The 72089-nt window shown below is 36.4% G+C and overlaps 2 protein-coding genes and 4 long non-coding RNA genes across 7 annotated transcripts; 3 read left to right on the top strand and 3 right to left on the bottom strand.

Annotated features, from left to right (window-relative positions):
- Window positions 1–4411: 4411 nt before the first annotated feature.
- Window positions 4412–10610, bottom strand: LOC131802504 (male determiner protein Mdmd(V)-like). The gene is made up of 2 exons (XM_059122852.1): window positions 5646–10610; window positions 4412–5588 (listed from the first exon to the last, which is right to left on the bottom strand). Exons 1-2 carry the CDS (start codon window positions 7231–7233, stop codon window positions 4519–4521), a joined length of 2658 nt encoding a protein of 885 aa, XP_058978835.1. The 5' UTR covers window positions 7234–10610; the 3' UTR covers window positions 4412–4518.
- A 7-nt stretch (window positions 10611–10617) lies between these two features.
- LOC131802505 (male determiner protein Mdmd(V)-like) lies at window positions 10618–14569 on the bottom strand. The gene is given in 3 exon segments (XM_059122853.1): window positions 10618–12593; window positions 12651–13043; window positions 13046–14569. Coding segments are annotated over 3 exon segments (2562 nt in total). The 5' UTR covers window positions 14238–14569; the 3' UTR covers window positions 10618–11616.
- Window positions 14570–15994: 1425 nt separating this feature from the next.
- On the top strand, window positions 15995–24958 carry LOC131802506 (uncharacterized). Of its 2 annotated transcripts, none has more exons than XR_009342253.1 (6): window positions 15995–16582; window positions 16656–17727; window positions 19950–20872; window positions 20951–20999; window positions 24385–24458; window positions 24532–24958. It is a non-coding gene; the product is annotated as an uncharacterized LOC131802506 (long non-coding RNA). The 2 variants fall into 2 exon arrangements; XR_009342254.1 differs by having other exon boundaries at window positions 16000–16582; window positions 20650–20872.
- A 12646-nt stretch (window positions 24959–37604) lies between these two features.
- LOC131802502 (uncharacterized) lies at window positions 37605–42906 on the top strand. Its single transcript, XR_009342251.1, has 5 exons — window positions 37605–37745; window positions 37820–38749; window positions 38828–38877; window positions 39219–42477; window positions 42552–42906. It is a non-coding gene; the product is annotated as an uncharacterized LOC131802502 (long non-coding RNA).
- A 276-nt stretch (window positions 42907–43182) lies between these two features.
- LOC131802501 (uncharacterized) lies at window positions 43183–44818 on the top strand. The gene is made up of 3 exons (XR_009342250.1): window positions 43183–43481; window positions 43560–43851; window positions 43916–44818. It is a non-coding gene; the product is annotated as an uncharacterized LOC131802501 (long non-coding RNA).
- Window positions 44819–44965: 147 nt separating this feature from the next.
- LOC131802503 (uncharacterized) lies at window positions 44966–51280 on the bottom strand. Its single transcript, XR_009342252.1, has 3 exons — window positions 49652–51280; window positions 46111–46134; window positions 44966–46049 (listed from the first exon to the last, which is right to left on the bottom strand). It is a non-coding gene; the product is annotated as an uncharacterized LOC131802503 (long non-coding RNA).
- Between the last annotated feature and the right edge of the window lie 20809 nt (window positions 51281–72089).

Below are 72089 nucleotides of genomic sequence, written 5' to 3'. Positions count from 1 at the left end.
CTATAAATTGGATGAAATTGTCCCTTTTTCTTTAGTTGCGAAGATTCGTATGTTAGTTCTACTTTAAACATAGGTTGCGGAATTTTATCTTTATTGAAAATGTTGATGATAGACTTTGTTTCGAATCCTTCTGCTGCGAGAGCATCTTTTATGTCCTCTATGGGTGTAGAACTATGAAGGCCTTTAATGACGACGACTAGTCCTTTTGAGCTCTTAATCTGATAGGTGTAATAATTCTTCTTCTCAGAATCCAGAGCACGAACTAGGTCCTTATAATGCGACTCAGTATAGGTTTGTATTTTCGTCTCTTGGAGATTTCCTCTCTTAAGAGATACCACGTGAAAATTAGGTTTACCCAATATTTGGGAGAGTTTGTTCACAAGATTGTTTGTGGTTTCTTCGCGAAGATATAGTGGGGGAGGTTTTTGGGATCTAACCGGTTGTATCATTTCATCAGTCTCGTTATTCGAGCCGAGAATTGAGAATCTGTTGTTGCGGTCATTGTTTATAGACTTTAGGGTTTTAGCTTTTGGTTCCTTGGTTGGAGTTCTAGAACTAGCCTTACGCTTTGTTACTAAGACATATCGGTCCATGCCTGGAGGAACTATGTTTTGCTTCTTGTTTTTTTCAAGAGACGCATGCTTACTTGAAGCGATAGTTTCTTGATGTACAATCGCATCGTGTGATAGCACCTTTATAGAATTTATTTTGGGCGTGTTTACATTGTTTTGTTTATATGACATTTCTGTTGTTTCGTTGGGAGTAGTCTCACCTGGCAAGTTTTTGTCATGAAAAACTCTCGGCGATGCCGATTTAGAACGGCTTTGGGGTTTAGCTGTAAGATACCAGCTTTCGTGGCGTTTTGGCGCGGTCGATCTGAAATCTGTCGACGTCAACTTAAGGTATACGTTTTGCCCGTTCTCACTTACATTTCTCTCTTCCGTATGAGAGAGTGACATACACTTGTTGTTGTTAACACTATAACAAACCGATTTATGTGCTTGGGGAAAAAGAGGATAAAGTAGAAAAAAAAACTATTTTGCAAAAATTCTTAATAAAAAGGATTTTTTAGCAGGTTTTTTTTTAGATTATATTTCCTGAGATTATTTAATAGCGTACTGTTTGCTTTTATATTATTTATTTTGCTTTGCTTGTGAAAAAAAAACACCTTTCATTAGCAACGAAAAATAAAACGCGTCCGTACTTACAGTGAATTTGAATATACCATTGTTTTTTGTCTGGGATATTCTCCCCAGAAGTTATATTAAAAATAACTTCTAAGACAAAAAACATTTTTTTACCCAAGTGACGAGATCGTATGCTCAATAGAAGAGGAACCAAGGAATTAAATAAAACTAAAATTCTTTTGGAAAATCTTCTAAATCTAACAACGGCACTTATAAACATTTACATCTTTATCCACTTGTTATACTTTTGTTCTACCTGAACGAAGTAGCATAACCATTGTAACACTCAGTCTACGCGGCGTTATGGTGGGGTTCCGCACTAGCTCAGGAGGGAGCGGTTATCCAGGTGGTTCTCAACCATGCCACAATCAACCCTAGGTAATGAACACTTAAAGAATTGAATCGAATAAACTCAAACTTAAAACTGAAAAACAAACATACACCAATGACACAGGAGCTTGATATTATTGCTCCCCCACTTTGCCCACCCATCCTTGAGCCTTTAGTCCATAAACACACAAAAATTTAAAAGGGCCCCAAAAAGCCACACACACTCTTCTTCTTCTAAATCTTACAACGGCACTTATAAACATTTGCATCTTTATCCACTTGTTATACTTTCGTTCTACCTGAACGAAGTAGCATAACCATTGTAACACTCAGTCTACGCGGCGTTATGGTGGGGTTCCGCACTAGCTCAGGAGGGAGCGGTTATCCAGGTGGTTCTCAACCATGCCACAATCAACCCTAGGTAATGAACACTTAAAGAATTGAATCGAATAAACACAAACAAAAAACTGAAAAAACAAACATACACAACATACACCAATGACATAGGAGCTTGATATTATTGCTCCCCCACTATGCCCATCCATTCTTGAGCCTTTAGTCCATATACACACAAAAAATTTAAAAGGGCCCCAAAAAGCCACACACACTCTTCTTCTTCTAAATCTTACAACGGCACTTATAAACATTTACATCTTTATCCACTTGTTATACTTTCGTTCTACCTGAACGAAGTAGCATTACCATTGTAACACTCAGTCTACGCGGCGTTATGGTGGGGTTCCGCACTAGCTCAGGAGGGAGCGGTTATCCAGGTGGTTCTCAACCATGCCACAATCAACCCTAGGTAATGAACACTTAAAGAATTGAATCGAATAAACACAAACTTAAAACTGAAAAAACAAACATACACAACATACAACAATGACACAGGAGCTTGATATTATTGCTCCCCCACTATGCCCACCCATCCTTGAGCCTTTAGTCCATATACACACAAAAAAATTAAAAGGGCCCCAAAAAGCCACACACACTCTCTTACTTACAACGCCTCTCTCTCTCTCACACACACAACAAAATTTAGCACAACATATTATTCTTGAAACAATTAGACATTAAACTTATTTATTTTAAACATCATTGTTTTCTTAAAACTAATTTCGACATGAACACATAAGAATAAAACTGGACTTTTTATACCGGAACGAAAAAATTGTGAGTCAATACTCAGATTACTTTTTTTATTACACCGCTAGGAGCGCCAAATTTTGGTCAAAAAAACTACTCTAAATTCTGCCTAAAGGAGCTCGCTTAGACGAAAGTTTTGGGCATTCTAAATTCTTGTTCCAAAAAATATAGAAATGGTCTAGCTGTAAATTTTGAAAAAACCCTACACTCACTAAGGAAAAATTACCTGGGCATTAAATATCCTCACAATTATTTCTTAAGTACTATTTATCTAACTACAAACAATACATTTATCTTATATACTAAACTATACAATAACAAAAAATATTTTATATAGTTTTTTTTTTTTCTTTCTTTTGGTTAAATGCCGATAATCATTAATCGACGAATTTCATATTTTCTATTTTAATAGTTCATCTTTGACAAGGAAAAGGAACTTAATATGACTCTTTTAGCGGGATTTGGCTTTCATTCTTTTCTCCAGAGGAGAAAATCTCAAGCCCCGGCCGAAGGCCGGCTTTTTACAAAAAGTGTCAAATTTAGAAAACTTTGGTTCGCGTTAGCCGGTGTAGGACATACCCAGAGGAGAAAATCTCAAGCCCCGGTCAAAGGCCGGCTACTTACAAAAGGTATCCAATTTAGAAAACTTTGGTTCCGGTGTGGGACATACCCAGAGGAGAAAATCTCAAGCCCCGGCCGAAGGCTGACGACTGCTACGCGACATAAACCATTTTTTTTATTGAAAACAACATTTTAATGAACTGGTTAGAATCGGGTTATGCGGATGGAAAGACCCCATCTCTGGACCCGGAAACGGTATTAGTACAAATTGTAACATTTTGGAAAGGTAAGAGTGTCAGCTATAATTTGGAAACAATTTTGTTGACCCTCATAATGGGCCCTTTTTTTGACTTTTTGGGGGTTTCATAAAAAATCCGGGTCCAAAAAATCGATATTTTGACTATAACTTACGAACCATGACAAATTCATGTGACCACTTGATGGATAGGTATTTCCATAATCTTTCAATCGATACCCATATTGTCTATATCGGGTAAGTGGATCCGGGTCCATGCGGGATCTTGACTAGAGTTGTTCCAAAATTAGGAGTAGTATGTAAAATGACAATTTTGACATAAACATTGAAATGTACATGGATAATAAAACTGACAGCACATATATAAAAAATATTCCCTCTGGCAGAGCCCTAATTTAGAACGTGTATATTCACGTGAGTGATTTTTTTCATGGTGGCGTTTTTTTCGCTCTTCCCGGCGTCTTTTAATTTCACTATCATGACGTTGTGATATTTCATGATTCTGCTTATTACCATATTTATCTTTCCTGCAATCTGGTCCGCCCTTCTTTAAATATTCCTCATTTCTTTTTCTATCTACAAGAGGTTCATATCCATATTCTGCCCTTTTCTTACGTTTAATATCTCGTTGATTGTCCGCGTCTACCCATTGAGATTGTTTAACCATCTTAATCCGTTTTGTTCTTGACTTCGATGTAACCCTTTTCTTCCGTTTTTCATTCTCATTTTGGTCCGAGGCCGAACTGTTTAAAGATTTTGATTCACTGATTCTACTTTCAGAGGAAGAAATGTCCTTTTCTGTCATTCGCTTCTTAGTATTTTTGTTTGGGGCTTTTTTATTTTTACTTAATTTTTTTTTTGTTTTTTCCCTTTTATTCGAAGGATTTTTCTTTTTGGTCATCTTCTTATTTTTGCCTTTATGTTTTTCCTTACTTTCTGAATCATTTGAAGATTCCGACGACGAAAAAGGCGATGGTGCAAACAATTCCGAAGATAAACTATCTGAAGATATTGATTCGTTGCTGCTACTTTCGCTTTTCAAAAATTATCTTTTGAAGAAGAGTTGTCTTTGTCAGTCCTTCGCTTTATAGTTTTATTCTTAGCGGCTATTTTATTTTTACCTACAATTTTTTTAGTTTTTTCCTTTTTTTTCGAAGAATTTTTCTTCTTGGTCATTTTCTTATTTTTGCCTTTATGTTTTTTCTTATTTTCTGAATCACTTGAAGAATCGTCGTCGGATGGTGCAGACAATTCCGATGATAAAGAACTTGATGATGAGGACGAGGGTGCAGATTTCGGAGCAATCTTTAGGAGTTGACACAATTCATTAGTTATTCCGCCCAAACCAATGGATGTGAAAAAGTTAATGGAGAAGCGTATATTTCGGGGATTATCTTTGGGGAATAGTCCCGCCAAAGTTCCAGCTAAAACTTCAGTCTTAAGTTTTTTATTAAAGTGATCCAGACCCATGTATTCGACCAATTCTTGAAAGAAAATTTTTATAAAAATACAACGTGATGTTATTGCGTCACCTTCAGTTAGCTTTATGCAGTCTAAAACATCCCAACTAATTGCATCGGTAAACAACAAATGAGCAAAGAATTTGCTTATATTCCGCAAACGATTTGTATCTAAACAATGCGTAGTCTGACAGATATCCTTGAAGATTTCTTTGAATGGTTCTATATAAGACTTGTTAATTTTACAAAATCGGTGGGCTAAAAGGCCATAGAACTTCGCATAGGTTCTTTGTTCAGCGCAGCAATCTAACAATATTTGGCAAAACTCATTTTCTTGACAAGTTTCCAATTGCATTTTCATTAATTTTTGGGCACATTCCTCATAATCGAATCTGGAATTTAAGGTAAGATATATTGTTCTTCTTAACGCAATCAGATTCGGTTTCGTTTCATCAATAATGCCACCACTCGTGTATTTATCATTAACCTCATTTTTGCCCTTATCACAGTCAGATAATGCAGTTTCGGAATTACTACCCGAACCGAAGGAGCCATCCGAATCTGAAGCATGGCTACCCAAAATATTCTTACTAAGTGCTTTATATTTCTCTTCATTGGTCTCGTACTGATCGTCGAATTTAAATTCGTCTAAAAATTAATAAATTTAATGACAAAAAAATAATTTATTAATTTCTATTAACTTACTCAATATATCTTTCGGGTATGTGACATCTTCCAACAATAGCAAATGAGTGAATTGAGCATATTCTTCTACCAATTCTAAGGACTCAATAATCGATTGATGGTCTTTAAAGCCATCTCTGCGTACTTGAAATAAAACTTCAATCATATATTGTACACGTTTATCCAACTTGCCTTGATGCAAGATATTTTTAAGCAATTCAAAAATGCCTCCAACCCTATCCGATGATACCTCTGTCAATTTCATACCACATTCCTTAAGAAATGTTATGGCCACTTCAACATTATCATCAGTCGGCGATTCAATTAAGAGTGTTAGAATTTCTAGGGCCAAAATTTCATGTGCCACCCTTTGATTAACCAAGTGAGCAATAAAATGTGAAGAAGACAAACAAATGGTCTTATCGTTACACCCAAATGCTCGTTTGAACTGTATGACCAAACGTTTCAACAGCAATTCCCCAATATTGGGAAATTTTGAATTAATAATGGCCACCGTGGCGGCATAAACATGGGTAAATGTTGGCGATGCAGCCTGAGCTTGTATTATGGAATGGCAAAGCACGTCTCTACCACGTACTATATTTTCCTTAAGCAATTTTCGGGCGATAACTGCAACACAATCCACATTGACTTTATTGATGTAACCATGTATGTATTTCTCAAGAGCTTCCCGAGCTATACTTTGATATGCAGCCGATGATTTGTCCGTAATTTCTGCCTGCATCATACGCAATTTTTCGGGTGGTAAATTCAATTCGTCTCTTCTTTCATCTTCATCTCTTCTTTTGATTGGCTCAGATCGGCGTAACGGTAGCCTTTCATAATCTGACGACATCGAACGATATCCTTCATGTCGTCTATCTTGTGAACGAATTCGTCGTGGATATCTTGATGGAAGCTTCTTTTCCGGCCTTCGAAATCGACTGTGAGATCTAGTTCGGCTTCTGCTAGATCCCATTCTTTGTCTTAGTCGATTGTCCTTGTCCCTGGAGACAGACCTTTTGGTCGTAGAAGAATCTCGGCCGTGTCCAAAGGAAGTTCTTCGATTTCTTAATACACTTTTTTTATATCTTGATAGACTTTTTTCTACTGAATGAGTTCGGCTAATGTGTCCAGAATAACTTAAACGTGTGTTTCCAGAACGGCTTCTATAGGCGGATAGTTGTTTTTCTTTGGAGAGAGCTCGCACAAAAGATTTTTTTTTAGTCTTCTCTGTATTTTTACATTCTTCTGTCTTTGTCATTAGTTCTACTGGGTGTTCATTCGAATCCGTTGTGTAATTATGGTTAGTATTTATGCTATCTTCCTTGGGAAGCATTTCATTCGATCCATCCTCTCTAGGAAATCTTTCAACTAATTTTTCTTCTGCTTCCTTGCATATAGTATATGATAGATCACGTACTACTTCCAATACGACTTCCCTTCGCTCTGATAGAACTTTTGATTTGTTATTTTTGAAATATGTTTTGGAAGACACTTCTCCATCACTTGATCCACTTGTGGACCCCGACATGTAATCAGAAGACGACGAAGACTCAGAACTAGGTTTATTTTTCGGTTTTCGAGATTCGTCGTCGGTGGCGTTCATATTTTTGTTGTTGTCAGGCTCTGTTTATTGTTTATTCGAGAGTCGTTATTGAAATCCTATGAGATTTATATTTATCTTATGATAAACTGAGGGTGTTACGTCCAGATTAACCGCCAGGTTATTTTCTTAATATATCGATAAAAGGTTTCGATTCTAAGAAATATATTGCCATTAAGAGAACAAGGGTAGGTAACCCGTCTTTTAATACCCAAAGTTCTGAAACGAGGGAAGTTAGAAACGTTGCTACCTATCGATAGCATCGATTTTCCCTAATTATAGGGTGGCTCAGAACATCGTAATTTTCCATTTAATCTCTTTTTCAAATGTTCGACAGAAACAGTAATGCAACATACTTTTAAACAATATTTATTTATAAAAAAAATTATGAATGAAAATGTTAAAAAAAAAAAAAAAATTTGCTTGCTAATGAATTGTCATACTTCATACATAATATAGCAAACGGAAATTGTTGGACTAACAATAAAATTTTGACTTCTCAAAGAAACATTAAACGGCACCGGGACACCTCTAACAGAAGCTATATGCTAAATGATATTTTAAGACCTAACGATTATTTTAGCACATAACATTCTCCAAATCAGTTTTTGGTAGAATAAATTTAGGGCTGTTTGCCTTGGGCTTGGTTTGTGTGTATTTTTTCTGCGCAAGAAAATTTGGATATACCTAAAAAAATTATTTAAAGCTAATCGTATATACCTAAAACATGTTTTTGTATAAAACATGTCGATTAAGAGCAGTTACAATTTTTTAAACACAATTGATCGAAATCCGTTCTTAAAATTATTAAAAATCGTGTTTTTCTGAGGGCAAATTTTTGAGTTGATAAACTTGTTGTTGCAAAATGGTAAGCCTGACCCTGTATTGTTGTTTTTATAAAAACAACGTTTTTTTATAAGTGGAGAACGATGATAATATTTACCAGGGGTAAGGTAGGGAATACCTAGGTTTCGAAAAGAGCCACCAATCCTCATCAGTTCCATTGTTTTTTGTCTGGGATATTCTCCCCAGAAGTTATATTAAAAATAACTTCTAAGACAAAAAACATTTTTTTACCCAAGTGACGAGATCGTATGCTCAATAGAAGAGGAACCAAGGAATTAAATAAAACTAAAATTCTTTTGGAAAATCTTCTAAATCTAACAACGGCACTTATAAACATTTACATCTTTATCCACTTGTTATACTTTTGTTCTACCTGAACGAAGTAGCATAACCATTGTAACACTCAGTCTACGCGGCGTTATGGTGGGGTTCCGCACTAGCTCAGGAGGGAGCGGTTATCCAGGTGGTTCTCAACCATGCCACAATCAACCCTAGGTAATGAACACTTAAAGAATTGAATCGAATAAACTCAAACTTAAAACTGAAAAACAAACATACACCAATGACACAGGAGCTTGATATTATTGCTCCCCCACTTTGCCCACCCATCCTTGAGCCTTTAGTCCATAAACACACAAAAATTTAAAAGGGCCCCAAAAAGCCACACACACTCTTCTTCTTCTAAATCTTACAACGGCACTTATAAACATTTGCATCTTTATCCACTTGTTATACTTTCGTTCTACCTGAACGAAGTAGCATAACCATTGTAACACTCAGTCTACGCGGCGTTATGGTGGGGTTCCGCACTAGCTCAGGAGGGAGCGGTTATCCAGGTGGTTCTCAACCATGCCACAATCAACCCTAGGTAATGAACACTTAAAGAATTGAATCGAATAAACACAAACAAAAAACTGAAAAAACAAACATACACAACATACACCAATGACATAGGAGCTTGATATTATTGCTCCCCCACTATGCCCATCCATTCTTGAGCCTTTAGTCCATATACACACAAAAAATTTAAAAGGGCCCCAAAAAGCCACACACACTCTTCTTCTTCTAAATCTTACAACGGCACTTATAAACATTTACATCTTTATCCACTTGTTATACTTTCGTTCTACCTGAACGAAGTAGCATTACCATTGTAACACTCAGTCTACGCGGCGTTATGGTGGGGTTCCGCACTAGCTCAGGAGGGAGCGGTTATCCAGGTGGTTCTCAACCATGCCACAATCAACCCTAGGTAATGAACACTTAAAGAATTGAATCGAATAAACACAAACTTAAAACTGAAAAAACAAACATACACAACATACAACAATGACACAGGAGCTTGATATTATTGCTCCCCCACTATGCCCACCCATCCTTGAGCCTTTAGTCCATATACACACAAAAAATTTAAAAGGGCCCCAAAAAGCCACACACACTCTCTTACTTACAACGCCTCTCTCTCTCTCACACACACAACAAAATTTAGCACAACATATTATTCTTGAAACAATTAGACATTAAACTTATTTATTTTAAACATCATTGTTTTCTTAAAACTAATTTCGACATGAACACATAAGAATAAAACTGGACTTTTTATACCGGAACGAAAAAATTGTGAGTCAATACTCAGATTACTTTTTTTATTACACCGCTAGGAGCGCCAAATTTTGGTCAAAAAAACTACTCTAAATTCTGCCTAAAGGAGCTCGCTTAGACGAAAGTTTTGGGCATTCTAAATTCTTGTTCCAAAAAATATAGAAATGGTCTAGCTGTAAATTTTGAAAAAACCCTACACTCACTAAGGAAAAATTACCTGGGCATTAAATATCCTCACAATTATTTCTTAAGTACTATTTATCTAACTACAAACAATACATTTATCTTATATACTAAACTATACAATAACAAAAAATATTTTATATAGTTTTTTTTTTTTCTTTCTTTTGGTTAAATGCCGATAATCATTAATCGACGAATTTCATATTTTCTATTTTAATAGTTCATCTTTGACAAGGAAAAGGAACTTAATATGACTCTTTTAGCGGGATTTGGCTTTCATTCTTTTCTCCAGAGGAGAAAATCTCAAGCCCCGGCCGAAGGCCGGCTTTTTACAAAAAGTGTCAAATTTAGAAAACTTTGGTTCGCGTTAGCCGGTTTAGGACATACCCAGAGGAGAAAATCTCAAGCCCCGGTCAAAGGCCGGCTACTTACAAAAGGTATCCAATTTAGAAAACTTGGTTCCGGTGTGGGACATACCCAGATGAGAAAATCTCAAGCCCCGGCCGAAGGCTGACGACTGCTACGCGACATAAACCATTTTTTTTATTGAAAACAACATTTTAATGAACTGTTTAGAATCGGGTTATGCGGATGGAAAGACCCCATCTCTGGACCCGGAAACGGTATTAGTACAAATTGTAACATTTTGGAAAGGTAAGAGTGTCAGCTATAATTTGGAAACAATTTTGTTGACCCTCATAATGGGCCCTTTTTTTGACTTTTTGGGGGTTTCATAAAAAATCCGGGTCCAAAAATCGATATTTTGACTATAACTTACGAACCATGACAAATTCATGTGACCACTTGATGGATAGGTATTTCCATAATCTTTCAATCGATACCCATATTGTCTATATCGGGTAAGTGGATCCGGGTCCATGCGGGATCTTGACTAGAGTTGTTCCAAAATTAGGAGTAGTATGTAAATGACAATTTTGACATAAACATTGAAATGTACATGGATAATAAAACTGACAGCACATATATAAAAAATATTCCCTCTGGCAGAGCCCTAATTTAGAACGTGTATATTCACGTGAGTGATTTTTTTCATGGTGGCGTTTTTTTTCGCTCTTCCCGGCGTCTTTTAATTTCACTATCATGACGTTGTGATATTTCATGATTCTGCTTATTACCATATTTATCTTTCCTGCAATCTGGTCCGCCCTTCTTTAAATATTCCTCATTTCTTTTTCTATCTACAAGAGGTTCATATCCATATTCTGCCCTTTTCTTACGTTTAATATCTCGTTGATTGTCCGCGTCTACCCATTGAGATTGTTTAACCATCTTAATCCGTTTTGTTCTTGACTTCGATGTAACCCTTTTCTTCCGTTTTTCATTCTCATTTTGGTCCGAGGCCGAACTGTTTAAAGATTTTGATTCACTGATTCTACTTTCAGAGGAAGAAATGTCCTTTTCTGTCATTCGCTTCTTAGTATTTTTGTTTGGGGCTTTTTTATTTTTACTTAATTTTTTTTTGTTTTTTCCCTTTTATTCGAAGGATTTTTCTTTTTGGTCATCTTCTTATTTTTGCCTTTATGTTTTTCCTTACTTTCTGAATCATTTGAAGATTCCGACGACGAAAAAGGCGATGGTGCAAACAATTCCGAAGATAAACTATCTGAAGATATTGATTCGTTGCTGCTACTTTCGCTTTTCAAAAAATTATCTTTTGAAGAAGAGTTGTCTTTGTCAGTCCTTCGCTTTATAGTTTTATTCTTAGCGGCTATTTTATTTTTACCTACAAATTTTTTAGTTTTTTCCTTTTTTTTTCGAAGAATTTTTCTTCTTGGTCATTTTCTTATTTTTGCCTTTATGTTTTTTCTTATTTTCTGAATCACTTGAAGAATCGTCGTCGGATGGTGCAGACAATTCCGATGATAAAGAACTTGATGATGAGGACGAGGGTGCAGATTTCGGAGCAATCTTTAGGAGTTGACACAATTCATTAGTTATTCCGCCCAAACCAATGGATGTGAAAAAGTTAATGGAGAAGCGTATATTTCGGGGATTATCTTTGGGGAATAGTCCCGCCAAAGTTCCAGCTAAAACTTCAGTCTTAAGTTTTTTATTAAAGTGATCCAGACCCATGTATTCGACCAATTCTTGAAAGAAAATTTTTATAAAAATACAACGTGATGTTATTGCGTCACCTTCAGTTAGCTTTATGCAGTCTAAAACATCCCAACTAATTGCATCGGTAAACAACAAATGAGCAAAGAATTTGCTTATATTCCGCAAACGATTTGTATCTAAACAATGCGTAGTCTGACAGATATCCTTGAAGATTTCTTTGAATGGTTCTATATAAGACTTGTTAATTTTACAAAATCGGTGGGCTAAAAGGCCATAGAACTTCGCATAGGTTCTTTGTTCAGCGCAGCAATCTAACAATATTTGGCAAAACTCATTTTCTTGACAAGTTTCCAATTGCATTTTCATTAATTTTTGGGCACATTCCTCATAATCGAAACTGGAATTTAAGGTAAGATATATTGTTCTTCTTAACGCAATCAGATTCGGTTTCGTTTCATCAATAATGCCACCACTCGTGTATTTATCATTAACCTCATTTTTGCCCTTATCACAGTCAGATAATGCAGTTTCGGAATTACTACCCGAACCGAAGGAGCCATCCGAATCTGAAGCATGGCTACCCAAAATATTCTTACTAAGTGCTTTATATTTCTCTTCATTGGTCTCGTACTGATCGTCGAATTTAAATTCGTCTAAAAATTAATAAATTTAATGACAAAAAAATAATTTATTAATTTCTATTAACTTACTCAATATATCTTTCGGGTATGTGACATCTTCCAACAATAGCAAATGAGTGAATTGAGCATATTCTTCTACCAATTCTAAGGACTCAATAATCGATTGATGGTCTTTAAAGCCATCTCTGCGTACTTGAAATAAAACTTCAATCATATATTGTACACGTTTATCCAACTTGCCTTGATGCAAGATATTTTTAAGCAATTCAAAAATGCCTCCAACCCTATCCGATGATACCTCTGTCAATTTCATACCACATTCCTTAAGAAATGTTATGGCCACTTCAACATTATCATCAGTCGGCGATTCAATTAAGAGTGTTAGAATTTCTAGGGCCAAAATTTCATGTGCCACCCTTTGATTAACCAAGTGAGCAATAAAATGTGAAGAAGACAAACAATGGTCTTATCGTTACACCCAAATGCTCGTTTGAACTGTATGACCAAACGTTTCAACAGCAATTTCCCAATATTGGGAAATTTTGAATTAATAATGGCCACCATGGCGGCATAAACATGGGTAAATGTTGGCGATGCAGCTTGAGCTTGTATTATGGAATGGCAAAGCACGTCTCTACCACGTACTATATTTTCCTTAAGCAATTTTCGGGCGATAACTGCAACACAATCCACATTGACTTTATTGATGTAACCATGTATGTATTTCTCAAGAGCTTCCCGAGCTATACTTTGATATGCAGCCGATGATTTGTCCGTAATTTCTGCCTGCATCATACGCAATTTTTCGGGTGGTAAATTCAATTCGTCTCTTCTTTCATCTTCATCTCTTCTTTTGATTGGCTCAGATCGGCGTAACGGTAGCCTTTCATAATCTGACGACATCGAACGATATCCTTCATGTCGTCTATCTTGTGAACGAATTCGTCGTGGATATCTTGATGGAAGCTTCTTTTCCGGCCTTCGAAATCGACTGTGAGATCTAGTTCGGCTTCTGCTAGATCCCATTCTTTGTCTTAGTCGATTGTCCTTGTCCCTGGAGACAGACCTTTTGGTCGTAGAAGAATCTCGGCCGTGTCCAAAGGAAGTTCTTCGATTTCTTAATACACTTTTTTTATATCTTGATAGACTTTTTTCTACTGAATGAGTTCGGCTAATGTGTCCAGAATAACTTAAACGTGTGTTTCCAGAAAGGCTTCTATAGGCGGATAGTTGTTTTTCTTTGGAGAGAGCTCGCACAAAAGATTTTTTTTTAGTCTTCTCTGTATTTTTACATTCTTCTGTCTTTGTCATTAGTTCTACTGGGTGTTCATTCGAATCCGTTGTGTAATTATGGTTAGTATTTATGCTATCTTCCTTGGGAAGAATTTCATTCGATCCATCCTCTCTAGGAAATCTTTCAACTAATTTTTCTTCTGCTTCCTTGCATATAGTATATGATAGATCACGTACTACTTCCAATACGACTTCCCTTTGCTCTGATAGAACTTTTGATTTGTTATTTTTGAAATATGTTTTGGAAGACACTTCTCCATCACTTGATCCACTTGTGGACCCCGACATGTAATCAGAAGACGACGAAGACTCAGAACTAGGTTTATTTTTCGGTTTTCGAGATTCGGCGTCGGTGGCGTTCATATTTTTGTTGTTGTCAGGCTCTGTTTATTGTTTATTCGAGAGTCGTTATTGAAATCCTATGAGATTTATATTTATCTTATGATAAACTGAGGGTGTTACGTCCAGATTAACCGCCAGGTTATTTTCTTAATATATCGACAAAAGGTTTCGATTCTAAGAAATATATTGCCATTAAGAGAACAAGGGTAGGTAATCCGTCTTTTAATACCCAAAGTTCTGAAACGAGGGAAGTTAGAAACGTTGCTACCTATCGATAGCATCGATTTTCCCTAATTATAGGGTGGCTCAGAACATCGTAATTTTCCATTTAATCTCTTTTTCAAACGTTCGACAGAAACAGTAATGCAACATACTTTTAAACAATATTTATTTATAAAAAAAAATATGAATGAAAATGTTCAAAAAAAAAAAAAAAAAAAAAAAAAAAATGTTGCTTGCTAATGAATTGTCATACTTTATACATAATATAGCAAACGGAAATTGTTGGACTAACAATAAAATTTTGACTTCTCAAAGAAACATTAAACGGCACCGGGACACCTCTAACAGAAGCTATATGATAAATGGTATTTTAAGACCTAACGATTATTTTAGCACATAACATTCTCCAAATCAGTTTTTGGTAGAATAAATTTAGGGCTGTTTGCCTTGGGCTTGGTTTGTGTGTATTTTTTCTGCGCAAGAAAATTTTGATATACCTAAAAAAATTATTTAAAGCTAATCGTATATACCTAAAACAATTTTTTGTATAAAGCATGTCGATTAAGCGCAGTTACAATTTTTTAAACACAATTGATCGAAATCCGTTCTTAAAATTATTAAAAATCGTGTTTTTCTGAGGGCAAATTTTGAGTTGATAAACTTGTTGTTGCAAAATGGTAAGCCTGACCCTGTATTGTTGTTTTTATAAAAACAACGTTTTTTATTAGTGGAGAACGATGATAATATTTACCAGGGGTAAGGTAGGGAATACCTAGGTTTCGAAAGGAGCCACCAATCCTCATCAGTTCCCTTGTTTTTTGTCTGGGATATTCTCCCCAGAAGTTATATTAAAAATAACTTCTAAGACAAAAAACATTTTTTTACCCAAGTGACGAGATCGTATGCTCAATAGAAGAGGAACCAAGGAATTAAATAAAACTAAAATTCTTTTGGAAAATCTTCTAAATCTAACAACGGCACTTATAAACATTTACATCTTTATCCACTTGTTATACTTTCGTTCTACCTGAACGAAGTAGCATAACCATTGTAACACTCAGTCTACGCGGCGTTATGGTGGGGTTCCGCACTAGCTCAGGAGGGAGCGGTTATCCAGGTGGTTCTCAACCATGCCACAATCAACCCTAGGTAATGAACACTTAAAGAATTGAATCGAATAAACTCAAACTTAAAACTGAAAAACAAACATACACCAATGACACAGGAGCTTGATATTATTGCTCCCCCACTTTGCCCACCCATCCTTGAGCCTTTAGTCCATATACACACAAAAATTTAAAAGGGCCCCAAAAAGCCACACACTTTTCTTCTTCTTCTAAATCTTACAACGGCACTTATAAACATTTACATCTTTATCCACTTGTTATACTTTCGTTCTACCTGAACGAAGTAGCATTACCATTGTAACACTCAGTCTACGCGGCGTTATGGTGGGGTTCCGCACTAGCTCAGGAGGGAGCGGTTATCCAGGTGGTTCTCAACCATGCCACAATCAACCCTAGGTAATGAACACTTAAAGAATTGAATCGAATAAACACAAACTTAAAACTGAAAAAACAAACATACACAACATACAACAATGACACAGGAGCTTGATATTATTGCTCCCCCACTATGCCCACCCATCCTTGAGCCTTTAGTCCATATACACACAAAAAATTTAAAAGGGCCCCAAAAAGCCACACACACTCTCTTACTTACAACGCCTCTCTCTCTCTCTCACAACAAAATTTAGCACAACATATTATTCTTGAAACAATTAGACATTAAACTTATTTATTTTAAACATCATTGTTCTCTTAAAACTAATTTCGACATGAACACATAAAAATAAAACTGGGCTTTTAATACCGGAACGAAAAAATTTGTGAGTCAATACTCAGATTACTTTTTTCATTACACCGCTAAGAGCGCCAAATTTTGGTCAATAAAACTACTCTAAAGTACTATTTATCTAACTACAAACAATACATTCATCTTATATACTAAACTATACAATAACAAAAAAAAAATTTAAATAGTTTTCTTTCTTTCTTTTGGTTAAATGCCGATAATCTTCGACAAGGAAAAGGAACTTAATATGACTCTTTTAGCGGGATTTAGCTTTCATTCTTTGGGCTTTGGTAAGTAAATTAATTTTTAAATTACATTAGCTGGACAACGGCATACTTATTCAACTTTTTTCTTCTTTTGCAGATTTTGATATATGTGGGATCTACTGTTATCTTCCCGGATCGGTACTGTCGCCTGTGCTAAATTTTTCCACTGGCCGTTTCCCAGCTGATTCCAGGTCTTCTAGCAGTTTCCAGGACCTTTTCTGTGCATGGAACTTCAGTGCCTCACTTGGCGATCTAACCAGTTCTTTAAAACTATGTTTTCAATAAAAAAGGTATATTTCGCGTAAGCATGAAATTCAGAAATCTTTGGTTCGCGTTAGCCGGTGTAGGATATAGCCAGAGGAGAAATCTCAAGCCCCGGCCGAAGACCGGCTTTTTACAAAAAGTGTCAAATTTAGAAAACTTTGGTTCGCGTTAGCCGGTGTAGGACATACACAGAGGAGAAAATCTCAAGCCCCGGTCAAAGGCCGGCTACTTACAAAAAGTGTCAAGTTTAGAAAACTTTAGTTCGCGTTAGCCGGTGTGGGACATACCCAGAGGAGAAAATCTCAAGCCCCGGTCAAAGGCCGGCTACTTACAAAAGGTATCCAATTTAGAAAACTTTGGTTCGCGTTAGCCGGTGTGGGACATACCCAGAGGAGAAAATCTCAAGCCCCGGCCGAAGGTCGGCTTTTTACAAAAAGTGTCAAATTTAGAAAACTTTGGTTCGCGTTAGCCGGTGTGGGCCATACCCAGAGGAGAAAATCTCAAGCCCCGGTCAAAGGCTGGCTACTTACAAAAGGTATCCAATTTAGAAAACTTTGGTTCGCGTTAGCCGGTGTGGGACATACCCAGAGGAGAAAATCTCAAGCCCCGGTCAAAGGCCGGCTACTTACAAAAGGTATCCAATTTAGAAACCTTTTGTTCGCGTTAGCCGGTGTCGGACATACCCAGAGGAGAAAATCTCAAGCCCCGGCCGAAGGCCGGCTATTTACAAAAAGTGCCAAATTTAGAAAACTTTTGTTATTCCGACGACTGCTACGCGACATAAACCACTTTTTTATTGAAAACATCATTTTAATGAACTGGTTAGAATCGGGTTATGCGGATGGAAAGACCCATATCTCTGGACCCGGAAACGGTATAAGCACAAATTGTAACATTTTGGAAAGGTAAGAGTGTCAGCTATAATTTGGAAACAATTTTGTTGACCCCCATAATGGGCCCTTTTTTTGACTTTTTGGGGGTTTCATAAAAAATCCGGGTCCAAAAAATCGATATTTTGACTATAACTTCCGAACCATGACAACTTCACGTAACCACTTGTTGCATAGGTATTTCCATAAGCTTTCAATCCATACCCATATTGTCTATATCGGGTAAGTGGATCCGGGTCCATGCGGGGTCTTGATCCCGGACTTTCGGGTCAAAAATCTGCGGTACTGGGTCCGTCCCCCAAGAAAAAAATAGTTTCCCGGGATTAGGGTAAAAATACCTATCTCTGGAAAAAAATTTCGAAAAAATCGAAGAGTTTTTACTAAACTAGAGTTGTTCCAAAATTAGGAGTAGAATGTAAAATGACAATTTTGACATAAACATTGAAATGTACATGGATAATAAAACTGACAGCACATATATAAAAAATATTCCCTCTGGCAGAGCCCTAATTTAGAACATGTATATTCACGTGAGTGATTTTTTTCATGGTGGCGTTTTTTTCGCTCTTCCCGGCGTCTATTAATTTCACCATCATGACGTTGTGATATTTCATGATTCTGTTTATTACCATATTTATCTTTCCTGCAATCTGGTCCGCCCTTCTTTAAATATTCCTCATTTCTTTTTCTATCTACAAGAGGTTCATATCCATATTCTGCCCTTTTCTTACGTTTAATATCTCGTTGATTGTCCGCGTCTACCCATTGAGATTGCTTAAACATCTTAATCCGTTTTGTTCTTGATTTCGATGTAACCCTTTTCTTCCGTTTTTCATTCTCATTTTGGTTCGAGGCCGAACTATTTAATGATTTTGATTCACTGATGCTACTTTCAGAAGAAGAAATGTCCTTTTCAGTCATTTTCTTCCTAGTATTTTTGTTTGGAGCCTTTTCATTTTTCTTAAATTTTTTTTGTTTTTCCCTTTTATTCGAAGGATTTTTCTTTTTGGTCATCTTCTTATTTATATTTATTTATTATATTTCCTTACTTTGTGAATCATTTGAAGATTCCGACGACGAATAAGACAATGGTGCGAACAATTCCGAAGATAAACTATCTGAAGATATTGATTTGTTGCTGCTACTTTCGCTTTTCAAAAAATTATCTTTTGAATAAGAGTTGTCTTTGTCAGTCCTTCGGTTTATAGTTTTATTCTTAGCGGCTATTTTATTTTTAGCTACAAATTTTTAGTTTTTTCCTTTTTTTTCGAAGAATTTTTCTTCTTGGTCATTTTCTTATTTTTGCCTTCATGTTTTTTCTTATTTTCTGAATCACTTGAAGAATCGTCGTCGGATGGCGCAGACAATTCCGATGATAAAGAACTTTATGATGAGGACGAGGGTTCAGATTTCGGAGCAATCTTTAGGAGTTGACATAATTCATTAGTTATTCCGCCCAAACCAATGGATGTGAAAAAGTTAATGGAGAAGCGTATATTTCGGGGATTATCTTTGGGGAATAGTCCCGCCAAAGTTCCAGCTAAAACTTTAGTCTTAAGTTTTTTATTAAAGTGATCCAGACCCATGTATTCGACCAATTCTTGAAAGAAAATTTTTATAAAAATACAACGTGATGTTATTGCGTCATCTTCAGTTAGCTTTATGCAGTCTAAAACATCCCAACTAATTGCATCGGTAAACAACAAATGTGCAAAGAATTTGCTTATATTCCGCAAACGATTTGTATCTAAACAATGCGTAGTCTGACAGATATCCTTGAAGATTTCTTTGAATGGTTCTATATAAGACTTGTTAATTTTACAAAATCGGTGGGATAAAAGGCCATAGAACTTCTCATAGGTTCTTTGTTCAGTGCAGCAATCAAACAATATTTGGCAAAACTCATTTTCTTGACAAGTTTTCAATTGCATTTTCATTAATTTTTGGGCACATTCCTCATTATCCAAACTGGAATTTAAGGTAAGATATATTGTTCTTCTTAACGCAATCAGATTTGGTTTCGTTTCATCAATAATATCACCACTCGTGTATTTATCATTAAACTCATTTTCGCCCTTATCACAGTCAGATAATGCAGTTTCGGAATTACTTAAATTCGTCTAAAAATTAATAAATTTAATGACAAAAAAAAAATAATTTATTAATTTCTATTAACTTTCTCAATATATCTTTCTGGTATGTACTTATTCAACTTTCTTTTGCATATTTTGATATAGGTGGGATCTACTGTAAGCTTCCTGGATCGGTACTGTCGCCTGTGTTACAATTTTTCACTGTCCGTTTCCCAGCTGTTTCCAGGTCTTCTGTCAGTTTCCAGGACCTTTTCTGTGCCTGGTACCTCGGTGCCTCACTTGGCGATTCAAAAAACGATTGTTGGGGATGCCCGTTCTTTTCTCGTTAAGTCGGATGGCATTGTCAAATTGTGGATTTATGCGCGGCGTTATTTCCCTAAATAAAACACACAAACTTAACACAACATATCCGACATAACGCCACTTACAAATCAACACTTACAGATTGTTTAGATTCACCACAAAAATAAAACAATAAAACACACGAATTGTAAATGCCAACTTTGTATTTCCTTATTTTATTTTTCTTCAAAAAAAAAAAAAAAAACATTTTAAAATTGGCTGAACTGTTTTTTCTGTTCCACACTACTTTTAAATAATGGCGCTTTTAGCCCTCCCTGTTCTTTAAACTTTCCCTTTTTTCGAGATTTTCCCACAATTTCCCTGACATTTATTATATACCTTTATCAGGTGTTCTACCTACCCACTTTTATCCCCAATTTTGTATTTTTGCCACACGTCTCTCGTGTTGTACAAAAAACAACATGAAACTTGGCATCACTTTTTCAAATTTCTCTTTTTTTCTCTTCTCTTTTTTCGGTTCTCTTTTTTGGCTGGCGTTCAGCACGTTCGGTGCATTAAATTGCACATTCTAAAAATGCAGACTAGGAATGAATGCAACAAAACTTCACCACTTTAGTAAAAAGAAAGTTGTGATGTGCGTGAATCCTTACATCCAGTCGTAGAGGGAATATAATATTGTGGAGCCAAGTAAGTTTTTTTCTTCTTTTACCACCACGTGACCAAAAAAAAAATTCTGATGTCTCATTTTTTCTTTCCGGATAAAGGTAAGAATTCCCCTTTGTAATAAATTTCCCACAGAAATATAATCAATTTCTATTCTTATTCCCATTCTTTTATCGCAGACGAATCAAAAAATTACCTGATTTATTTTCATTCTTGGGAGTGTCATGCGTAAGTATATGTGTGTGTGTGCAGGCAAGTTGCATCCATTGAAAAATTCTATTCACATGCATGAAGTAGTTGCAGACGTGTAAACGTACATGAGGTGGATATCGAATATTTTTATGCATTCACCGAGGAAAAAGGAGAATATTGGACGATGAAAATTAATCATTATTAATCGCAAAAAAAAAAAAATATTTGAAAATGATAAAATGAAAAAGAGGAGCAATACAAAGGGGATATGATTTTTATTATTCCCTTATTCATATTACCACATATATTGTTGCTGTAAATTCCTATCTCTTTTAAGATTATATGCAAACGTCTGTTACGCTTCTTAAATACTTTAACAACAATCAACTAAATCTTCGACAATTGTAATGTGAGAAATATCGGTTACAAGGAAATAATTTAATACTTTAAACCAATGTTGCAAATGGTTGTTAGGAAGAAATCTACAGCATTTTTCCATGAATATAAACTGACTTTTTGTGTTTAAGACAATCGGAGATGGTGGCTATTGTATTTTGACAGAAATTAAATGGAATAAATTTTTATTCTACCTTTGTTGTTCACAATGTGGGGAACTCCCACACCCTGAAGTCTCATTCAGCCGGGCTCTTTAGCTGTTATCCTTCCTTTAGACATACAATTTTAACTCATATATATTGTTTCCGATAGGTTTCACGATTTTGCACTTCACAAACTTCTTGCAAAATTTCGCATTTATATTATTCTTGAAATCTGAAAGAACGTGATTCCTTCTAAAAACTTCCTGGCTTGGACGAAAAGTTACATTTCGTGATCTACTATTGTACCTTTGGCACTGGACTCATAGGCTTGATGCATGTTTTTCTTAATGTTTTCTCTCATTATCTCTAATCTATCCGTTCTATTTAATTGTATAATTTGGTGGTCAGTAAATGATTTGAGTTTCTTGGCTAATCTATAATTGTTCCGTTGACACCTGTGGCGGAATGTACCGAAGTTCGGAGGGTATATTAACTTTGTCATTCCGTTTGTAACTCCTCGAAATACTCATGTCAGACCCAACAAAGTATATATATTCTTGATCAGCGTAAAATTCAAAGTCGATTTAGCGGTGTCCGTCTGTCTGCTGTAATCGCGCTATCTTTCGAATGAATTGAGATAGATGGCTAAAATTTTGCAAACATGTTCATTTTTCCAGTAGGCAGGATAAGTTCGTAAATGGGCCATGTAGGTCCACGTTTACATATAGCCCCCATATAACGGTACCTCCCGATATTCGGTATTTTGATGATTTTAGCGACATTATTCACTGGAATTGTTTCAAATTTGTTATTTGAAGTTCGAAATGGATGCTACACCCTAACACAGAAAATTGTCTGTGCAAGTCCACGTCTGCGTATAGCCTCTATATAACAGTACCTCCCGATATTCGGTATTTTGATGATTTTAGCGACATTATTCACCGGAATTTGGTATTTAAAGTACGAAATAGATGCTACACTCTAAAACAGAAAATTGTCTATGCAGGTATAGGTCTTCGTATAGGCCATATATATCAGTACCTTCCTATATACGATATTTTGATGATTTTAGCTACATTATTCACCGTTTATTTCAAGTATCGAATTTGAATTTCGTCATATAGACCCAAATATAACGGCTATATTTAGTATTTTTAAAATTTTAACAGAATTGTTTAAGGATTTTATATTTTGAAAATTTCCAAATTCGTTCCAAATGGTGGAGGGTATTCAAAGTTCGGCCCGGCCGAACTTACTGCATTTTAACATCTTGGATCTGGGATACTACATAAAATTTTTGATTACCATCGTTCTCCACTAATAAAAAACATTGTTTTTATAAAACCAACAATAAAAAGGGATAAAGCCTGACCATTTTGCAACAACAAATACTATGACAAGCCGGCACTGTTCTGTTTTTGGATTGGCCTTTCCGTTATAACCTCGTTTCCTATGGTAGGTGGCATAATAGTATTTGCCGAGTTGGTTTCTTTACAGACTTGGCAATTAGACACGTAATGTTTTATTTGACATGCCATTTTTGTCCAATAATAATACGTTTTTTCAGAACAGATTGAAAGACTAATTTCTTCCGGTGTCCACAATTTCCATTCAAATTCCATCGTCGTTTCATCAAAATTGTTCACTCTTATGTAAACTTTGTCGTTGTCGACTTTTAAATCGGGAAGTCTTTCTTGGTTCTCTATTATTGTTTTTCGCAACTCCAGGTACTCTTCGCTGTCAAACGCGGTGGTTTCAAAATCCAAGATATCATCGTTAGTTATTCGACTGCTATTTCCGAGTCAATTGGTAGACGGGATAAGGTATCAGTCACAACATTCTCAGATTCTTTTCGGTATTCGATTGTAAAATCAACAGCTTGAAGTTGCAGAGACCATCTGGGAAGTCTTCCACATAAATCTTTTAGTGATATATGCCACTTGAGACCTGCGTGATATGTGATCATGGTGAATTTCATACATTCCACGTATTGTCGAAATCTGGCAAAAAACATTTTTTTACCCAAGTGACGAGATCGTAAGCTCAATAGAAAAATAAAAATAAAATTCTTTTGGAAAATATTCTAAATCTTACAACCGCACTTATAAATATTTACATCTTTCTCCACTTGTTATGCTTTCGTTCTACCTGAACGAAGTAACACTTTAAGAATTGAACACTTTAAGAATTGGATCGAATAAACACAAACAAAAAACTGAAAAAAACAAACATACACAACATACACCTATGATACAGGAGGTTGATATTATTGCTCCCCCACAATGCCCCAAAAAGCCACTCTCTTATTACTCTTACTTACAACGCCTAACCTCCTCTCTCACAACAAAATTTAGCACAACATATTATTCTTGAAACAATTAGACATTGATCTCATTTATTTTAAACATCATTGTGCTCAACAATTAGATATTAATCTTATTTATTTTAAACATCATTGTGCTCTTACCCGAACAAAAAAATTTGTGAGTTAATACTCAGATTACCTGTTTTATTACCCCGCTAGGAGCGCCAAATTTTGGTCAATAAAACTACTCTAAATACTGCTTAAAAGAGTTCGCTTAGACGAAATTTTTGGGCATTCTAAATTCTTGTTCAAAAAAAAAAAAAAATATATATAGAAATGGTCTAGCTGTAAATTTTGAGAAAACCCTACACTCGCTAAGGAAAAATTACCTGGGCATTAAATATCCTCACAATTATCTCTTAAGCACTATTTGTCTAACTACAAACAATAAATTTATCTTATATACTATACTACACAATAACAAAAAAAAAACTTTTTAAATAGTTTTTTTCTTTCTTTTGGTTAAATGCCGATAATCATTAATCGAGGAATTTCATATTTTTTTCTATTTCTGTAGTGCATCTTCGACAAGGAAAAAGGAACTTAATATGATTCTTTTAGCGGGATTTGGCTTTCCTTCCTTGGGTTTTGGTAAGTAAATTAACTTTTAAATTACATTACCTGCACAACGGCATACTTATTCAACTTTTGTTTTCTTTTACAGCTTTTGATATAGGTGGGATCTACTGTTAGCTTCCCGGATCGGTACGGTCGCCCGTTTTACAATTTTTCACTGGCCGTTTCCCAGCTGTTTCCAGGTCTTCTGGCAGTTTCCAGGACCTTTTCTGTGCATGGAAACTCGGTGCCGCACCTGGCGATTCAAAAAACGATTGTAGGGGATGCCCGCTCTTTTCTCGTTTAAGTCGGATGGCGTTGTCAAATTGTAGATTTATGCGCGGCGTTATTTCGCTAAATAAAACACAAACTAAACACAACATATCCGACATAACACCACTTACAAATCAACACTTACAGATTGTTTAGATACGCCACACAAATGAAACTCACGAATAGTAATTGCCAACTGAGTATTTATTACAACAACAAGACTTCACCACTTTAGTAAAAAATTAAAGAAAGTGATAAGTAGACTTTTATATGTTTTCTTATACGACGTCATTCGGAGGTTATTATAATACGCGTTTTCTAACAATTTTTACAAATTTAAATAATTTTTCATTCAACAATTTCAATTCCAAAATTGGTTTGACAGTTCATTGTCTACCTATATTCTTCTACCATGCTCATGCGTAAGTATGTGTGTGTGTGCAGGCAAGCTGCATGCATTGAAAAATTATATTCACACACACATGCATGAAGTAGTTGCAGTCGTGTAAACGTTTATGAAGGGTGCGTAAGCTTCAGGTACGTTTACACCAGCCATTCATACCTTTCGTAGAGTTATAGATCCCTATGCGACTTTGCCGTGTATTGCTAGGAACACAATTGGAGCAAACGACGAATTTCGCCCTACGCGGCGACAAATTAAGCCGCGAAAATTCGTCGTATGGAACACAATACCGACGAAATTATAAAACAGCTGATGAAGTTGTTTACTTTTTACTCATTTGTTGACTACAATGAATTATACAAGAACACATAATTCTTTACGTTCTCTATTATAATTTCACTTATGTCCATCTTCTCTATTATAAATTCACTGATATCCATCTTCACTCAGGCGCAAGTACACAAATAAATAAACAAATTAATTATGTTTTTTTATACGAGTAACAGATAGTAGAGTGACCATAACAAATTTTAAAGTAAAAAGTAACTTTGTTTACTAAAACACATAAAATTCGTACAAGTATGGCCACCTTGTACTGTTTTGTTCGCCGGTCGCCGGCGTATGAAATAGAAATAAAGCTAATTGAGTTCGCGGCGACCGACGAAATTTTCGCCGGTGCCGTGATTGTGTGCACTTCCATATACACATATGTGTTTTATTTTTGACGACGAACATACGCCGCAAAAAAATTCGTCGTTCGCTCCAATTGTGTTCCTAGCATATCGTTGCGACCATTCGCTCAATTCAATTCACAAAATTTTCCAATCGGGCAGACAAATGACAGGTAATAACTTTTCTTTAAAAAGTTATTACCTGTCATTTGTATTGTATTTGTTCATTCTAACTTGTTACTTTTTATTCTAACGGAGATTTGGTGGATTGACCCGCAGTCGTAGAAATAATCCATGATTGGAACTTGTGAATTTCGTTGGAACAAAGGGAAAACGCGGAACTTGTAAACAAATATTTGTTTAACTTTCTTACAATGGTAACTTCGCCCACAAAATGTATGAAAAAAAGAGAGTGCATTTGGTAGTAGTCACTTTGTTGTTTTTATGCATTTGCAAAACAATACTTTTGTTATGATTTTCCTTCGCCATATGTACTTATGTTTTTTTTTTCAGGTAACCGGCCATGCTTGTGTATAGAAAATGCGTATAAATTAAAGTGAAAGTTATATTTAAAATTGGCAGTGCATCTGCCTAAAGCTGTTTTTGTGTGTGTCTTTGATATGAGAAAAAATAATATGAATTGCCAGGTGATCAAAATAAAGAGATTGTGTGTGGATTTATGGATTGTCAAGAAACGAGAATAGGACAATCAAATGGATTTAAATCACTGCATAAGAAGTAACCTTATTGTTTTAATAAGGGAATTTTTGCATCATAATTCAGGTAAGTGAAAAATGATTTTTGTGATTGATTATTTATAAAAAGACGAAACTGTTCGTGTGGTAATGAGCCAAGCAAAGCATACTAAAGAGTATTGAAATAGTGTGGAATTTGAAATGAGGATTAAATATTGGAACTATTTCAATATATGAAGTCGGTTTTATGGAAATGTGTTATACGTATACAAACGGTACTGAATTTAAAAATGGTTGTTTTAGTGTGATCGAATTAATCTGTGATTTTGAAATTCTGTGTTGGGGTTATCTGTTTATGGTTGGTTTATGAAAAAGTAGTTGTTTTAGAATAGTGTACTACAAGTGTACGAAAAGAACTATGTTTGGTATTAGATGATGAAGATAAAAATGAAAGACTTTTTGATGGAAAGAAAAAAAATTATTACAATTATTCTTTCTCAAAACGGAAACTTTAATATATAAGATTTTGATAAAAAAGATAAAAAGACTAAAATTATTAACACAGTTTTATGGAACATACCTAATGCTATTTTACTATGAACGACGAGGCGAACAACTGGCGCCTCGAATTATCCAGTGATCGGTGTTGGTCTACCGAGGAATAAGACCCCCTAACGCTGGAGTGTTACGTAAACCGTGCCCATTAGCGTTCCTCGGTTTGCAGTCAGGGTACCGACTGTATTCGTACGGTTGCCTCACTGATACCTGGGCGCCTCAGTGAGTAACAGGCTTAGTTGCCAAGTCCTTGCCATGGTAGGGAGGCTATGCCATGGTGGACCTCGTCTCCTCCAAGTCCGACCTTTCACATGGAGAAAAACAATAATAACAACAAAAACAAAACCCCAACTTCCACCAATGACACCATTGCTTCCAAAGAAGCACCGACCAAGGACCGGCCACAGGACATGATTTCCAATTCGGGAGGGGACGACATACTGAGCTACAGTGACGTCATCCATGACAACATCCAGCGACATAGCGAACAGTTGTCCGCCCTCCTGGAGAAGACAAAAACGCTAAGGCTCAGTCAGGAGAGTACTCCTTCTGGCTTTGGAGATGACTCACCACTTTCGGATGAGGAACTGGACATCACGGTCATTTCCTCGTCTCAAAGTGGTAAGTCATCTCAACAAGCCACCAAGAACACTCCCAGCGAGACTTGCGCGGAGTCCAAAACCCAGGAGGGAATAACGTCGGTCACTTCCGATGCCACAAGCCTCGATCGGCAAGACGCCATCATTGTAGGCACTGGCGGGGATCCTGCCAGAAACCCTACCTCTCGTGATGGCGCCGACCCAAAAGAGGTGAAAGCAAAGCGGGGATATAAAAAGTCGGTAAATTACTGGAAAAAAATTATCGGCAAAGACCCCGCGCAGATAACGGAGAGAGAGAGGATTCTGATCAAGATGAACCTCAAGGTAATTGCTAAGTTCGAACGGAACCACCCGCACTTACCGAGCTGTTCTCTAAACCAGAATCTTCTACCTCTCCTACAATCTGCTATCAGCAGTAGGGTAAACCATCCTGTGGTTCAACCTTCTGCTGAGGGCCCTGTGGAGGTCAGCAATTCCGTCGCCACTAACAAGACCACCACGGTCGTTGTTCACGAGGTGACGGCTAATGCTGACACTGCTGGGTCGAATCCACCTGCCAAAAAATAAGGCCAAGAAGCCGAAGCCCACTATGGCCGAAGCCCCTGCAGTTCCTACGGAAGAACCACACCCTGAGGCCAAGAAGGCATCCAAGGGCCCGGCTTCTCAGCCTTTGCCCACAACTTCCACTCCGTCCGCTAGCAAGCCGGTCGCGACTAAACCTCCCCCACCAGCCCCTTCAAGCTCTAAGCCTGATAAGGTTCACAAGGGAGAGGTCAAGTCACAAACGGCAGGTCAAACAGGACGGAAGAGGAAATACTCGCAAACCATCTACCCGGATAATCTTCGGGTAGCAATCATCGACAAGGCTGAACCGGAAGGTAAAATCAGCGACAGCCGATGGTCGCTATTCGAAGATCGTCTGAGGGAGCTTGTCTTCACGGGAGAGGGTGACCCACGAAGTATGCAGTTCGGCAGTGCAACCCTTTACAAAGGCGTGAAAGTAACGTGCTGCGAGAACCAGGAATCTAAGGATTACCTGGTCACCGCAGTATCTGGCTCTCGCGATCTCTCTCAGGGATGTGATCTGGCGGCTGTATCCTTGAAGGACATCCCCTGCCGTAATGTATTGACAGCTTGGGTGCCACCACCACCACCAAAGCAAGGAAAACCCCAACCTCAAAATGGACAACTGGCTTCTTGTCAGTTCAAACACTGAGGGAGAGGGCCTGGTCATCAAGGTATCTATGGATACGGATGGCCAGGAATACCTTCAAACTCGTGGGGGAAACTGCATTTCGTCGCTGGATGGATCCGTTTCCGTCTAACGCCGTTGCATTAGGTGGAAGAAAACAGCAGCTACTTAGCATCATGCAGATTAATCTGCATCACTGCAAAGCAGCTGCTGCAGAACTCCTCCTATCCCTCTCGAAAGCTGAAGTAGACATAGCTCTGGTTCAGGAACCCTTTATATACAATAATAGGGTAACTGGACTAGGGAGTGGGCAGTACGTCTCTTACGCGGTCTCCAATGGGGATAAGGTAAGGAAGTGTATTGTTGCCAAAGAGAGTTTAAACCTTATCTTCCCTAGCAACAACAGTGGAGGAGACGTTACGGTAGCGAGATTGGAGTCTAAAGGGTTCACATTTTCATATCTCTATATCTACCGTACGAGCGACCTGACCCACCTGGACATGAAGTAGGGGAGCTGCTCGAAGATCTGGCTGACAAAGGGCATCTAATCATAGGTTGTGATGCCAACGCACACCACTTCCAATGGGGTAGCAACGATACCAACGTCAGAGGTGAGTCGATTTTTGATTTTATATTAAAATATAATCTCAAAATGTGTAATAGGGGCAATGATGCAACATTCCAGATCAAAGACAGGGCAGAGGTCATTGACCTCCCCTAAATAACAAGAATGAATCCCTAATACAAGACTGGAAAGTCTCTCCTGAGTGCTCGTTTTCAGATCACCGGAAGATAGTTTTCAAATTCTTAGTAGATGGTATTCCTCAAAAACCACATAGGAATCCTAGAAAGGCACATTGGGACAAATTTACGAAGCTGGCTACACCCAGGCTTCACTGTTTCGACAACATGGTCTTAACCTCAACCCTCGATATAGACAACTCCGTAAATGCGATAACGAGTGCTTTGATTGATTGCTATGAAAAAGTCTGTCCGCTAACCTACCCAGGGAAGAAATGTCAACCAGTTTGGTGGTCAAAGCATTTAGCCAACTTAAGGAGGGACAGTAGACGACTGTATAATAGGGCCAACAAGACCAAACTACGTACTGACTGGGATGCCTATAAGGCATCCTTTAACAGGTACAACAGTGAGATCAAGAAGGCCAAGCGCACATCTTGGGTATGTTTCACGGAGTCTATTGAAAGTGTCAACGACGCCTCCAGATTTCGTAAAGTCCTTTCGAAGGATCCTAAATCTATAGGAAGTATAAAACGGACTGACGGCACATGGACTGACTCTGGACTAGAGACTCTTTACCTGCTAGCCAACACACACTTCCCAGGCTGTATCGACGCTGCAAGCAATCGGCAAACCGATCAAGTGCAACGTGATCATACGGCTAGTGAACAAAACTTGGCGAACAGAATAGTAAGCATACCCAAAATCAAATGGGCAATAGATACTTTCAAGCCTTTTAAATCTCCAGGACCAGACGGTATTATTCCCGCTGTGATACAGCGTGTCTCAGCGTCATTATCCCGAATACTGTGGGAGATTTTCAAAGCTTGTCTGTGTCTATCCTACATTCCTGAAGCTTGGAGAGAAGTCACAGTCACTTATATCCCCAAAGCGGGGAAACCGAGTCACTCACTTCCCAAGGACTATAGACCAAAAAGTCTCTCATCCTTTCTACTGAAAACTTTGGAAAGGCTGATAGACATAGAGATCAGATCTCTAGTACCCAAGACCGTCATCAGCAATGCTCAACATGCCTATATGGAAGGTAAGTCTTTTGAAACAGCGCAACACGATGTCGTAGGGTATATAGAGAAAAACATGGCTGCCTTTCTCGATATTGAGGGAGCCTTTAACAACGTCTCGCTAGAATCCATTCATGATTCCTTATCAAAACTTAAAATACCCCAACTCCACATAGACTGGATTGATACCATGGTTAGCAGCAGAATCATCAACTCGAGCATTGGGGAAATATACTTCAGGAAATCGGTCACGAGGGGCACTCCGCAAGGGGGTGTCCTATCACCATTACTCTGGCTTTTGGTCATCAATAATATAATTATGGATCTAGAGGTAACAGGAACGAAAGTAGTCGCATACGCTGATGACGTCGTCCTGTTAATCGCCGGGAAATTCGTGCAAACAATCTCGGATCTAATGCATGGAGCTCTAGTCACCTTATCACGGTGGGCGCGTCGCAATGGACTAGGCGTGAACCCATCAAAGACAGAGCTCGTCCTTTTCACTAAAAGACGTAAATACCCTACATTTACACCACCGAAACTAGATGGAGTCAGTTTAAACCTTTCGCTAGAAGCCAAATACCTTGGCACTATCCTTGACTACCGACTAAGTTGGAAGAGGAACACCGAGGAACGAGCTAAGAGAGGCTTCATTGCACTCTATTCCTGCAAGAATTCTATAGGCAAGAGGTGGGGCCTCAAACCGCACATCATCAAATGGATGTATGAGTCAATCGTTCGCCCCATTCTAACCTATGGATCTCTAGAATGGTGGCATTCCTTGAAGAAGTTAACTTATCTACGACATATTAACAAAGTTCAACGGGCCGCATCCTTATTAATAACGGGTGCCTTCAGGAGCACGCCTCAAGCAGCACTGTATACTCTACTGGATCTAGGCCCACTGAATTTGTATGTGGAGGAACAGGCATCCAGGAGTGCTCTTCGACTCAGAGAACTAGGTGAATGGCGCAGTCAACCCTTTGGACATTCTGCGATTCTAAGGCGTGTAAGGAATGTGGGAGAGACAGACTTTACAAGTGACTATATTTCACCACGACTAAGCTTCTACCCACCTAACATACACAAACCTGACAGAGACGCCTGGGTTCAAAACAACCCACCTTTCCTCGGCATAGCTGTCAATACCGACGGTTCAAAGATGGAGTGTGGAACGTGAGCTGGTGTCTTCTGTGATACTCTTAACGTTCGTGAATCCTACAAGCTTGGAAACAACTGTAGCGTTTTTCAGGCGGAAATCTTTGCAGTCAAAAAGGCAATTGACCTGCTGGTCACGAGGAACATTGAAGTCAGTAGTCCGGTGACTATATATGTCGATAGTCAAGCTGCACTGAAGGCCTTGAGTTCCTTTACAATCAAGTCTAGGGCTGTTTTGAACTGCAGGGAAGCCTTGGAAAAGACTGGGTTGTCTATCAAGCTTTGTTGGGTTCCTGGACATTTTAACCTCCCTGGTAACGAGACTGCAGACGAACTGGCCAGATTAGGATCCGAATCAACTACAATTCAAGTAGAAAACTCGGTTAAACCACCACTGTGCCATTTCCTGCAGGTTATTCACAAACACTACTCTGAGAAGATCCAACAAAAATGGCTGGATGAAATTGGTTGTACCATCCCCAAACGAGTCTGGCCCACGCTCTCGGAGAATAGAACAAGGTCGCTGATGTCATTGTCAAAACCTGATTTAAAACTCGTGGTGGGCATCATCACAGGTCACTGTAAGGTGAGGGCTATGACATCGAAATGGGACAGCGACGGCATTGACTATTGTAGGATCTGTCAAGATGAAGAAGAAATCGAGACAATCGAACACTTACTCTGCCACTGCCCAGCACTCATTAATGTGAGGCATATGCTAGTGGGAGAACTAGTGTCACATGACTTGTCGTCTTTTTCTAACACTGACTAAGTAGTAATACTTCAAATAGCCAGAAGACTCAAGTGGCTAAAGACGACACGGCAAACTCCTCAGCCGTAGATTCTCACTCCACTACACTATCCCTTATCTTCATCTTCTCTATCAATCACTTTTCTTCTATCTCTCAAAACTCTTTTCTAGGATGAACACAATGGACCTATAGGTCTCCGAGTGGAGCGGTTGCCATATGGCAATCGCGCGTCCTTTAACCTTACCTAACCTACTATGAAATGTTGAATTCTAAATTGGACAATGCAAAAGATTTGGTGAGCAAGAAAAATCGTTTTCGTAAATTGTAAAATTTTGCTGAAAAGTCTCTTGTTCGGTGTTGCTAATTTGCCAAAAGGAAAGAGGCAAGCTGATAAAAGGTTGTGAATATTTGGCTATATTCTAATTCTGTAATATTAGATATTTATTGGGACAAAACTGAGAAAATTGGTATATATTTTTGAAAACAAAAAATTTACAACTTTCATGAAATTTTCGGAAAATACAGGAAATACGGAATACCTATAAATAAATAGGACAAATTTTTTTTCTCTTATGATTAAAAAACAGGGTATCGACTATTTTTATGCATTCACCGAGAAAAAAGGAGAATAAGGGAGGATGATAATTAATCATTATTAATCGCAAAAAATATATTTGAAAATGATAAAAATGAAAATTAGGAGCAATACAAAGGGGATATGGTTTTTATTGTTCCCTTATTCATATTACCACATTATATTGTTGCTATAAATTACTCTTTTAAGATTATATGCAAACGACTGTTACGCTTCTTAAATACTTTAACAACAATCAACTAAATCTTCGACAATTGTAATGTGAGAATAATCGGTTACAAGGAAATGATTGAATACTTTAAACCAATGCTACAAATGGTTGTTAGGAAGATATCTACGGATTTTTTCCATAAATATAAACGGACTTTTTGTGTTTAAGACAATCGGAGATGGTGACTATTGTATTTTGAAAGAAATTAAATGGAATATAGTTCTTTATACCTTTGTTGTTCACAACGTGGGGAACTCCTTGACCAGCGTGAAATTCTAAGTCGATTTAGCGATTTCCATCCGTCTGTCTGTTGTAATCGCGCTATCTTTGGAATGAATTGAGATAGATGGCTAAAATTTTGAACACATGTCTGTGCAATTTCACTTCTTCGTATAGCCCCCATATAACGGTACCTCCCAATATTCGGTGTTTTGATGATTTTAGCGACATTATTCACCAGAATTATTTCAAATTACGTATTTGTTTTTCGTTATGGGAACTACAGTCTGTGACAGAAAATTGTCTATGCAGGTCCAGGATTCGTATAGGTCACATATATTAGTACCTCCCTATATTCGGTATTTTGACGATTTTAGGTGCAATACCCACCGAAATTATTTGAAGTTCGTAATGGCTGCTACATTACATTATTCACCGTTTACTTCAAGTTTCGAATTTGAATATGGTAATGGCTTAAGACGAACAATGCCAATGTAGGTCCTCGCCGTATAGACCCAAATATAATGGCTACATTTGGTATTTTTAAAATTTTAACAGAATTTTTTAAAGATTTTATTGTTTGAAAATTTCCAAATTAGTTCCAAATGGTGGAGGGTATTCAAAGTTCGGCCCGGCCGAACTTACTGCTTTTTAACTTGTTGGATCTGGGATACTTTGCGAGGAAGTGTACAACTACAACTGTAGCGTTTTTCAGGCGGAAATCTTTGCAGTCAAAAAGGCAATTGACCTGCTGGTCACGAGGAACATTGAAGTCAGTAGTCCGGTGACTATATATGTCGATAGTCAAGCTGCACTGAAGGCCTTGAGTTCCTTTACAATCAAGTCTAGGGCTGTTTTGAACTGCAGGGAAGCCTTGGAAAACACTGGGTTGTCTATCAAGCTTTGTTGGGTTCCTGGACATTTTAACCTCCCTGGTAACGAGACTGCAGACGAACTGGCCAGATTAGGATCCGAATCAACTACAATTCAAGTAGACAACTCGGTTAAACCACCACTGTGCCATTTCCTGCAGGTTATTCACAAACACTACTCTGAGAAGATCCAACAAAAATGGCTGGATGAAATTGGTTGTACCATCCCCAAACGAGTCTGGCCCACGCTCTCGGAGAATAGAACAAGGTCGCTGATGTCATTGTCAAAACCTGATTTAAAACTCGTGGTGGGCATCATCACAGGTCACTGTAAGGTGAGGGCTATGACATCGAAATGGGACAGCGACGGCATTGACTATTGTAGGATCTGTCAAGATGAAGAAGAAATCGAGACAATCGAACACTTACTCTGCCACTGCCCAGCACTCATTAATGTGAGGCATATGCTAGTGGGAGAACTAGTGTCACATGACTTGTCGTCTTTTTCTAACACTGACTAAGTAGTAATACTTCAAATAGCCAGAAGACTCAAGTGGCTAAAGACGACACGGCAAACTCCTCAGCCGTAGATTCTCACTCCACTACACTATCCCTTATCTTCATCTTCTCTATCAATCACTTTTCTTCTATCTCTCAAAACTCTTTTCTAGGATGAACACAATGGACCTATAGGTCTCCGAGTGGAGCGGTTGCCATATGGCAAATCGCGCGTCCTTTAACCTTACCTAACCTACTATGAAATTTTGAATTCTAAATTGGACAATGCAAAAGATTTGGTGAGCAAGAAAAATCGTTTTCGTAAATTGTAAAATTTTGCTGAAAAGTCTCTTGTTCGGTGTTGCTAATTTGCCAAAAGGAAAGAGGCAAGCTGATAAAAGGTTGTGAATATTTGGCTATATTCTAATTCTGTAATATTAGATATTTATTGGGACAAAACTGAGAAAATTGGTATATATTTTTGAAAACAAAAATTTACAACTTTCATGAAATTTTCGGAAAATACAGGAAATACGGAATACCTATAAATAAATAGGACAAATTTTTTTTCTCTTATGATTAAAAAACAGGGTATCGACTATTTTTATGCATTCACCGAGAAAAAAGGAGAATAAGGGAGGATGATAATTAATCATTATTAATCGCAAAAAATATATTTGAAAATGATAAAATGAAAATTAGGAGCAATACAGAGGGGATATGGTTTTTATTGTTCCCTTATTCATATTACCACATTATATTGTTGCTATAAATTACTCTTTTAAGATTATATGCAAACGACTGTTACGCTTCTTAAATACTTTAACAACAATCAACTAAATCTTCGACAATTGTAATGTGAGAATAATCGGTTACAAGGAAATGATTGAATACTTTAAACCAATGCTACAAATGGTTGTTAGGAAGATATCTACGGATTTTTTCCATAAATATAAACGGACTTTTTGTGTTTAAGACAATCGGAGATGGTGACTATTGTATTTTGAAAGAAATTAAATGGAATATAGTTCTTTATACCTTTGTTGTTCACAACGTGGGGAACTCCTTGACCAGCGTGAAATTCTAAGTCGATTTAGCGATTTCCATCCGTCTGTCTGTTGTAATCGCGCTATCTTTGGAATGAATTGAGATAGATGGCTAAAATTTTGAACACATGTCTGTGCAATTTCACTTCTTCGTATAGCCCCCATATAACGGTACCTCCCAATATTCGGTGTTTTGATGATTTTAGCGACATTATTCACCAGAATTATTTCAAATTACGTATTTGTTTTTCGTTATGGGAACTACAGTCTGTGACAGAAAATTGTCTATGCAGGTCCAGGATTCGTATAGGTCACATATATTAGTACCTCCCTATATTCGGTATTTTGACGATTTTAGGTGCAATACCCACCGAAATTATTTGAAGTTCGTAATGGCTGCTACATTACATTATTCACCGTTTACTTCAAGTTTCGAATTTGAATATGGTAATGGCTTAAGACGAACAATGCCAATGTAGGTCCTCGCCGTATAGACCCAAATATAATGGCTACATTTGGTATTTTTAAAATTTCAACAGAATTTTTTAAAGATTTTATTGTTTGAAAATTTCCAAATTAGTTCCAAATGGTGGAGGGTATTCAAAGTTCGGCCCGGCCGAACTTACTGCTTTTTAACTTGTTGGATCTGGGATACTTTGCGAGGAAGTGTACATAAAGTTTTTGGATTGGCCTTTCCGTTATAACCTCATTTCCTATGGTAGGTCGCATAATAGTATTTGCCGATTTTGTTTCTTTGCAGACTTGGCAATTAGACACATAATGTTTTACTTGGCATGCCCTTTTTGGCCAATAATAATACGTTTTTAAACGTTTCATGGTTTTATTTATGCCAACGTGAACAGACTGGAAGACTAATTCCTTACGGTATCCACAATTTCCATTCAACTTCCATCGTCGTTTCATCAAAATTGTTCACTCTTATGTAAACTTTGTCGTTGTCGACTTTTAAATCGGGTAATCCTTCTTGGTTCTCTACTATTGTTTTTCGCAACTCCAGGTACTCTTCGCTGTCAAACGCGGTGGTTTCGAAATCCAAAATATCATCGTTAGTTATATTTTCGATTAAATTGGTAGACGGGATAAGGTATCAGCCACAACATTCTCAGATCCTTTTCGGTATTCGATTGAAAAATCTAAAGCTTGAAGCTGCAGAGACCATCTGGGATTTCTCCCACATAAATCTTTTAGTGACATAAGCCACTTGAGACTTGCGTGATCTGTGATCATGGTGAATTTCATACATTCCACGTATGGTCGAAATCTGACAAAAAAAAAACATGTTTTACCCGAGTGACGAGATCGTAAGCTCAATAGAAGAGGTACCAAAGAATTAAATAAAACTAAAATTCTTTTGGAAAATCTTCTAAATCTTACAACCGCACTTATAAACATTTACATCTTTCTCCACTTGTTATGCTTCCGTTCTACCTGAACGAAGTAACATTGTAACACTCAGTCTACGCGGCATTATGGCGGGGTTCCGCACTAGCTCAGGAGGGAGCGGTTATCCAGGGGGTTCTCAACATGAACACATAAGAATAAAACTTGAATTTTAATACCGGAACGAAAAAATTTGTGAGTCAATACTCAGATTACCTTTTTTATTACACCGCTAGGAGCGCCAAATTTTGGTCAATAAATCTACTCTAAATTCTGCCTAAAGGAGCTCGCTTGGACAAAGTTTTGGGCATTCTAAATTCTTGTTCCAAAAAAATATAGAAATGGTCTAGCTGTAAGTTTTGAAAAAGGAACTTAATATGACTCTTTTAGCGGGATTTGGCTTTCCTTCTTTGGGCTTTGGTAATTAAATTAATTTTTAAATTACATTACCTGCACAACGGCATGCTTTTTCAACTTTTTTTCTTCTTTTACAGATTTTGGTATAGGTGGGATGTACTGTTAGCTTCCCGGATCGGTACTGTCGCCTGTTTTACAATTTTTCACTGGCCGTTTCCCAGCTGTTTCCAGGTCTTCTGGCAGCTTCCAGGACCTTTTCTGTACCTGGAACCTCGGTGCCGCACCTGGCGATTCAAAAAACGATTGTTGGGGATGCCCGCTCTTTTCTTGTTAAAGTCGGATGCCATTGTCAAATTGTGGATTTATGCGCGGCGTTATTTCCCTAAATAAAACACACAAACTTAACACAACATATCCCACATAACACCACTTACAAATCAACATTTACACATTGTTTAGATACGCCACACAAATAAAAAGCACGAATAGTAACTGCCAATTGTGTATTTCTTTATTTTTATTAAAAAAAGGATTAAAAATTGACTGAACTGTTTTTTCTGCTCCACATTACTTTGAAATAATGGCGCTTTTATCCCTCCCTGACGCTCAACCAAACCTTCCCTGTTTTCCAAGATTTTCCCACAATTTCCTTGACATTTATTATTTACCTTTATCAGGTGTTCTACCTACCCACTATTATCCCCAGTTTTGTATTTTTGCCACACGTCTCTTGTGTTGTAAAAAAACAACTTGAAACATGGCATCACTTTTTCAAATTTAGCCGACCGCCCTGCGTATCCGGCTCTCTTTTTTGGCTGGCGTTCAGCACGTTCGGTGCATTAAATTGCACATTATAAAAATTCATACTGGGAATGAACGCAACAAAACTTCACCACTTTAGTAGAAAAAAATAAAGAAAGTGGTGATATGCGTGAATCCTTACATCCGGTCGTAGGCGGAATATAAAATTGTGGAGCCAAGTAAGTTTCTTCTTTTTTATCACCATCAGTCAGTCCACGTGACCAAACAAAATTTCTAGTGTCTCATTTTTTTCCTTCCGGATAAAGGTAAGAATTCCCTTTTGTAATACATTTCCCACAGAAACATAATCAATTTCTATTCTTATTCCTATTCCTTTATTGCAGACGAATCAAAAAAATTACCTGATTTATATTCATTCTTGGGAGTCTCATGCGTAAGTATGTGTGTGTGCAGGCAAGCTGCATCCCATGGCAGAAGAATACAGGTAGATGCATCAACGCTTGGGAGCATTGATATGCCAATAAAATTCAAAAGTTTTTTCAAATATAAGTAGATTTTTATATGTTTTCTTATACTACGTCATTCGAAGGCTATTATAATTCGCGTTTTTCAACAATTTTTACAAATTTAAATAATTTTTCATTCAACATTTTCAATTCCAAAATTGGTTTGACAGTTCATTGTCCCAGCAGCTGTGTCGACGCGTCTACCTATATTCTTTTACCATGCTGCATCCATTGAAAAATTTTATTGACACACACATGCATGAAGTAGTTGCAGTCGTGGAAACGTACATGAAGTGTGCGCAACGCCGTTAATTTACCTACACCGGCCATTCATGCTTTCGTAGAGTTATAGATCCCTATGTGACTTTGCAGTGTATCGTTGCGGCTTATTCACTCAATTCAATTCACAAAATTTTCCAATCGGACAAACAAATGACAGATAATAACTTTTTAAAGAAATATTGTATTTATTCATTCTAACTTGTTACTTTTTATTCTAACAGAGATTTGGTGGATTTACCCACAATCGTACAAATAATCCATGAGTGGGACTCGTGAATATCGTTGGAACAAATGGAAAACGCAAATCGTGGAAACAAATATTTGTTTACCTTTCTTACAATGGTAACTTCGGTAGATCCCTAATCGTTTGGTTGAATTTTTTAAGCGCACTTACATTTTCGTGAAACTTTTTAAATCATTTTTGAAAATTAACTTGTCCCAGCAGGTATTCCATCAGATGTCACCCACTCTGTTGATACCTGCAACAAATTCAATAGCACCAATGGAACAAGGAAGAACTTTAGCACATAATCAGCAGCCAGTTTCAACCAATGGCTTAAACAAAAACAACAATTATGGCAAACGTCTAAGGTTAGAAGACTCTACACCACCAACTGATGTTGACATATCGGGGTTCAAATATGATCCTAATAACCAGAACAGGTATGCAAAGTTTGCAGATCTGGAATTTGAAAATATTCAACAAGCACCGCAAACCAATAACACCGATCCGGAAAAGTCACCAAAAAAAGGAAAGACGTCTTTTTACCCACCAATATTTTTATATAATATTAATGTCCTACTCCTAATTAAACAATTAGAAGAAAGATCGCCACCAATTAATTTCAAAATCAAAAATGTTGGTACAAATAAATGTAAATTATATCTATGTGATCCCACAGCCAACACTACAATGCTAGATACTCTTCGTGAAAAGTCTGTCCACGCGTACTCGTTTACACCGAAAGAATTAAAGCAGGTGTCATTTATATTAAGGGGACTTTGTCGAGGCGTTGAAGCTGAATACGTCAAAAATGCCTTGGATGAGGTATTGCCTGAAGTTATTTCCAAGGTATCAAAATTCAAAACTTCTAGATCAATAAAAAATAATTTGGATACAGGTCTTTTCTTGGTGACTCTTATTCCTGGTAAATCATTAAGCGACATTTCCCATATTAAATATTTACATAAGCAATCGCCGATCGAATGGACATACCGCAAACTGGAGAGGTTGTCCTGTATTTAAAAAATATGCAGCTAAGAGAAGAGAACGCATTCAAAACGCCATAAACATTGAAAAGGCAGCAACAGAAAATCTGAGTCATGTCATTTCCAACAATTATGTTACAGCAGATAAAACATTTGCAAGTCATTTTCATCCTACGACGAGCCATAGTAGTAAACCATCAATTATTGACGAATTTTTAAAATTGTCAAATATTTTCTTGCAACCAGAGGAACTAACCCTAGAGCAAGAAATAAACATATTTCTGGCAGAATTCAACAATATGTCAAAGAGTAAAGCTAAAGACGAATTCATGCGTCTTTTAAAAAAAGGATACTTATGGTCCATAGGTTCTTAAAATGTTTAGCCTTCAATGTCCGGTCTCTTGTGGATCGCAGTCGTCAGATCGAGCTACATAAATATCTCTCCAAAAACAAAATTGATATTACATTTATCCAAGAATGCCAACTTCGAAAAAATAAAAAAGTTTATATGAAGGGTTACACATTTTGATATGACTACTCAAATATTGGCATGGCAGTACTTTTAAAAAACGACATCAATTACAAGCGCACTACAGCTGAGGATATAAATTTTAATGCAGTCTTTATTGAGATTGAGACAAAAATTAACAATTCAATGCAGAAATTTTTACTGGGTTCACTTTATATTTCAACCAATTTCAACACACAACACTTAATCAATGGTCTAAATAATTGTCTGCAGTTTACTAATAATTATGATGGATTTATTTTTGGAGGGGATCTTAATTCTAGACACACGACGTGGGGTGATATAATGGACAACACCAATTGAAGGACACTTTACAATTGGTTGCTTGATAATGCCACAGACGTTACTCGAATATGTGACTCTTCTCCTTCATACCCTAATGGTCCATCTTATTTGGATCATTTTTTGGTCAGCCCAAAACTGATAGATACTGATGCAGGCAACTACAAAATAACCAGTATTCCCTCATTTTCTGACCATTACCCTCTCAAATTGGATATTTCGTTCAATACAGGTGGTATTATCCTCAAAACTCCCAGAGTGGTTGTTTCTTATAAGTCCACGGATTGGAGTATGTTTCGTCGACAGTTTGATTCTGCATTGGAATCCATTTTACCACCTGCAAACAGAAATCTTGTTAATGATGAAATTGACAATTGTATAAATATCTTTGAAAATACCTTTCATAACATACACAAACAGCACTGCAAAACAATTGAAGTAAAAAATCACCAAATCCTTTTACCTGAAATATAAAGAGGTTTTATAAAATCAAAGATCAATGGCAAAAAGGCCTAAAAAAAAATATTTCATCGAAATGCCAACAGAACAAATTTTGAATACAATATATTGTCCAAACAAATACAGCTACTCAAAAACATTATACGGGACCTTCTTTACAAAAAGCAGGCTAAAGTTTTTTAACTCCAAATTAAAAAATATAAAACCCAGTCCATGAGCTTTCCAACAAGTTAGCAAACTAATTGGAAAATCTAAAACACAATTTTGCCAACAGCTACAAATAGATAATGTGGCTTTTACTACAGGTAGAGAGATCGCAAACGCCTTCCATGACTATTATAGCGACACTTATAAACATTTACATCTTTCTCCACTTGTTATGCTTCCGTTCTACCTGAACGAAGTAACATTGTAACACTCAGTCTGCGCGGCATTATGGCGGGGTTCCGCACTAGCTCAGGAGGGAGCGGTTATCCAGGGGTTCTCAAAATGAACACATAAGAATAAAACTTGAATTTTAATACCGGAACGAAAAAAATTGTGAGTCAATACTCAGATTACCTTTTTTATTACACCGCTAGGAGCGCCAAATTTTGGTCAATAAATCTACTCTAAATTCTGCCTAAAGGAGCTCGCTTGGACAAAAGTTTTGGGCATTCTAAATTCTTGTTCCAAAAAAATATAGAAATGGTCTAGCTGTAAGTTTTGAAAAAGGAACTTAATATGACTCTTTTAGCGGGATTTGGCTTTCCTTCTTTGGGCTTTGGTAATTAAATTAATTTTTAAATTACATTACCTGCACAACGGCATGCTTTTTCAACTTTTTTTCTTCTTTTACAGATTTTGGTATAGGTGGGATGTACTGTTAGCTTCCCGGATCGGTACTGTCGCCTGTTTTACAATTTTTCACTGGCCGTTTCCCAGCTGTTTCCAGGTCTTCTGGCAGCTTCCAGGACCTTTTCTGTACCTGGAACCTCGGTCCCGCACCTGGCGATTCAAAAAACGATTGTTGGGGATGCCCGCTCTTTTCTTGTTAAAGTCGGATGCCATTGTCAAATTGTGGATTTATGCGCGGCGTTATTTCCCTAAATAAAACACACAAACTTAACACAACATATCCCACATAACACCACTTACAAATCAACATTTACACATTGTTTAGATACGCCACACAAATAAAAAGCACGAATAGTAACTGCCAATTGTGTATTTCTTTATTTTTATTAAAAAAAGGATTAAAAATTGACTGAACTGTTTTTTCTGCTCCACATTACTTTGAAATAATGGCGCTTTTATCCCTCCCTGACGCTCAACCAAACCTTCCCTGTTTTCCAAGATTTTCCCACAATTTCCTTGACATTTATTATTTACCTTTATCAGGTGTTCTACCTACCCACTATTATCCCCAGTTTTGTATTTTTGCCACACGTCTCTTGTGTTGTAAAAAAACAACTTGAAACATGGCATCACTTTTTCAAATTTAGCCGACCGCCCTGCGTATCCGGCTCTCTTTTTTGGCTGGCGTTCAGCACGTTCGGTGCATTAAATTGCACATTATAAAAATTCATACTGGGAATGAACGCAACAAAACTTCACCACTTTAGTAGAAAAAAATAAAGAAAGTGGTGATATGCGTGAATCCTTACATCCGGTCGTAGGCGGAATATAAAATTGTGGAGCCAAGTAAGTTTCTTCTTTTTTATCACCATCAGTCAGTCCACGTGACCAAACAAAATTTCTAGTGTCTCATTTTTTTCCTTCCGGATAAAGGTAAGAATTCCCTTTTGTAATACATTTCCCACAGAAACATAATCAATTTCTATTCTTATTCCTATTCCTTTATTGCAGACGAATCAAAAAAATTACCTGATTTATATTCATTCTTGGGAGTCTCATGCGTAAGTATGTGTGTGTGCAGGCAAGCTGCATCCATTGAAACATTTTATTCACACACACATGCATGAAGTAGTTGCAGTCGTGGAAACGTACATGAAGGGTGCGCAACGCCGTTAATTTACCTACACCGGCCATTCATGCTTTCGTAGAGTTATAGATCCCTATGTGACTTTGCAGTGTATCGTTGCGGCTCATTCACTTAATTCAATTCACAAAATTTTCCAATCGGACAAATAAATGACAGGTATTAACTTTTTAAAGAAATATTGTATTTATTCATTCTAACTTGTTACTTTTTATTCTAACAGAGATTTGGTGGATTAACCCACAATCGTACAAATAATCCATGAGTGGGACTCGTGAATATCGTTGGAACAAATGGAAAACGCAAATCGTGGAAACAAATATTTGTTTACCTTTCTTACAATGGTAACTTCGGTAGATCCCTAATCGTTTGGTTGAATTTTTTAAGCGCTCTTACATTTTCGTGAAACTTTTTAAATCATTTTTGAAAATTAACTTGTCCCAGCAGGTATTCCATCAGATGTCACCCACTCTGTTGATACCTGCAACAAATTCAATAGCACCAATGGAACAAGGAAGAACTTTAGCACATAATCAGCAGCCAGTTTCAACCAATGGCTTAAACAAAAACAACAATTATGGCAAACGTCTAAGGTTAGAAGACTCTACACCACCAACTGATGTTGACATATCGGGGTTCAAATATGATCCTAATAACCAGAACAGGTATGCAAAGTTTGCAGATCTGGAATTTGAATATATTCAACAAGCACCGCAAACCAATAACATCGATCCGGAAAAGTCACCAAAAAAAGGAAAGACGTCTTTTTACCCACCAATATTTTTATATAATATTAATGTCCTACTCCTAATTAAACAATTAGAAGAAAGATCGCCACCAATTAATTTCAAAATCAAAAATGTTGGTACAAATAAATGTAAATTATATCTATGTGATCCCACAGCCAACACTACAATGCTAGATACTCTTCGTGAAAAGTCTGTCCACGCGTACTCGTTTACACCGAAAGAATTAAAGCAGGTGTCATTTATATTAAGGGGACTTTGTCAAGGCGTTGAAGCTGAATACGTCAAAATGCCTTGGATGAGGTATTGCCTGAAGTTATTTCCAAGGTATCAAAATTCAAAACTTCTAGATCAATAAAAAATAATTTGGATACAGGTCTTTTCTTGGTGACTCTTATTCCTGGTAAATCATTAAGCGACATTTCCCATATTAAATATTTACATAAGCAATCGCCGATCGAATGGACATACCGCAAACTGGAGCGGTTGTCCTGTATTTAAAAAATATGCAGCTAAGAGAAGAGAACGCATTCAAAACGCCATAAACATTGAAATGGCAGCAACAGAAAATCTGAGTCATGTCATTTCCAACAATTATGTTACAGCAGATAAAACATTTGTAAGTCATTTTCATCCTACGACGAGCCATAGTAGTAAACCATCAATTATTGACGAATTTTTAAAATTGTCAAATATTTTCTTGCAACCAGAGGAACTAACGCCAGAGCAAGAAATAAACATATTTCTGGCAGAATTCAACAATATGTCAAAGAGTAAAGCTAAAGACGAATTCATGCGTCTTTTAAAAAAAGGATACTTATGGTCCATAGGTCCTTAAAATGTTTAGCCTTCAATGTCCGGTCTCTTGTGGATCGCAGTCGTCAGATCGAGCTACATAAATATCTCTCCAAAAACAAAATTGATATTACATTTATCCAAGAATGCCAACTTCGAAAAAATAAAAAGTTTATATGAAGGGTTACACATTTTGATATGACTACTCAAATATTGGCATGGCAGTATTTTTAAAAAACGACATCAATTACAAGCGCACTACAGCTGAGGATATAAATTTTAATGCAGTCTTTATTGAGATTGAGACAAAAATTAACAATTCAATGCAGAAATTTTTACTAGGTTCACTTTATATTTCAACCAATTTCAACACACAACACTTAATCAATGGTCTAAATAATTGTCTGCAGTTTACTAATAATTATGATGGATTTATTTTTGGAGGGGATCTTAATTCTAGACACACGACGTGGGGTGATATAATGGACAACACTAATGGAAGGACACTTTACAATTGGTTGCTTGATAATGCCACAGACGTTACTCGAATATGTGACTCTTCTCCTTCATACCCTAATGGTCCATCTTATTTGGATCATTTTTTGGTCAGCCCAAAACTGATAGATACTGATGCAGGCAACTACAAAATAACCAGTATTCCCTCATTTTCTGACCATTACCCTCTCAAATTGGATATTTCGTTCAATACAGGTGGTATTATCCTCAAAACTCCCAGAGTGGTTGTTTCTTATAAGTCCACGGATTGGAGTATGTTTCGTCGACAGTTTGATTCTGCATTGGAATCCATTTTACCACCTGCAAACAGAAATCTTGTTAATGATGAAGTTGACAATTGCATAAATATCTTTGAAAATACCTTTCATAACATACACAAACAGCACTGCAAAACAATTGAAGTAAAAAATCACCAAATCCTTTTACCTGAAAATATAAAGAGGTTTTATAAAATCAAAGATCAATGGCAAAAAGACCTAAAAAAAATATTTCATCGAAATGGCAACAGAACAAATTTTGAATATAATATATTGTCCAAACAAATACAGCTACTCAAAAACATTATACGGGACCTTCTTTACAAAGAGCAGGCTAATGTTTTTAACTCTAAATTAAAAAATATAAAACCCAGTCCATGAGCTTTCCAACAAGTCAGCAAACTAATTGGAAAATCTAAAACACAATTTTGCCAACAGCTACAAATAGATAATGTGGCTTTTACTACAGGTAGAGAGATCGCAAACGCCTTCCATGACTATTATAGCGACACTTTCTGTGAGAATATTCCAGAGTTACCACCACCTAACATTGAATCCCGAATACAAAGTTATTTAAATCCAATTGCTAACCATATATACACATTTGATGATGGATTTAATTCATTACACAATTCAGACAATTACCACTTTACAAAATGTATCATCTATAAAAACGCACATTGTACGTCTGAATAGAAAAAAAATCGACCGGTCTAGATGGGATATCAAACTATGTACTAAAGAAAAAGGAAAGACGTCTTTTTACCCACCAATATTTTTATATAATATTAATGTCCTACTCCTAATTAAACAATTAGAAGAAAGATCGCCACCAATTAATTTCAAAATCAAAAATGTTGGTACAAATAAATGTAAATTATATCTATGTGATCCCACAGCCAACACTACAATGCTAGATACTCTTCGTGAAAAGTCTGTCCACGCGTACTCGTTTACACCGAAAGAATTAAAGCAGGTGTCATTTATATTAAGGGGACTTTGTCAAGGCGTTGAAGCTGAATACGTCAAAAATGCCTTGGATGAGGTATTGCCTGAAGTTATTTCCAAGGTATCAAAATTCAAAACTTCTAGATCAATAAAAAATAATTTGGATACAGGTCTTTTCTTGGTGACTCTTATTCCTGGTAAATCATTAAGCGACATTTCCCATATTAAATATTTACATAAGCAATCGCCGATCGAATGGACATACCGCAAACTGGAGCGGTTGTCCTGTATTTAAAAATATGCAGCTAAGAGAAGAGAACGCATTCAAAACGCCATAAACATTGAAATGGCAGCAACAGAAAATCTGAGTCATGTCATTTCCAACAATTATGTTACAGCAGATAAAACATTTGTAAGTCATTTTCATCCTACGACGAGCCATAGTAGTAAACCATCAATTATTGACGAATTTTTAAAATTGTCAAATATTTTCTTGCAACCAGAGGAACTAACGCCAGAGCAAGAAATAAACATATTTCTGGCAGAATTCAACAATATGTCAAAGAGTAAAGCTAAAGACGAATTCATGCGTCTTTTAAAAAAAGGATACTTATGGTCCATAGGTCCTTAAAATGTTTAGCCTTCAATGTCCGGTCTCTTGTGGATCGCAGTCGTCAGATCGAGCTACATAAATATCTCTCCAAAAACAAAATTGATATTACATTTATCCAAGAATGCCAACTTCGAAAAAATAAAAAGTTTATATGAAGGGTTACACATTTTGATATGACTACTCAAATATTGGCATGGCAGTATTTTTAAAAAACGACATCAATTACAAGCGCACTACAGCTGAGGATATAAATTTTAATGCAGTCTTTATTGAGATTGAGACAAAAATTAACAATTCAATGCAGAAATTTTTACTAGGTTCACTTTATATTTCAACCAATTTCAACACACAACACTTAATCAATGGTCTAAATAATTGTCTGCAGTTTACTAATAATTATGATGGATTTATTTTTGGAGGGGATCTTAATTCTAGACACACGACGTGGGGTGATATAATGGACAACACTAATGGAAGGACACTTTACAATTGGTTGCTTGATAATGCCACAGACGTTACTCGAATATGTGACTCTTCTCCTTCATACCCTAATGGTCCATCTTATTTGGATCATTTTTTGGTCAGCCCAAAACTGATAGATACTGATGCAGGCAACTACAAAATAACCAGTATTCCCTCATTTTCTGACCATTACCCTCTCAAATTGGATATTTCGTTCAATACAGGTGGTATTATCCTCAAAACTACCAGTGTGGTTGTTTCTTATAAGTCCACGGATTGGAGTATGTTTCGTCGACAGTTTGATTCTGCATTGGAATCCATTTTACCACCTGCAAACAGAAATCTTGTTAATGATGAAGTTGACAATTGCATAAATATCTTTGAAAATACCTTTCATAACAAACACAAACAGCACTGCAAAACAATTGAAGTAAAAAATCACCAAATCCTTTTACCTGAAAATATAAAGAGGTTTTATAAAATCAAAGATCAATGGCAAAAAGACCTAAAAAAATATTTCATCGAAATGGCAACAGAACAAATTTTGAATATAATATATTGTCCAAACAAATACAGCTACTCAAAAACATTATACGGGACCTTCTTTACAAAGAGCAGGCTAATGTTTTTAACTCTAAATTAAAAAATATAAAACCCAGTCCATGAGCTTTCCAACAAGTCAGCAAACTAATTGGAAAATCTAAAACACAATTTTGCCAACAGCTACAAATAGATAATGTGGCTTTTACTACAGGTAGAGAGATCGCAAACGCCTTCCATGACTATTATAGCGACACTTTCTGTGAGAATATTCCAGAGTTACCACCACCTAACATTGAATCCCGAATACAAAGTTATTTAAATCCAATTGCTAACCATATACACATTTGATGATGGATTTAATTCATTACACAATTCAGACAATTACCACTTTACAAAATGTATCATCTATAAAAACGCACATTGTACGTCTGAATAGAAAAAAAATCGACCGGTCTAGATGGGATATCAAACTATGTACTAAAGAATTTTTCTGATGAATCTTTAAAATTATTAACAATTATATTTACCAACTGTTTGAATGATGGATACTTCCCTAAGTCATGGAAAATTGCAAAAATTATACCAATCAAGAAGAAGATAAAACCTCAAGTGTTCCGTCCAATATCTATGTTATCCAATATTGGAAAAGTTTTTGAGAGATTCCCGACTGGCAATTTTGCTTTAAAGCGGCACACTCAACAAACCATACATTATTGAAGTTTCGTGAAGACATAACAAGTAGCCCGAGAGAAAAGATCTGCACTGTAGCGATTTCCCTTGATGTTCAAAAGGGTTTCGACTCTGTGTACCACAAGGGGATAATCTACAAATTAATACAACTTAGTGTGGACCCATTCTTAATCAAAATTCTCCAAAATTTCTTGACAGATATTAAATTTACTGTCACAATTAATGATTTTCTGTCCAGTTTTGGATCTATATCGAGTGAGTACCTCAAGGTAGTGTCCTGTCGCCCCTTCTATTTAATATTTTCCTTCACGACTTCGCTCATCAAACAGAAAATTCAAAAGCCATATTGTATGCTGACGATTGCTTAATATATAGTCACCGTAACTCACCCACTGAAGCCTTAAAGCAAGCCGCTCTTCACCTTGGCGATATAAGTAAATATTATAAAACTTGGGGAATCACAGTAAACGCAGCTAAATCGGAAGCAGTATGTATTAGAAACGCATCTGGGAAATGTCATAGAAGCGTTGTTCCCGAAGCGAAGAATCTGCGTCTCTTATTGGATGGCATAGAAATTCCATTCCGAGATTCCTTCAAATATTTGGGAATACATATAAATAAATTATTTAAATTTAATGAACACGCCAGAGCATCATTGAAAAAGGCCAATTTAACTGCTTGACGTTTGTCCACATTAATGTGCAATACTTATTTGCCGCAAAATACTAAGCTGCGACTTTATAAAGTTACAATCCGGCCAATTATTGGATATGGATTCCCAATTTGGTTCACCATTTCGCCATATGTAGCTAAAGAAGTTGAGACGTTTGAGAGGAAGATTTTAAGAAAATGTGTTGGTCAAAACTTTTAAAATCCAACTAAAAGGTTCTCTAACGATCACATTTACAGCACCGCCAATATTGTGTCATTTTGCAGCTATACCCTAAACCTGCAAAGAAGATTTGTAGAAAACTTAGCTGCACATGACAACATTCTGTTGGATGAATTATTTACTGCTGCTACTTATTTACTGACAATGATTCTGGGCAATATTCAACACCAAACTTTTTCACCAAGACAATACCTGGAATGCACAGGGGATAATAGTATTAAATAACTAATTTGTGATATTTACATTACTAGGCTTAAGATTTCCCACAACAGTACATTATTTTATTGTGTATGTCCCTTCCTTTGTCATAAGGTATCGAGAATGTATAATTAGCATACTTTTGCAATCACTGTTTTTATTAGCAAATCGCTTTTCGATGTTATTGCATATTCAATTTTTAATTAGAACGTATGTCTTTATTTTGTTTATTTTAAATTCATCGTTAGTCAACAATTTAACGAAACGTTTTTTATTTATTTAAGCTTTAAGTGTTAATTATTTGTAAGATTTTTGCAGACAATTCGCTCTGCAAGTCAATTGAAATATTGGGTGCAAATCTTAAAACAAAATTATCACGTTTGTTTACATCATATTATTATTACAATTTCATTTTGGCATGAAGCCCGTACGAATATCACAGTGCAACAGAACAAATGATTATAGTTCCGTAATTTAACATTGTTATCGATAAGTTCAAACATATAATGTTATCGTAATCTGAAAAAAATTTAACTTACTTACTACGATGAGCCTAAAAGCAACATCTTGTGCAGGTAGTCACTTTGTTGTTTTTTTTTTGCAAAACAATAGTTTTGTTATGATTTTCTTTCGCCATATGTACTAATGCTTTTTTTCTTTTCTTGTGTATAGAAAATGCGTATATACTAAGTGAAAGTTATATATAAAATTGACAGTGCTATTGTTGTGTGTGTCTTTGATATGAGAAAAAAATAATATGAATTGCCAGGGAATCAAAATAAAGAGATTGTGTGCGGAAGAAGTAACCTGCTGATTGGCTTATTTCAAGAACTGCACCGAGGGAACTTTTGTAGCATAATTCAGGCAAGTGAAAAATGATTTTTGTGATTGGTTATTTATAAAAAGACGAAACTGTTCGTATGGTAATGAGCCAAGCAAAGCATACTAAAGAGTATTGAAATAGTGTGGAATTTGAAATGAGGATTAAATATGGGAACTATTTCAATATATGAAGTCGGTTTTATGGAAATGTGTTATACGTATACAAATAGTACTGAATTTAAAAATGGTTGGTTTAGTATGATCGAATTAATCTGTGATTTTGAAATTCTGTGTTGGGGTTATCTGTTTATGGTTAGTTTATGAAAAAGAAGTTGTTTTAGAATAGTGTACTACAGGTGTACGAAAAGAACTATGTTTGGTATTAGATGATGAACATAAAAAATTAAAGACTTTTTGATGGAAAGAAAAAAATTATTACAATTATTCTTTCTCAAAACGGAAACTTTTATATATAAGATTTTGATAAAAAGAAAAAAAGACTAAAATTACTAACACAGGTTTATGGAACATATCTAATGCTATTTTTCTATGAAATTTTGAATTCTAAATGGGACAATACAAAAGAGTTGGTGAGCAAGAAAAATCTTTTTGGTAAATTGTAAAACTTTGCTGAAAAGTCTCTAGTTCGGGGTTGCTCCTTTGCCAAAGGGAAAGAGGCAAGCTGATAAAGGTTGTGAATATTTGGCTATATTCTAATTCTGTAACATTAGATATTTATTGGCGAGACAAAACTGAGAAAATTGGTATACATTTTTGAAAAAAAAAAATTGACACAACTTACGTAAAACGTAAAATTTTCTGAAAATATAGGAAATACGGAATAACTATAAAGAAATAGGATAAAATTTTTTTCTATTATGATTTTAATTGAAAAGAAACACAAAATATCATAAAGTGACATGTAAAAAAAGGATGTCGACTATTTGTATGCATTCACCGAGAAAAAAGGAGAATAAGGGAGGATGATGCTTAATCATTATTTATCGGAAAAAAAATATTTGAAAATGATAAAAATGAAAATGAGGAGCAATACAAAGGGGATATGATTTTAATTGTTCCCTTATTCATACTACCACATTATATTGTTGCTATAAATTACTATCTCTTTTAAGATTATATGCAAACGTCTGTTACACTTCTTAAATAAATAAATAAATCAACTAAATCTTCGACAATTGTAATGTGAGAAATATCGGTTACAAGGAAATGATTGAATACTTTAAACCAATGTTGCAAATGGTTGTTAGGAAGAAATCTACTTTAGGAAGAAAGAAATCTACGGATTTTTTCCATAAATATAAACGGACTTTTTGTGTTTAAGATAATCGGAGATGGTGGCTATTGTATTTTGAAAGAAATTAAATGCAATATAGTTCTTTATACCTTTGTTGTTCACAACGTGGGGAACTTCCACACCCTGAAGTCTCATTCAACCGGGATCTTTAGCTGTTATCCTTGCTTTAGACATACAGTTTTAAACGAAGTTGACAATAACGACTAAGAAAAAATTCTCAGCAATACAAATAAATAAATTTGGACAATCACGAACTAATTCACTTATCCTATATTGCACTAGTAAATTTTATATCACAGACTTTTTTATTGAGAATTTCGTTTCGCATATTTATTGCACGAGACCCTCAAGACACTTTGTCTACATCCTTGTCTAATTGATAATAAAAACTTTAAATTTATAGAAAAAATTCTGTGTATAATAACAACAATTCATTATAAATTATAAAATAGACATACACGATATACATTTTATAAATTATATTGCACTTAAGTAATTATATCACCGAATTCTCACATCTTTTTAAGCTTTTATATACTTGACATGGAAGTTTCCAAGTGGTTTCCCTTGGAGAGTCTCCAACTTATACATATTGTTTCCGATAGGTCAGAATGGGTTGACACCTGTGGCGGAATGTACCGATGTTCGGAGGGTTTGCTCGATTTCAGATAGGTATAAGTCCCATTCTCGGTGATCTTTCTCGACATAAGTCCTTATAGCCGCCAGTACAGACTGATTCACTCTCTCTGCCGCATTTGATTGTGGAGAATAGTACGCAGTCGTTAAATGGCTTATTTTTTAATTCCTTATCATTTCCTGAAACAGATTTAACACAAGTTGTTTTCCATTGTCACTATGGATTGTTTTTGGAACCCCGAATACACGAAACACATTGTCCTCCAGAAATTTCACGACATTTTTAGAGGTAGCTTCTCTCATCGCATGTAAAAAGATGAATTTAGTGAAGTGGTTCATGAATATAAAAATATAGGCGTTTCCATTTTTATACCCTCCATAATATAATATTAATTTATATATTAATTGAGAAGAAACAAAAAATATCATAAAGTGACATGTAAAAAAAGTATATCGACTATTTTTATGCATTCACCGAGAAAAAAGATGAATATGGGAGGATGATACTTAATCATAATTTATCGCAAAAAAAATATTTGAAAATGATAAAAATGAAAATGAGGAGCAATACAAAGGCGATATGATTTTTATTGTTCACTTATTTATATTACCATATTATATTGTTTCTATAAATTACTATCTCTTTAAAGATTATATGCAAACGTCTGTTACGCTTCTTAAATACTTTAACAACAATCAACTAAATCTTCGACAATTGTAATGTGAGAAATATCGGTTACAAGGAAATAATTGAATACTTTAAACCAATGTTGCAAATGGTTGTTAGGAACAAATCTACGACATTTTTCCATAAATATAAACGAACTTTTTGTGTTTAAGACAATCGGAGATAGTGGCTATTGTATTTTGAAAGAAATTAAATGCAATATAGTTCTTTCTACCTTTGTTGTTCACAACGTGGGGAACTCCCATACCCTGAAGTCTCATTCATCCGGGCTCTTTAGCAGTTATCCTTGCTTTAGACATACAATTTTAAACGAGGTTGACAATAACGACTAAAAAAATTCTCAGCAATACAAACAAATAAACTTGGACAATCACGAACTAATTTACTTATCCTATATTGCACTACTATATTTTATATCACAGATTTTATTATTGCGTATTTCGTTTCGCATATCTATTGCACGAGTCCTTCAAGACACTTTGTCTACATCCTTGTCTAATTGATAATAAAAACTTTAAATGTATAAAAAAATCTATGTATAATAACAACGATACATTATAAATTATAAAATAGACATACACGATATATATTTTATAAATTATATTGCACTTAAGTAATTATATCACAGAATTCTCAAATCGTTTCAAGATTTTATATCCTTGACTTGGAAGTTTCCTAGGGGTTTCCCTTGTAGAGTCTCCAACTCATACATATTGTTTCAGAAACTTCTTGCAAAATTTCGCATTTATATTATTCTTGAAATCTGAGAGAACGTGATTCCTTCTAAAAACTTCCTGGCCTGGACGAAAAGTTACATTTCGTGATCTACTATTGTACATTTTGGCACTGGACTCGTAAGCTTGATGGATGTTTTTCTTAATGTTTTCTCTCATTAATTCTATTCTATCCGTTCTATTTAATTGTATAATTTGGTGGTCAGTAAATGATCTGAGTTTCTTGGCTAATCTATAATTGTTTCCGTTGGTAAACATATTGTATCCAAACAATGCAAAGAATGGGTTGACACATGTGGCGAAGTTCGGAGGGCTTGCCCGATTTCATATAGGTATAAGTCCCAATCTCGGGGATCTTTCAAGACATAAGTCCTTAAAAAGATGAATTTAGTGAAATATTCATATAAAAATATAGGCGTTTCCATTTTTATACCCTCTACCATACTATGGAGGGTTTATTAACTTTGTCATTCCGTTTGTAACTCCTCGAAATACTCATGTCAGACTTAACAAAGTATATATATTCTTGATCAGCGTGAAATTCTAAGTCGATTTAGCGATGCACATCCGTCTGTCTGTTGTAATCACGCTATCTTTCGAATGAATTGAGATAGATGGCTAAAATTTTGCACACATGTTTATTTTTCCAATAGGCAGGTTACGTTCGTAAATGGGCCATGTAGGTCCACGTCTTCATATAGCCTCTATATAACGGTACCTCCCGATATTCGGTATTTTGAAGATTTTAGCGACATTATACACCGGAATTTTTTCAAATTTAGTAGTTTTTAAAGTTCGAAATAGATGCTACACCCTAAGACAAAAGATTGTCTGTGCAGGTCCAATTCTTCGCATAGCCCCCATATAACGGTACCTCCCAATATTCGGTATTTTGATGATTTTAGCGACTTTATTCACCAGAATTATTTCAAATTACGTATTTGTTTTTCGTTATGGGAACTACAGTCTGTGACAGAAATTTGTTTATGCATGTCCAGGTCTTCGTATAGGCCCCATATATCAGTACCTCCCTATATTCGGTATTTTGACGATTTTAGGTGCAATACCCACCGAAATTATTTGAAGTTCGTAATGGCTGCTACAGCCTGTGACAGAAAATTGTCTATGCAGGTCCATGTCTTCGCACAGCTCTGATATTACGGTACATCCCTATTTACGATATTTTATTTTGATGAATTTAGTTACATTTTTCACCGTTTACTTCAAGTTTCGAATTTGAATATGGCTTATGACGAACAATACCAATGTAGGTCCTCGCCGTATAGACCCAAAAATAATGCCTACATTTGGTATTTTTAAAATTTTAACAGAATTTTTTAAAGATTTTATTTTTTGAAATTTTCCAAATTCGTTCCAAAGGGTGGAGGGTATTTAAAGTTCGGCCCGGCCGAACTTACTGCTTTTTAACATGTTGGATGTGGGATACTTTGCGAGGTAGTCTATTTCGTTTCGCATATTTATTGCACGAGACCCTCAAGACACTTTGTCTACATCCTTATCTAATTGATAATAAAAACTTCAAATTTATAGAAAAAATTCTGTGTATAATAACAACGATTCATTATAAATTATAAAATAGACATACAAGATATACATTTTATAAATTATATTGCACTTAAGTAATTATATCACTGAATTCTCACATCTTTTTAAGCTTTTATATACTTGACATGGAAGTTTCCAAGTGGTTTCCCTTGGAGAGTCTCCAAATCATACATATTGTTTCCGATAGGTCAGAATGGGTTGACACCTGTGGTGGAATGTACCGATGTTCGGAGGGCTTCATAAAGTTTTTGGATTGGCCTTTCCGTTATGACCTCATTTTCTGTGGTAGGTCGCATAATAGTATTTGCCGATTTTGATTCTTTGCAGACTTGGCAATTAGACACGTAATGTTTTACTTGGCATGCCCTTTTTGGCCAATAATAATACGTTTTTAAACGTTTCATGGTTTTATTTATGCCATCGTGAACAGACTGGAAGACTAATTTCTTCCGGTATCCACAATTTCCATTCAAATTCCATCTTCGTTTCATCAAAATTGTTCACTCTTATGTAAACTTTGTCGTTGTCGACTTTTAAAGCGGGTAGTCCGGGTAGAACCAAGATCTCTATTATTGTTTTTCGCATCTCCAGATACTCTTCGCTGTCAAACGCGGTGGTTTCGAAATCCAAAATATCATCGTTAGTTATTTCTTCGACTGCTATTTGCGATTCAATTGGTAAACGGGATTGAAATATCAAAAGCTTGAAGCTGCAGAGACCTTCTGGGAAGTCTTCCACTTAAATCTTTTAGTGACATAAGCTACTTGAGACTCCAATACTGTACTCAGATGTGTCACACTGTATGAACAATTCTCGTTGGAAATCGGGATGTCGAAGTACTGGTGCCGAGGTGAGAGCTTTCTTCAGAGTTCGAAATGATTCACTTGAGGTGTCATCGTAAATTTCTGCCCCTTTTTTAATGTATCAGTTAGAGCAGCAGATATGGAAGCGAAGTCTTGTATGAAACGACGGTACCGTCCAGCCGTTCCTACAAAAACTTCATACTTCTCTTGGAATCTTTGGTATCGGTATTTTAAGAAGTGCGCTGACCTTTTCCGATTATGAACCCAAGGTACTTCAATTCACGGAAACAAAAAAGGACTTTTTGAAACCAATTGTTAATTTGGTCCTCTTTTAAAAACAATCTGCTACCTCGCTCAACAATTTCAAATGCGTTTCAAATTCATCAAATATAATCAGTAAGTCATCTAGATATATGAACACGTTTGACATCAGTTTACCAGGTATCACTCGATCCATCAAACGACAGAGTCGTTGCGCCGCATTGCATAGACCAAACGACACTGCCCTGAATTGGTATAGCGGTCGACCTGGTACTGTGAGGGCTGTGTACGGTTTGGTTTCGTCTTCAAGTTCTATTTGCCAAAACGCGTACTTCAAGTCGACGCTGCTGATATAATGCGTTTGATCTATGCGACTCAATATCCCATCAATGTTCTTTAATGGATATGCATCCTGGATCGTTAATGCATTGAGTTTTCTCGCATCTAAACAGAATCGGGTTTTGCCTGGTTTTCGTACTACGGTAGTCCTGTTGCTCCACGGTGAATCGCTTTCATCAATCACATTTAATTTGAGCATGTTATCAATTTCTTTATAAAAAATTTCCTGTACGGTGGGCGATAGATGGTAATGTTTGTCCTTGATAGGATTTGCTCCTCCTATCAATATAATGGCATGTTTCTCCAACTTGTTCCATCCCAGTCCATTCTTTTCAAATGTCGGAAATTTGTTCATAACTTCATTCAGTTATTGCTGTTGTTCCTCTGTTAGAACATGCATATTATCATTATCATTATTTGAAGTCCCATGAATTTTTAACTAAAGATCTAGATTAATTTCTTCTGTAGGAAATATTTCGGGTGCACATCTAAATATTTTCCAATAATCTATTCCTAAATATAATTCCTGTTATAAGTCAGGGCATAGAAACAATGTTATTTTAGCTAACTGATTTTGATATTCAAAATCGACTTCGAGAAGCAGGGGTGACATTTGAAATATAGGGTTTCACATTTATTCCTATCTCTTCCACTATTTCCCTACAATTTCTTCCCAGTAGGCTGACTATAGCGCCAGAGTCTATTAACCCCTAAATTCCTTTCCTTCAATTTTTATCGTGACGTATGGTCTTAAATCTGTTTTATATTGGCATCGGACTATCAATTCAGACATTGATTTCTTTAGCAATTTAAATTGTTTTTGCTTTTCCACTCTTAAAGCAAAACAAGTTTCTTCGAGTAGAAAGATAATCCGTGAATCCGTGGCCGGGGTTTGGCAATTCCAACAAACCAATTGGTTCTTCGTATACCTGAAAGGTTTTCTTCTTCATTCTCTTCATGCATTGCATTTACACGTGGTGGTTCATTGTAAGACGGAGTAGAAATTGGGCAGGATCGCGTCGGAAGAATGTCTTTTCAATCTCAATATACTCAATTCTCAATTGCTCAAGCGATGATACTTGCATCGAATACACAATAACTGAAATATTTATTCGCACATTTTTCTTAGCCAGAGAGATGATTTCGTATTCCGAAACTGGTCTTTCTAGCTTAGATCTCATTGCGTTTAGGTCATGGAAGAACGAGTTTATCGACTTTCCTGGCCTTTGCTTTCGCTCTAACAAATCACACATTTCTTCGAAGCATGTTCTTTTGGTTTTGAACCTGTCACATAAGGCTTGTTTTAATGACTGCCAAGTGGAAATATTGCTATTCATCTGTTCTAGCCAGAACCATTCATTAGCACGGCCTGAAACTAAAACATGGAACTCGTTCAACATATCTTCCCATGAAAGGTTGTAAAGTTTTTGAAAGAACATAATATTTACACATAATATTTTTAGTCTTTGTTATTTAATAGTTTTGTTCTATGTCAGCATATAACTAACCTAATATAATTTTGATTTCAGTGTTTATTTTAAGCAAGTCAATGACCCAAATAAAGAAACAAGTCGATTGATTTCATAATTGCATGGGCTATTGGCTGAAGTATTTTATTGCTTACTTTGCATTTAATGCTAGTTGTATTGATATCCAAAATGTATAAATACCAAGCGAAAATAAAGATTCTTGGTAGATTGCAAGAAATTGTAAACATACCATGGTTACACAATTCAAGTGTTGTGTATATCTACTTTTATTTATATTAATAAACATTTTTTGGTGACCCCGACGTGATCCTGACAAGGATTACTTAAGTCGCTTATAAATTTTGAATTTGAATTGATAGAAGCTAGTTACGTACAACTAGTAGCACCATCAGAGCCAGAAACATCTGGAGAAGAAGCCAGTTCCTACATCAAGAAACATCTGGATCAACTGATAGTTAATCAGGTTAATCAGTTAATCAATTGCGAACGTGAAAAAGGCTCCACTGGAAAGAAGGAAGCGGAGTTCTACGCCAAAAAGTTAAAGGAGATGGAAGCACTCTGGGAAGAGATCTATCGCAATGAAAACAAAATTCGTGCAGATCCTGCAGAGTCACATTTCCATATCACCAATAACGAATACCAAGTCATTGGTGAAGAGTATAGAGCTGCAATCGTCAACATCGAGGCAGACTTCAAAAGGGGCAAAGAACAAATGTCTCAGAAACCGTTTCCCGCAACAAGGGAGCCAGTTTACTGCAACCAGCAGTGTGTCTGCATTAGTGAGACGTCAGAGGGCTCTTATGCAGTCCATTCAAACTTTAATAAGGGGCAGTTCAGGCCAAGCTGCACCCTGTCAGACAGTGGCTGCAATTTGAAAAATTGTGGACACATATGGAAGATATCCACTTTAAAATGTTTAAAGACTTTGACGACCCAACGTTATTGGCATTAGAGGGTCTTGGAGCCAAAAGCCAAAAAATGGGATCCGCTCTTAATCCACATCCTAGCAAAGAGGGTGCACAAAATTTTCACTTTCAAAGAGGATGCAAGCATTTCATGAAATTTTTGAGGAGTCGCTTCGAATCATTAGAAGTTGTCAATGGGATTCAGAAAAGCAAACCGTTAGCAACGACTACTTCCACCACGATCCGTAGATGTCTCATGTCACTATATTACTCCAAACAGTTCTTGGCAATGACAGTGCCTGAAAGACAGAAATGGGTTGCTAGACACGAGATGTATCTAAATTCGTTCGTTCCCACGCCTCTCACACACGCCCCCGGCCGACCGAGGGGGCCACCTCTCTATATGAAGGGAGCGCGTACACACCAAAGTCCGTACTAAGGCGGGTTAGCAATGGTTTCACACCGGCTACAGAAACTACATCAGCCAGTAAATAAAATAATAAAAATAACAGACAAACACAGATTAGTAAACATAAGTTAACAAGGTACAGATTTTTAAAATCGCTGCTCATTGGCTGTGTCTACTATACCGCAAAGGGAAATGTAGATCAAGTGCCAGATGATCAAGCAGCTTAGTAATTTATAACAGAATTTCAATCTACTGTTTACAACTATTACTCAAAGATGAGATGCCGTAAAATGAGTTTGGAGAATTAAGAACAAAAACATGAAACAATTAACGAATACTCATTAAACAAACATAAAATTACATATGTAAAATACAGTTCTTTATTGTATTTAATGGATTACTTAAGCAAATAGTGTTAAATAAACTCTTATAAATAACACAAAGTGACCTCATAGGGTTGTTAAGCTCATAGTTAGTTCTCGATAATTTTAAGGGTTCGAAATTACGAGTTCTGCTAGAAGGAACATTATGGTATATCTCACCTATAAGAAATGGAGAATCAATGAGACCGCGTACTATTTTATGATAAATAGTGCTCTTAACATAAAATGTCTTCTTTCAAGTGATGGAAGGTCAAATAACAATAACCGACTCTCATAAGGAGGAAGAGGTTCGGAAACGTTCCAGTTAAAACCACGTAAAGCGAAAATTAAAAACTGAATTTGCACTGATTCAATTTTATCAGAGTAAAATTTATAAAATAGACTCCACAATATATTCTAATACTGTACGCACAAAGTTACCAAATAATCTTTTAGTTACGTAAGGATCATCAAACTTTTTATACCAGCGCTTGATGAATCCTAATAAAGATTTCGCTTTATTAACGCAAGAATCAATATGCAAATGAAACCGAAGCTTAGGATCTAATATTACGCCCAAATCAACGAAAGAATCAACATTATCCAATTTGTGTAATAAAGTAATTAGATAATAAAGGTTGGGATCGAAAGAAAGACAACTTTTTGCATTTTTTTTAGATTAAGGGTCATACCATTTGCACTACACCAGTTTACGAGTGAGTATAAATCATATTGCAAAGATATTTGATCTCTAATTGAATTTGTGTGAAGAAAAAGCTTCACATCATCAGCGTACATTAAAATTGTGGGAAAACGAACTACGTTTGGAAGGTCATTTAGGTAAAGAACAAACAGTAATGGGCCCAAGTGACTTCTCTGGTGTACACCTGATGAAACAATGATATTCTTCGAAGAGACATCATTAAAAATAACTCTTTGTTTACGATTATGTAAGTAGGAGGATATCCAGTTTAAAAGTGATTTTGGGAATCCCATTAAGTCTAGTTTTTGAAGCAAGAGCTTATGAACTACCGTATCAAAAGCTTTGCTAAAATCAAGGATGACCATCAGGCAAAAACGTGTACACGTGGGAAGTGCAGGAAGTTTCAACAAAACCACAATACACTTTTGCATTTTTTACTCCTTGCAACGGCACGGATTCAGTCAAGGCAAATAATGGAAGAAGCTATGAGTTTAAGGCGATTCTGGTTTCCGGTTCACAGATTAATCTGGTGTCAGAGCGACTAGTGCAGAGTTTAGGTATCGAACCCATTGACCCAGGATTGACGTACTACTTGGAGCAAAGTTCTACTTCAAACTGATTCTCTCACAAGAACTTAGAATGTCCAAGGAGATTCCAATATTGAAGAACTCAAAACTAGGGTGGATCGCTAGTGGAAGAGTTCAGGCTGAATCGGAAACTGTGACATGCGCCGTTTTCGGTAAGATGAACGTGCTTTAGAAGATTTATTAAAGAAGCTCTGGGAACAAGACGATGTTTGTGAAGATCAGAAGTTGACAATAGCAGAATGATAATCCTGCCAATTTATTATCCAGAGGAATGTTACCAGATGTCTGATGTGGTTTTATGGACCCACGTATCTACATGGAAATGAATCTCTCTAGCCCGAACCCTTGATCTTAAATTCAAGACAAAATTTACCGTATCAGCATTTGCGTCACAGAGTGGCTTACAGGATATAATCTATGGAATCAACCACAAGGGTTCATTTAGACGATTACAACGTATTGTCGGTTATGTCCTGCGATTTGCCGAAAGGATAAAGGGACACAAGCATGGAAGTTCGACAGATCTACTGACACCTATGGAGTTAAATAATGTGATGCAACTAATAGTTAAGACCATACAGGTGGCGGATTTTGCGAAAGAAATTCAGCAGGTGAAGAAACATGGAGCATTGGACAAATCAAGCTCCATACATAGTTTTACTCCGTTTCTCGATGACAGAGGAATACTTAGAGTCGGTGGCAAATTGGAAGAGGCAACCTTAGCATACGACACAAAACACCCGATGTTGTTACCATACACCGATCCAGTTTTGAAACTCATTCTAAGCATGATCCATTTAGAGAGTAGTCACCGTGGTTCACAACTATTGCTGGCAACGTCAAGGCAAAAATATTGAATAAATAAGGGGAAGGCTATGGCTTGCAACATTGTGCAAAATTGCGTAAGGTGCACCCGGGCGAAGCCAAAGTTATACAACCAAATCATGGGAAATCTCCCAACCGAGCAGGGTCACACCTGCAAGCCCTTTTATCGTCTCCACTACAAAATACGAGGCAAGAGACCACACAAGGTTTACATCGCTGTCTTTATCTGCTTCGCAACAAATGCTGTACATTTTCAAGTACTTACAGAACTAACAACAGAATCATTCATTGGAGCATTGAAGCGATTTATCTCTCGGCGAGGGAAATGTCAAACCTTATATTCAGACAACGCGACGAACTTTGTAGGAGCCAAAAATCAACTCGATGAATTTAATGAGGCTGTCGTTTCTCAAGAGAAGGGATCGATTTCCAGTTTATTCCCCCAAGAGCACCACATTTTGGTGGCTTATGGGAAGCCGCAGTGAAGTCAGCGAAGCATCTGTTGCTTCGCATCACTAGTAGTGCATCATTAACCCATGAAGAGTTGGAAACAATTGTTATTGAAATAGAGACAATCCTGAATTCCAGACTGTTAACTCCTATTTCTGACGATCCAAATGATCTAGCTGCATTAATACATGGTCATTTTCTTGTGGGAGAGCCGTTAACGGCACAGGTTGACCCATCAGCGAACCAATCGTCAACATCATTGACAAGCAGATGGAAGGTAGTATCGCAAATTAGGCATGAGTTCTGGAAACGTTGGTCCACGGAATACTTAAATACTCTGTAAGAAAGAAGGAAATGAAGTACACCATGTCCAAACGTTGAACCTGGTCAATTGGTCATTATTAAGGAAGATGCAGTGGCCGCTAGGCAGAATAACCCGAATATATAAGGACAACGATGGAGCTGTTCCTTTAGTTGACGTAGACACAAAACATCGAAATTAAAAGAGCCATAACCAAATTAGCTCCTTTATGGGAAAAGAAAAAGGAACCTCATCCGCCTGTAGAGACCAAGAGTAGGAGTAAAGGGCCATCTCCAAAGCGATTGAAGACGTCAAGCAGCATGGTAGTATCGCTGATGCCTGTGGCTTTACTATTTTTATCTCTACGCTTGTGTCATTCGTTCAACATACATAAGTTTGAGAAAAAGCCCGGAATCTATTTTCAAGGAATTGGAATCACAGAAGTTGTAACAGCAGAGTGGAAACTGATCACTTATTATGATCTTTCCCCATTTTGGGCAGATATGGATGGTTTTTCTACCGGGATAAGAACGCTTCAGAAGTTGTGTAAGATAGCAGTTGAGAACAGAAGCTGTGAGATACTTTCGGAAAGTCTCATTCAAGTACAGAATCAGTTGGAATCGAATACACTGAACATATTTCCCAGTCGCAGCAGGCGAGGAGCTCTAAACATAGTCGGGAACCTCGCACACTCGTTATTTGGCGTCTTGTACTCAGAATATGCGGAGCAAATCACTGTGACAATTGAGAAGGCAAATGAAGACAACCAACATCTGTTGAATCTTCTAAAAAATCAGACATCTATTATTGATTCAACAATCAACATAATCAGAAAGGACGAAGATGCGAGTCAAAGGAACTTCGGCAACATGCAAGCAGAAATGAACATTTTGGGAAATAAAGTGAAGAAAGAGTAAAATGTTGTAAAGTCAACACAATCAATTATGTTCCTCACTTCGCAGCTCATGCTACTCTCATCAAAGTTGAAATATATAGAAGATAACCTAATCGACGTTTTAACGGATGCTCATCATGGTAGAGCTCCAAAACATCAAGGCTCATATTCCGCCATCTCGTGCTCTAATTATGGGGAGTAAGGGAAGGGTTATGAAAAACCATATCATATTCGAGATTCGCCTTCCATTAGTGGATCTCCAACAGTATGATTTATTCAAAATGATCCCCGTACCTATGATGCGATCCGTCGATTTGTTGCAATAGCATTGAAATCAACATTATTGGCAGCTAACGTCCATCGGGATGAGTTCATATCGCTAACAGCAGAAGAAATAAACAGCTGCATACATAACACAAATGACGTTTTCATTTGCGACAACCAAGCGAAGTTTAGCAAAGGCGATCGGTCACATTTATGCGAGGTGAATTTCTTATTGAATAAATCGTCAGAAGCGTGCGACTTGGTATCAACCATGCACCACCAAACTAGGAGACAAATGGAACAAAATAATTAATGGATGTTTACTCTAGCCAATTCAACAGAATTGTCCTTTGTTTGTGGTACAAAAATGACTCACCTGGAGGTGCAAGGAGCTGGAACCTTAGAAATTGGGCCAGACTGCATTTTCAAAGACAACGCATTTACAATATATGGTCTTTACGAAAACAAAACAACAGTACACACATCATATCTGAGACTTAAGCCAATAGATTCCATAATCTCAAGCAGTAAGCTTGTCTTGCTCAAAACAGCATTAAACAGCACCTATGAAACACATGTTGTTGAGCTCGTCACCTTACACCAACAGCTAAAATCCATTGAAATCGGACGCCTTCTACAACTAATGGAATCGACGGCCATTCACCATCATACCATCAGCTATCTAGCTCTTTTCATTGGAATTGGAGTAGCTATATACGTCACTGTCAAGTTTCGTCAGCACAGAACTTCCAACAACAACGTCAACCCAACGCCTATTCCCCGGCAGTCAGTCTCATCATCATACGTCATTGACCAGACAGTTTCTTTAACGTTCCGTGTTCAACGTGGGGGAGAATGTTGAAAGGAACATAATATTTACACATAATATTTTTAGTCTTTGTTATTTAATAGTTTTGTTCTATGTCAGCATATAACTGACCTAATATAATTTTGGTTTCAGTGTTTATTTTAAGCAAGTCAATAACCCAAATAAAGAAACAACTCGATTGGTTTCACAATTGCTGTTATTGGCTATTTTATTGCTTACTTTGCATTTAATGCTAGTTGTATTGATATCCAAAATGTATAAATACCAAGCGAAAATAAAGATTCTTGGTAGATTGCAAGAAATTGTAAACATACCAAGGTTATACAATTCAAGTGTTGTGTATATCTACTTTTATTTATATTAATAAACAGTGTCTGCCAGAGAAGTTTATCCAAAATCTCTCAATTCTTATACCTTGACAATTTTGAGAACTCATAAAGGATGGGGTAATAGCATGGGTACGGTTAATAGGTGGGTTATTTGCTCTAATTGGGGGTGGAGAAGGTGGTTTAGGATTTAGTGTAGGAATCTGAACTGATGGTGCGCTTTGATTGCTGATCGGCAATTTTGCAATCGCATCATTTAATTTGTCTACTACAGTGTAAACTTTGTCCATCTCCTTACTGACGCTGTTTTCAACTTGCGCCTGCAGATTTGTCTGAGCATGGTTCAAACTATCTTGCACCAAACTTCTGACAAGTTGGTCAACTTCTTTTGGTTGCATTGGCACAGTGGGTTGAGGCATGGTAGAAGGCAATTTAGCTGCAGCAGTGATGCTAGGATTAGGGTTGAATTGAACCTAATAAATCCCGAACAGTAGGGTTGACATTAGCGTTTTGCATTTTTTCTTTTTTCCTAATTTTTTGGTTTTGGTGATGCAATTGAAGTTCTGCTAAGGTCAAACGCTAACGATATATTTCTTTTTCTGCGTTTTCCCTACCGTTTGCATCAAAATTTATAGGAAAATTACTAAGGATAAATATGAACTACAAACTAATTAATTTTAGAAGACAATAAAATGTATTAATGAATTATACAAACGTTACAAAAAATAGTAAATATTAATAAGACAAAACGTATATAAGTCAATAGATTAACTAAAAATAAAACATGTATACATCAATAGGTTAACATAAAAAACATATATGAATAAACAGATTAACATAAAAAACAAAACATATTTAAATCAATAGGTTAAAAAAATAATAATAATTATTCAAAGACAACGACAAATATGAGATGTGTTTAGGAGTATTTTCAGCTGTAATAAGATGTGTGTGCGGTATATGCTCTTCAAAAAAAGAAAAACATGAATTTATTTCGTAGTGGTCAAGCGCTAACGATATATTTCTTTCTCTCTGTTTCTTTCTGTTTCGTTAATTGTAAAACTTTGCTGAAAAGTCTCTAGTTCGGGATTGCTAATTTGCCAAAAGGAAAGAGGCAAGCTGATAAATGGTTGTGAATATTTGGCTATATTCTAATTCTGTAACATTAAATATTTATTGGCGAGACTGAGAAAATTGGTATATATTTATGAAAAAAATTACACAACTTTCGTGAAATTTTTCTCTTATGATTTTAATTGAGAAGTATCACAAAATATCATAAAGTGACATGTAAAAAAAGAATATCGACTTTTTTATGCATTCACCGGGAAAAAGGAGAATATGGGAGGATGATATTTAATCATTACTAATGGCAAAAACAAAAAAAAAAAATATATATATATATATATATTGTTGTGGAAACGAAGCAATCCACTACTATTCTTATATAAAGAAGGCTTTGGCTTTTTGTATTGAAAATATGTCATTGAAAGAAAATTTTATTCATTTTCTATTTTTTGCACGAAACACATATAATTTGTTACGCATACAAATTGAAGAATAAATTAACTCGAATTCTATAATCCTATAATCCTCGCGTTTTAATAGGTTATGGGACCAGAAGAGGCAAAATTACTTTAAAGGATTAGAATTTTGAATCAAAGGATTTGTTCGACTGGAAAATGGCTGGTATGGTACGTATAGAACCGCTAAACGCGGAAAACTACGATACATGGAAACTGCAGATGCGTGCTATTTTGGTGAAAAACGATTTGTGGGGATATGTCGACGGAAATGGCGAATGTCCCAGAGAAGAAATTGCAGCAGTTGCTTGGAAAAGGCAAGACCAAAAGGCAGCGGCAGATATAATGCTGGCAATGAGTCCCTCCAAACTGGGGTTAATAGCGGAATGTGAAAGTGCAAGAGAAATTTGGTTGCGATTGGAGTCTACGTATCAATCGAAAGGACCTGCGCGAAAAGCAACATTGTTGAAAAGCAACATTGTTGTCTCGAATGCGCGAAAGTGATAAAGTTCGTTATCACTTAAATGATTTTTTCGATGCCGTGGCAAAATTAAAAGAAATCGGAGTTGCAATAGGAGACGAGCTCTTGGCAATTTTACCGATAAATCACCGAAACCAGAAGTTTTGCGTGTTAAAATTTTAGAAGAATCTGAATCAAGAAAGTCGAAAGAGAGTGATGTGCCCAATGTCCTTTATGCTAAGAAATATCTACCTAAAGATAGACAAACGAAACCTAAGCAATTAATGGATGTTTTAAGTGCGGAAAAGTCGGACATTTCGCGAAAAACTGTAATTCTAAAACCGGTAAGAATGTTCATAGTACACAAAAAGTGGAAGAAAATAGAAAACCGAATGTGTAATTGATGACAAAGGAATCTGTTTGTTTGTATCCTGATTTGAAATCAAAATGGTGTTTGGACAGTGGTTGTACTTCGCATATGACTGCCAATAAAGACAATTTTAAAAATATGTCGGCAGTGGATCAGACTTTGAACTTGGCAAATAATAATTGTACAAAAATTAGTGGAATCGGAAACGTTGAAGTTGCAGTAAATAATAGAGGTTCGGAAACAAATTTGGAATTAAAAGACGTTCTTTATGTAACCGATTTAAGAACGAACTTGCTGTCTGTGTCAAAAATAACAGACAAAGGTTACGAGGTAAGATTTCGCAAAAACGATGCAGTTGTAATTGGCAAAGGCAATAAGGTGATTTTAACTGCTGAAAGAGTCGGAAACCTGTACTATATTCAAAACCTGGAAAATTCTGTGAATATTATTGAACCTAAGAATGAACTGGATGAGTGGCATTATAAAATGGGCCACATTAATGAAAGAGATTTAAAGGAAATGACAAATAGTGACGCAGTTTATGGTTTGAAGTTCAGAAGTGATCTAAAGTTATCACCCTGTGAGGTGTGCCTCAGTGAAAAGCAAACGCGGGAAAAATTTCCAAAGAATGAACACAAAACGTGTACAGATTTGCTTGAAATAATACATAGTGACGTTTGCGGACCGATGAGAAATGAGTCGAATGGTGGTGCAAAATATTTTGTAACTTTTATTGATGAAAAATCTCGCTGGTGCGAAGTATATTTTCTAAGCCACAAGTCGGAAAACGTATGCTGAAAATTTGACTGGTCGTAGAATCAAGGCGCTTCAGTCGGATAACGGTAAGGAATACTGTAATCGGGAATTCGACACATATTTGGAGAAATGTGGCATTAAACGACGACTTAGCACCCCATATACGCCACAACAGAACGGTATGGCAGAACGTAAAAACAGAACACTTGTGGAGATGGCCAGGTGTATGATGAAACATGCTGGTGCACCGTCATCATTTTGGGCCGAAGCTATAAATACTGCCTGTTATATTAGAAATCGATGTGTTAATTCAGCTACAGGAGAAATACCGTACAAAGTGTGGACAGATAAGAAACCTACCCTGATGCACATGCAAGTATTTGGTTCCAAGGGTTATGTTTTAAATAAGAAGGCCAAATCTAAATTTGAATCAAGAACTGAATTGTGTGTTTTTGTGGGCTATTCCTCAGAGTCAAAAGCCTATCGAATGTGGTGTCCGCGGAAAGGAGATGTTATTATCAGTAGAGACGTCAAATTTATAAATGAGAGTGGATTTGGAAAGTCCTATGATGGCTTCTACTAACTATGTCAAGTGACGTTAAAAACGAAACAATAATTGAAATTGCACGAACTCAAAAGAGATCCAGAGGACGTCCGAAACTTGAAAGAGATGGAAAAAGGGGAAGACCAAGAAAATTATTCCATAAAGAGGAAAATAATGAGGAAACGGATCAGCATGGGTTTACAGAGGATGAAACGTTCGAAGAGTGTGAGTTCGCATATTTGTATAATCTAAGTGATCCGACAACAATAGATGAAGCATTAAAAACCCGAGATGCAAATGAATGGGAAAAGGCTATAGAAGACGAATATATATCCCAAATTAAGAACAATACTTGGGAAATAGTTGAGAAACCGCCTGAAAGGACTATTGTGGAAAGTCGATTGGTATTTCGAACAAAAGGAGACGGGAAGAAAAAAGTACGATTAGAGGCAAAAGGATATGCACAACGACCCGGTGAAGATTTCCACGAAACCTACTCTCCAGTTGCGCGATCATCGTCAATTAGACTTTTGGCAGCTTTAGCAGCAGAATTTAATCGTGAAATCCATCAAATGGATGTCGTGACGGCCTACCTTAACGGCGAATTAGATGAAAACGTATACATGCAAGTTCCCGATGAACTAGAGCCAATGCTGTCAAGAATGAAAGATGACAAATCTATTAAGAAATGCAGCGAAGAGGCAAAAGAAATTGGTTGCAGATGGCTTAAAGATTTGAAGAATAAGAAATATCCTGTTTGTAAGCTAAATAAAGCTTTATATGGTTTGCGCCAATCTGGTCTCATGTGGTACTACAAATTGACAGCGGAATTGAAATCATTAGGTCTGAAACCATGTACGCAAGATCCGTGTTTATTCTCGAAAAGAGAAGGGAATAAGATTTTATTGATTTCCATATATGTTGACGACTTATTGTTGGCTTCCAATGATCCGAAATGGATAAACTCCATAAAGTTTTCACTATCCAAGTCGTTTGATATGAAGGATATTGGTCAAGTAAAGGAATGTTTGGGGATAACATTTGAACAAAATTGTGATTTAAATGAGGTGTTTCTGTCTCAACGTAAGTACGCCGAATTTTTACTTGATCGTTTTGGTATGACAGATTGTAAACCCTCCTCGACGCCCATGGAAGCAAATTGCAAATTGGCAGTACCGCCAAAATGTGTAAAGTAACCATGTCTAAGTATCCATATCAGAAGTTAATAGGAGCATTAATGTTTTTAGCAGTCATTGCATATGCGGTAAACTTTATGAGTCAGTTCAATACAAACTACAGCGAAGAACATTGGAAAGCAGTTAAAAGAATACTGAGGTATTTGAAGGGAACTCTTGATTGTGGGCTTTTATACAAGAAAACGAATACAGATTTATTTGGAGTAGTCGACGCCGATTGGGGTGGAAATATGTCCGATCGTCGTTCATATTCTGGCTATGCATTTATACTGGCTGGAGGTGCAATTAGTTGGGAAGCACGAAAACCGAGAACGGTTTCGCTTTCCAGTACAGAGGCTGAATATATTGCTATAACGGAGGCAACTAAAGAGGCTCTTTACTTGAAAGGAATTTTGAAGAGTATTGGTTTGAATACAGGTGATGTCATTCTGTATAATGACAGTCAAAGTGCTCAAAAACTTGCACAAAATTTCTGATACAGCGCCCGTACAAAATATATTGATATTCGTCAACATTTCGTACGCGATTGTGTCAAAAATAAAGAAATATCACTTAAATATCTCTCAACGGAGAATATGCCTGCTGACTTGCTGACAAAAGGACTCAACAGAAACAAGCATAACTTTTGTTCGAAAAACTTTGGTTTAGAGAATCAAGGACAGTAGTGTATTCACTTCGAGGGGAGGTGTTGTGGAAACGAAGCAATCCACTACTACTGATAAAAATGAAAATGAGCAATTCAAAGGGATATGACTCTTATTGCTCCCCTATTCATATTACCACATTATATTGTTGCTATAAATTACTATCTCTTTTAAGATTATATGCAAACGTCTGTTACGCTTCTTAAATACTTTAGCAACAATCAACTAAATCTTCGACAATTGTAATGTGAGAAATATCGGTTACAAGGAAATAATTGAGTACTTTAAACCAATGTTGCAAATGGTTGTTAGGAAAAAAACTACGGAATTTTTCCATGAATATAAACGGACTTTTTGTGTTTTTTGGTTTGAAAGAAATTAATGGAATATTGTTCTTTCTACCTTTGTTGTTCGCAACGTGGGGAACTCCCACACCATGAAGTCTCATTCAGCCGGGCTCTTTAGCTGTTATCCTTGCTTTAGACATTCAATTTTAAACGAAGTTGAAATTGTGTCAGTAGCGAAGATCTTTATTCAGCAACTGTAGAAGGATAAACTTGGCTGGGACGAGGAACTGCCAGCAGAAAGGGCAGCAGATGTTAAATGAGTTCAAGTTACCCAGACACATGTTTGATGGAGAGAAACCAACAAAAATTGAGGTACATACTTTTGTGGACGCGTCAGAAAAGGCATATGGTGCTGTGGTGTATCTTTGGGCTATGCTGCCAGACGGC

The sequence above is a fragment of the Musca domestica genome, unplaced genomic scaffold (assembly GCF_030504385.1).
Source record: "Musca domestica strain aabys unplaced genomic scaffold, Musca_domestica.polishedcontigs.V.1.1 210, whole genome shotgun sequence".
Classification (NCBI taxonomy): domain Eukaryota; kingdom Metazoa; phylum Arthropoda; class Insecta; order Diptera; family Muscidae; genus Musca; species Musca domestica.
The sequence above is the reverse complement of the archived record's forward strand: the minus strand, read 5'-3'. Positions and strand labels throughout refer to the sequence as shown.

Bases quoted from the DNA above. Each gene is read 5' to 3' on its own strand.
- LOC131802504 (XM_059122852.1), bottom strand. From the start codon at position 7,233: ATGAACGCCACCGACGACGAATCTCGAAAACCGAAAAATAAACCTAGT. The intron at 5,589-5,645 runs GTAAGTTAATAG...ATTAATTTTTAG, and splicing joins ATACCCGAAAGATATATTGA to ACGAATTTAAATTCGACGAT.